The 54,264-nt window shown below is 39.4% G+C and overlaps 2 protein-coding genes across 2 annotated transcripts; both read left to right on the top strand.

Annotated features, from left to right (window-relative positions):
* Positions 1-33,813: 33,813 nt before the first annotated feature.
* On the top strand, positions 33,814-44,096 carry gjc4b (gap junction protein gamma 4b). The gene is made up of 3 exons (XM_082174581.1): positions 33,814-33,996; positions 41,395-42,553; positions 42,847-44,096. Exons 2-3 carry the CDS (start codon positions 41,425-41,427, stop codon positions 42,858-42,860), a joined length of 1,143 nt encoding a protein of 380 aa, XP_082030707.1. The 5' UTR covers positions 33,814-33,996; positions 41,395-41,424; the 3' UTR covers positions 42,861-44,096.
* A 126-nt stretch (positions 44,097-44,222) lies between these two features.
* LOC309502273 (lactase/phlorizin hydrolase-like) lies at positions 44,223-53,772 on the top strand. The gene is made up of 17 exons (XM_082174580.1): positions 44,223-45,145; positions 45,571-45,641; positions 45,725-45,808; positions 45,999-46,098; positions 46,183-46,267; positions 46,349-47,039; positions 47,123-47,768; positions 48,180-49,733; positions 50,349-50,617; positions 50,737-51,027; positions 51,128-51,326; positions 51,448-51,650; positions 51,736-51,842; positions 51,932-52,063; positions 52,654-52,877; positions 52,974-53,210; positions 53,287-53,772. Exons 1-17 carry the CDS (start codon positions 44,554-44,556, stop codon positions 53,505-53,507), a joined length of 5,706 nt encoding a protein of 1,901 aa, XP_082030706.1. The 5' UTR covers positions 44,223-44,553; the 3' UTR covers positions 53,508-53,772.
* The last annotated feature ends 492 nt before the right edge of the window (positions 53,773-54,264 follow it).

The following is a 54,264-nucleotide window of genomic DNA, read 5'->3' as shown; positions in this document are numbered from 1 at the left end:
CTATGCGCTTCACTGAAGCGAGAGCCAGCAAAAACACCGTCTTGAAAGACAGGTGTTTCAAATCGATTGACTGTAAAGGCTCAAATGGCGCACCTTTCATGGCTTCCAGAACCGTAGAAAGGTCCCATACGGGGACTGAGGGAGGTCTGGGAGGATTCAGTCTCTTAGCCCCTCTAAGGAAGCGGATGACTAAATCGTTCCTTCCTATTGACTGACCAAGCGTTGTTTCTGAGAACGCTGCTATAGCCGCCACATAAACTTTGAGCGTGGAGGGGGCCCTGCCCCCATCCAACAGCTCTTGTAGGAAGGAAAGCACCTCCGTCACACCACAGTTTGTGGGTGACACACCACGGGCTGTGCACCAGCCCGAAAACACCGACCATTTCGAAGAATAGAGTCGTCTTGTAGACGGAGCTCTAGCCTGCGTGATCGTGTTTAATACTCCTTTAGGGAGTCCAACATGTACCCGTTGATGGCCCAGACATGAAGGGACCATAGTTCCGGGTGAGGATGCCAGATCGAGCCGCGGGCCTGTGAGAGGAGATCTCTCCTCATTGGTACTGGCCACGGGGCAGTACTTGCTAACTGCATCACGACTGGGAACCAAGGTTGGTTTTTCCAGAACGGAGCTACCAGCAGTACTGAGCATCCTTCTTCCCTGATCCGTTCTATCACCTGAGGCAGGAGAGAGACGGGGGGAAAAGCATAGAGCGGGCGGCGGGGCCACACATGGGCCAGCGCGCTCCTGCTCTTGGAGAAAAATTCTCGACAGTGAGCGTTTTCTTGAGACGCAAACAGGTCCACTTCCGCTCTGCCAAATTTCTTCCACAGCAGATGGACTGTCTGTGGGTGTAGAGACCACTCGCCTGCCGGAACATTGTTCCTGGACAGTCTGTCCGGTCCTATATTCAAAATCCCTGGCACGTGCGCTGCTCTGAGCGAGCGCAGGTTGCACTGAGCCCATACCAGGAGGCGTTCTGCCAGCCTGTACAGTTTCTCGGATCTGATGCCGCCCTGGCGATTTATGTAGGACACCACAGACATGTTGTCCGAACGGACCAAGACGTGGTGACCTTTTATTTGGGGACAAAAACGCGTCAGCGCGTTGTCTACTGCCAGCATTTCGAGGCAGTTTATGTGCAGGAGCTTCTCCCGTTCTGACCATTGGCCGAAGAACGGTCTGCCCTCGAGCAGCGCTCCCCATCCCGAGGTGGACGCGTCCGTGGACACCACTTTCACCCTCGAGGAAGTCCCCAGGCTTACACCTGATTGGTACCAGTCGTTCGCTTTCCAGGGTTTCAGAGCTGTGACGCACTTCTGATTGACCCTGAGGCGAAGCAAACCGGGTGCCCACGCTTCGCGTGGGACTCGCGCTTTCAGCCAAAACTGCAGCGGGCGCATGCGGAGCAGACCCAGCTGGAGCACTGACGATGCTGAGGCCATGAGACCTAGCATCTTCTGAAATCTCTTGAGCGGGACAGACGCGCCGCAGCGAAAAGAGTTCGCTGTGCGTCGAATGTCTACCGCGCGCTGTTGTGATAGTCGCGCTATCATGGATAGTGAGTCCAGTTCTGTGCCCAGGAAAGATATTTTCTGACTGGGTGACAGGGAGCTCTTCGCCCAATTGACACTCAGACCCAAATCTTCGAGGTGATCGAGTAAAATGGTCGTGTGTTCTATGAGCACTGCGCGAGATTGCGCTAGAATCAGCCAATCGTCCAAATGGTTCAGCACTCGCATGCCTCTCATTCTGAGGGGTGCGAGCGCCGCATCCATGCACTTCGTAAATGTACGGGGTGCCAGGGACAAACCGAACGGCAGGACTGTGTACTGATATGCCTGGCCCTCGAAGGCGAATCTCAAATATCGCCTGTGACGTGACGCTATCTGTATTTGAAAATACGCGTCTTTCAGATCTATTGACACAAACCAATCTCCTTGGCGAATCTGCACAAGGATTTGCCTGGTCGTGAGCATCCTGAACTGTCGCTTCACAAGCACTTTGTTTTGAGAGAGAGGCTCTATGGCCCCTTTGCTCAATAGTTTCGTCACTTCGGCTCGAAGTAGATGTGCTACTTCTGTTTTTACCGTGGTCTCGACGCGCGCCACATAGCGGCGAGGGCGTCGGCGAAACTGCAGCGAATAGCCTCTTTCTATAATGTTCAGCACCCACTTCGAAACCCCGGGTAGCTTTGCCCATGCGTCTGCATGGATAGCTAGGGGTTGAATACGAAGCGCGCTCCGCTCGCTCAGCGATGGAGAAGCTTCGGCGTGCTGTAACACAAGCGTGGCGCTCGTGACATTTGAGGCATGGGGCGCGCTGATGACAGCGGGCAGATTGCCCGCGCTCGACTCCTCTGCGGTGGTTAACCGCGAGGGGGAGGGCTGGGCGGTTCCCGTGGGAACTGTCATGTCTATGTGTGGATGTGGGCGCGGGACAGCGGGCACATTTATCACACCGAAAGCATCGTTCGCTTGCGTGAAGCGAGTGCACGTTGGTTTCGTTTTTACAGAAACCGTGAGACATGCATAACGTGGTGTTAGTGGGCACTGGGTAGTGGGCACGTTCACCATGTTTGAAGCGCAACCGATCTGAGTCGGTTTTATGTGCGCGAGCCCTGTGTGACAGGCTGTGCTTGTGTGTAGGGATGGGCACTGGGCAGTGGGCATTCTTACTACACATGAAACACCATCGGCCGTGGCCGGGACACCAGAAAATACACTCTTTTGGGGATTTATCTGGGTAGCCGTGAAAACGGCATTTGTGTGCAGGCAAGCGGGTGACAGAACCGACTTGGTGGCTGCAGAAAACACTGGAACAGTCACATTTTCTGGAACTAGACGAGCGAATAGCTTTGGTGTGAGTCCGGCCGCAGCGGGACTGGAACACCGTCGTTTTCCTAGCTGTGCTAGGACGACTTCGGGGCCTCGGGCTTCACCGTGATCCTAGGTCGCGAGCCACGTCCTGCGGGGCGGCGACCGGATGAGCGGGAGAGCGGTCTCGCGCTTCTGGCCTGGCGGCGCTGTGAAGTGGAGGCAGTGGACGGTGGCTGTGGCTGTGAGCTCTGAGCAGACGGTTTCGCACGGCCTGCTGCAGAGCTGGAGCGCTTCGGGAGGAAGTGCTTCATAGCCTGAGACGCTTTCTGTACCTCTGCGAATCTCTCCGCGAAGTCCTTGACGGAGGATCCAAAGAGGCCTGTGGCAGAAAGCGGGGCGTCGAGGAACGCGGTGCGTTCAGACTCGGCCATTTCCGAGAGCGTCAGCCAAAGATGTCTCTCAGACACGGTGAGAGAAGCCATAGTCCGTCCAATGGCTTGTGCTGCGGACTTAGTAGCACGAAGAGCGAGGTCCGTGGCACTCCTTAAGTCCGGCACGCAGATCGCGTCAGGTCCTTCCTCATCCAGCTTACGGAGGAGATCGGCCTGGAATATCTGGAGCGTTGCCATGGTGTGCAACGCTGACGCAGCTTGCCCGGCGGCGGAGAAAGCGCGGCGGAGCAGGCTTGACGTCGTGCGGCAAGCTTTAGAGGGCAGGGCCGGCTTAGCGTGCCGTCCAGCGGAGGGCGGGCATAAGTGGGCCGCTATCGCCTCTTCAACCGGCGGCAGCGAAAGGTATCCTTTGTTCTTGGCATCGTCAACGGCGGAGAATGCCAAAGAAACAGCAGGACGCACTCTAGCAGAATAGGGGGCGTTCCAGGACTTGGCGACTTCTTCGTGTAACTCAGGAAGAAAAGGCGCCGGTCTGGACGCAGGCGAAGCGCGCTCCCCAGGCAGGAAAAATCCATCCAGCCGGTTGTGAGCGGGCTGCTCAGGCGAAGACCACTCGAGGCCGAGGCTCGCCGCGGCCTGTGCGAGTACTCGCATGAGTTCCGTCTCAATGGAAGCTCTCTTGCCTGACGACGTGCGGGCAGGGGGTGCGGGGTCCTCAGAGCCCGCCCAATCCTCACTGCCTGACGCCAGGATAGAGCAGGAATCATCCTCTCCCAGCAGGGCTTCCTCATCCGCGATGTCAACGGAAGCGGCGGCAGACGGCGGCCGCTGTCCGTCAGGAAGCGATACAGACGAAGCCGGGGAAGCAAGCGGGCGAACCGGCGAGCTTTGGCGGCTGAGGGAGGGTTCCGGGGCCCGCTGGGCACGGCGCTTTTTACGGCGCGACGCCGCGGCGGGCGGGGGAGCAGTCTCGGTGAAGACGGCTAGGCGAGTCCTCAGAGTCGCCATTGCCATCAGCTCGCAGTGAGGGCATCCGCCGTCAGCGAGCGCGAGAGCTGCATGTTCCTCACCCAGGCAGGAAACGCAGATCACGTGGCGGTCCCCGTCGCTGAGTGTGGCTCTGCACGAGCCGCAGGAAGGCATCTTTAAAAAGACGCTAGCTCTTTTAGAATGTGTGTCGCAGCGGCGACACACACACACAAATACAGAGTAATAAAGAGAAGGATATAAGCGCCGGAAAGCGCAGCAGGAAGGCGGCGCGGCCAGCGACTTCAGTGACTCGTCCCGCTGAAGGTGCTCTCTCTCGACGGCAAGGCTTCTAATCCAGCTCCAGCGATGCGTGTGCTTCGCTTGAAGGATGAAAAATCAGATAATAGCTGCCTGCGAGCGATATTTATAGGCCTAGACCACGCCCATTTCGGCGGGACGTGACGCAGCGGGCGCGAAGTGCCCTGATTGGGTCTGACGTCACGCCAGGCCTCGCTCGATAGGCTGCTGCAGTTGCCGCAGAGCAGCCAATAGGCGCGCGAGCTGTCTCGCCTATGTCTGCATTGCTGCTGCAACGCGTTTTGCATTATTACAAAATTAAGGATCATTTTTGGCTTCAATATCTCGCGGAAAAGGATTTTCCCCTAGCGTAAGATATCTTACGCAGTACGAGAGACCTCTCGTAAGAGAACCCTTTTCCACTATCAAGAACCTTTTGTGCAATGGAAAGCTCCCATGGATGTTAAAGTTTCTTCATGGAATCAGATGCCAATAAAGAACCTTTATTTCTAATAAATAAAGAGTGTGCCTTGTGAAAAATTGAGTTTTTGAGTAATTTGCATCATTGTTGACTCATCATCTGATCAATATATTAGAGTAAAAAGGATTAAACTAATTTCATTATTTATGAAATATTTTTCATTAAACTGGCATTACATCTCACAATTGCATGTGACTATTTCTTGAGTTTGCATCTTTGTATCTCACAACTGCAGATCTCATAAACAGGACTAATATTATTCCGAGATTGAAACAGGTTTTACGCTGCCATTCAAAACTTTGAGGTCTTTAACATGTTCTAGTGTTTATGACATCTCTTTTGCTTAGGCAACATTTATTTGATCAAACTGTCACAATCGGTTGCAATACTGGTAAGGACATATGAGAGGATGGGAGTGGCAGTAAACAGTCCTTTATTCAAACAAATCACTAGACATAAAACACGACCAGAACAACCGGTTAAAACGCAACTTGAACAAACAGTCAACTGAAAGAAACACAGAGCTTAAATACCAAAGCAAAATAATCAAGAGAACAAGACACACCTGAATCAAACTAATCAAATAATGAGAAAACGTAACTAAACAGCAAACAAAACAAAACAAAACAAAGACATACACAGAACCAAAACCAGATTAACTGTTACACAAACATACAGTAAAGCAGCAATATACAGACCCTTTCCAAAAAATTTGAATCTCATGGAAAAGTTTCTTTATTTCCATAATTCCATTCAAAACGTTAAACTTCCATAGATTATAGATTCAGGGCCCACAACTTAAACGATTTCAAATATTTAGTTGTTTATTTGTACATAATTTGGGCTTCCAGCTCATAAAACCCACGAAAACAGGATTTCAAAAAATTGTAATATTACATGAAATCACGCAGTAATTACACAGTGATACCATGGTCATTGAACCAGGTTTTGGTTATTTTGGCAGTGTGGGCAGGTGCAAATCCTGCTGGAAAATGAAGGAAGCATGAAGTGCTCTGAAAATGTCCTGGTAGACGGCTGCGTTGACTCTGGATTTAATAAAGCACAGTGGACCAAAGTCCTCTTTTCTGATGAGAGCAAATTTTGCATCTCATTTGGAAACCAAGGTCCCAGAGTCTGGAGGAAGAATGGAGAGGTACACAATCCAAGATGCTTGAAGTCCAGTGTGAAGTTTCCACAGTCTGTGTTGGTTTGGGGAGCCATGTCATCGGCTGGTGTTGGTCCACTGTGCTGTCCACTCAACGCAGCCGTCTACCAGGACATTTCCAGAGCACTTCATGCTTCCTTCATTTTCCAGCAGGATTTGCACCTGCCCACACTGCCAAAAGAACCAAAACCTGGTTCAATGACCATGGTATCACTGTGTTATTACTGTGTGATTTCATGTAATATTCTAACTTTTTGAAATCCTGTTTTCGTGGGTTTTATGAGCTGGAAGCCCAAATTATGTACAAATAAACAACTAAATACTTGAAATCATTTAAGTTGTGGGCCCTGAATCTATAATCTATGGAAGTTTAACGTTTTGAATGGAATTATGGAAATAAATAACTTTTCCATGATATTCTAATTTTTTGGAAAGGGTCTGTATATATTGCTGCTTTACTGTATGTACTGTATATATATTTTTTTTCAGCATCATTACTCCAGTCTTGTTCCCCATGATCCTTCAGAAAATCATTCTAATATTCTGATTTTCTGCTCAAGAAACATTTATTATTATTATCATCGTTGAACACAGTTGTTATTTTGTAAAGTTATATTACAGTGGAGGAGCTGCAGTTTCCAGACCCATTATTCTAAATTTAAAATCCTTTTCTTTTCTGCTCACAGGTTTTTTTGTAGTTGTTTTGTTTTTGTTTGTTTTTTGCTTCTTTTTGTCAAAGCCATCTGTCTTATATCTGGATCTTGTTAGTGACACAGCACTGTTCTCCGAGCTCATTGCCCAGACTGGTCTCTTGCCTGTCAGTGGTGGTGGTGGTGATCTCCTCCTCCCCCGACGTGAATCCCAGAAGGACACGATTCCAACATTCCATCAGAACGCAGCGTCAGCACCGACCTGGAGGAGTAGACGCTCACTATTAGCAGCACCTGCCATTACTCAGCCACAATAAGGCAGACAGTGCGTCAGTGAGTATAACACATACTGTGGGCAGGAGGATGGTTGGTATTACTGCATCCTTCTGCCAAGCCAAGATCCGAGCCCCGAAAAAGTATACGGCCTGTCAATCAAAGCAATGCTTGCATATGTCAGTCAAAGCAAGGGTATTCTGCGCACAGCTGGTGCTGTTTACATTGGACTGCAAATGTTGGAGACTGAGCCATTGCAACGCAGCTTTCAAACCGCTTCAGCGCGCATGATTGATGTGTTTGTGTTAATAAAGCCACTGTGTGTTTGAGTCACAGGCCAGACCTTCTATCGTGATGCACTGCAGGTCAAAGTCTGTAGGCACATTGTCGGAGAGGTTTGCATGAAAACTGAGGTGATGTTACTAAGAAAACTTGAACAGAGAAGAGTCAAGGCAGACATCCAGGTGATGAAATGTCTTGATGCCTGTGTCTTAGTTTGTCAAGCCACAGATGCTCCAGGTATTTATGGCCTGTAGCATCTGTGTTTGAGGTCTCATTATCAGGAGCTTCAGCAAGTGTTGTTTGGCAACAAAACAGTCAAAAATATGTTCCTATAAAATCACTAAATCACAGATTTAATTTCATGCAGATGCAGTAGATGGGAGAAGTAAACTGGACTGGTTTTATAATTACGCACACTTCAGTAGTGGAAACCATTATGTATCCGCTCCCTTTAAGAAATAGAAAACCTTCATATTGAGAATATGAAGTATTAACAATTATAAGAGTTTTACTCTTTAGAAAATTAGTCCAAATTGTGACTGTTTTGGCATCTCAATGACTAATGAAGTTGATAGCATTTGTTATACTTTATAAATTTGATAAGGTTACTAGTTTGTTTTAAAGAAAGCAGTCAGACCAACATAACTATGGTTCGTTTAAAACAAACTACTGTTCTGTACAGAGTTTTACTTCTAATTTTCCACTAGAGGGCAGAATTGGTCTCAGATTAGAATAAGCAATACTGTTTTGTTTTTTTAGCTAGGGCAAACATGACTAGCCTCAAGTCATGCAAAGATGAGTCGTCAGTGATATCATCTGTGAGTACATTTCTACTTAAATCACGTTTTCTTGAGAGCTAGAGTCTGGGTTTTGTTGTTCTGGTTTCTAAAAACAGTCTGTGTTTGCTCAGAAGCCAGAAATGTTTTTATGACAAGTCATTTGTTTTCTCTTGTCCGGGATGCTCAACTTGCCAAAAAATCAACTTAATTTGTATTTTTTGGGCAAGCTTGTTATTTGGAAGGAAAATACCATGTTAAAATTCACAGTATTACAATTAAATGAAGTTTATAATCTAAAAGTAAAATGATTAGTCTCAGAGAATAAAATTATTAGTGTCAGCTTTATTTTGTTTTTTACTGTTAAAAATCTTTAATGTAGCCTGTCTAGGTAGTCCTGCATCTTGAAAAAGTACAAGGACAAAATATTCTGTCACACCTCCAATCTGAACCCGAGCTGCTGGTTGTGGGATGAAAAATATGTTGTAACCTGTTCAGACTTGAACTCACAAAATACCTCCTTTCTTTTGTAATTTCCTGCCTACACCAAATCAGGTGAGGTCTCAAACCGGGAGTTTTTGTGCCCACCGTCTGAAACAATGATGAATAACATTAATCCTAAAAAATGCAGTTTAATAAGAGTAATTGTCTCACAATATAGTTTTTGTAGCATATAATATTAGTGTCATATCTTCTGTTTAAGCATTAAACTGGCTTAAACTGGTTTGGTGGTCTTAGCTGGTTTAAGATGATCTCTCAGCTTGGTTTAGCTGGGTGGCTAACTGTCCAAAAACCAACCAGGAACCAACTAACCAGACCAGGAGACCAGCAAACAAGTTTATGCTGGTTTAAGATGTTTATTCAGCAGGTTGTGTGTTTCCACCCCTTTAGCAGCTCCCTATTAAAATTTTCCATACATTTAAAACATTATCAAAGGCAAATACATTTAAGTTACAAATGTATTGTTTCTGCATGTGAATGTATATGGTAAATTTAAAAACATTCCATCACATTTCATTCATTTTTTACACAAAATATTCACAACGTTGAAACATAAAACTGCAAAGTAATTCCAAATGAAAACATGCTATGTAAAAAAACTAAAAAGGACAGTGTGTCTTGTGCGTAGCTGTCCGAATATGACCTGCAATTTCAAGAACATTAACATTTAGTGACAGCAAAACCTCAAATGGAGTTTCCGATGATGTGTGAAGAAAGATTCTTTCAGCTTATTGTTGAAAACACACTTTTGTTTGGGCATTTCTCCAGCTTAGCGAGCTAGCTAAGAGTGGACATCAGAGAGAAGCAGCAATTGTGTGAAGTTTTTTGTTATGGTATCCAGATACATTACAAACTGATATGATGAAAGACTAGAAGGAAAGTATCGGAAAATCAGCTTGGCTAGCTTAACTGCAAACTCCTGTTTAGAACCAGAAAACATAACAGAGGTGGTTGCTTGAACATCATTTAGGATACTTTACATTTTGTAATGGATTGTCGGGACATGCACACACCTCATGAAACTGGGACTGTGCCAGGATATTTACTCTAACTCTAGATATCCAAAGTCTTCCTGGCTTCATCTCTCACTAAGTCCACACTCTGGCAAATGTGCACGGTGTGGATCAAGAAGCAACAACAGGAAATTAAATGCTTTACAGTGATTCTTTTGTTTGCAGAGGCCCTTTATTGCTTCTGAACTCCTCTCCAGTAGAGATGGGTTCAGAGGGTTCAACCAAGTATGAGGAGTTTGTGGTGGCTCTTTTTATTTAGTGCAACCCTCTTATATTAAATATATACATAAAGCCGGACAATTCTCTCAGAAAAGCTCTACTTCAGGCAAGTTTTTTTTTGTTTTTGTTAACTAGAATGTATTTTACTGCTAAATGAATCTTTCCCTCTAGTTCACTGAACCATTTTTTACAATTATTTTATTTCTATTTCTGGCACACAAAAAATGATACAATTATTATATTGCATAAAAACATTAATTATGAAAATAAAATGATTTTAAATGATTATTATAGTCATATTTAATATATTTATATTACATAATATATTCATGTAAATAATAATATTACAGTTAATTAATAAATACAGTTCATATTTAATCTTTACCATTATATGCTACATCAAGCATTTAATGTGAATGGCTACTATGTACAAAGTATAATTTTATTTTATGTAAATAAATTAAACGCATTACCTGAAAACACTGTTGTAAGACACACTCTAATGTGAACTAGGAATACAATTTTGCCTTCTTTTCAGGAGCTCATTGCCTCATAAAAATTGTATTAATCTCTGAGCTGTTTGGTTCATGGCTCTTTATTAAAGATATTTTTTAAATGTCTATGGAGAACAATAATAGATACCAGGTTGTCACTTAGTACAACTTCACATTTCAAATTGACTAAACTTAACATTTTAAGGACACTCGAACACTTACTTTTTTTAAGTTGAAACAAAATTTGCCCTGTTAAGTTCTGGTTTTATCATATATGTGCATTTGGCGTGGAATGAATCTCTCTAATTCAGACTTAATTTAACACACACCCTGGCTTATTACTGAGACAATAATCCTGAATCACGCCTGCATTTTCATGCTTACAGGGCATATTCAAAGATCTGTTCACGTGAGAGAGCAAAAGTTCAAATTAGCATTACCAATTTTTTTTTTTTCGAGCAGCTTCCCGAGGCTTTCGAGAACCTAAAGTCTAAAGATTAAAATGTGCTCTTTTTATTTTTGGCACAAAAAATACGCATTTTATAATTGTTACGTTGTATTAATAAAAACATGCATTATTCAAATAAAATAATCATTTTAAATAGTTATTTTAGTTCACTTTTTATGGACTTTTATTATGTTTCTCTTTGTTGCAGTCTGCCTATGTTCCTGTTTGCATGTCATTCATCAGTTGTAATGGTTACTCATTATGTTCCTAATTAGAGCTCATCTGTTTGTAGTTTTAGTTCATCACCTTGTGTGTTTAAGTTCCTCTGTTTCTCATGGTCATTGTCCGGTTTTTATATGTGCTTGTACTGTTTCACTTGTGTTTCATCACTTAAATTAATAAACTATGTTTATATTGGAATTACTTTGTCTACCTTCTTCATCCCTTGGAGTGAATGTGACAGGAGTATTGTTATTATCAAATTAAAATTAAATAGTCATATTTATTGATATAATCAATCTTAATTATTTTTTATATTTAAAATGACATACTTAATACATCAATTAAATTCATATTTAATCATTAATGCTATATTAAAAGCAGGGTAGGTGATTTGTTCCAGAAACATATTTTGTTATGCTGGTTGAAAGTCAATCACTAAGTTAAGCGCATGGTCTAAATGTATATATATCATATGTAGAAGGCGTAGGACAATAGAATGTACGCCCAATTATTGCATTCGGTCCGAATGATACGATGTCCTACCTGCCTGTCAATGTATGTATTCTCATTCCTGCTCGCACATACATCACACGTCATCAGCGAGTTTCATTCTTTGCAGTGTTAGACAGACATCAATCACTGAGCACAGAAACAGCAGCCACCTTTTATAGTTCCTCCTGAACCAAAACAACGAGCTTATGCTGCGTTCACTCCATAAGTACTGTCATTTGGAAGCATAGGCATAATTTGCAGGTGGGACGGTTGGTACATGTCCCCACCACCCCACCACTTTTTGAAACATCTCGCAGCCAAATGTACCTATTCAAATAAATAAAACATCTCCAGTTAACTAGCAGAGCATTAATTTCGTTTGTTTGTCAAATAAGCGGCGATCTAGTGCTGAAATGTGTTGTTTTAAAAAAAAAGATGAGCTCAAGTGCACTTAGGGCGTGTCCGAATCCACTTTTGCTAGTTTAAAGACGGGAAAAATGGACGACGCACCCGGCGCATTGTCTAAAAGGGTTTTCCCATTCTCTTAATGAGTTATGGGTGTGTTTTGGGTGTAATATGCAATCAGATTCTTATCTCCCATTCCCTTTAAAAGCCAGTTGCGCTCGCGGCATGGCGGATTCACTATTTACAGGGTGGAATTGCAAGCAGAAAAACTGAACGCTTCTCTAGCAAGGAAATGGAACTCCTCGTGCACAAGGTTAAAGCGCGCAAGCAGACCATCTACGGGACAAAGTGTACATATACAATGTGCATATTACTAACGTGCTCTTTAAATAACAAAATAAAGTATACCGCTATGGAAATACTTGTTGGTCAATGGCGCAATCTGTTTCAGTTGACTCAAAATAGTAATGCGCCAAAAATGCGCCTGAACACACCTTGTTTTCAGACCAGCACGCCCATGGGCGCACAAATGGGTGCAAATGCATTTGCTATTTAAACAACGTGGCACAGGACGTGAAAATGATAATTGCGTCGGGCTGAAACTAGCAAAAAACACTTGCGTCGCACCTGGCGCAGCATTGTGCCAGATATATGATAGGGCCCTAAGTTGTTTATGTGTTTGTTTATTAGGGGTTGCACGACTACTAATTTCTGCTAGTCGATTTCTTATAAAAACAATACTCGAGTTACTCGACTACTCGTGGTTCATGCTACTGTAAATGAAGAGACATGAAATAGCTAGATCTTATCAATAAACATTTATTAATTCATAGCCTAATGCAACAATTACATAAGTAAACTCTCAAAACATTATAATTATGACATTTCATTTTAAAATTTTCATGTAACAGTCTAAAGCCAAATAAATAGCCGCTCTTGCCTTTCATTTCAGACGTCTCTTCTAGGGGCTGTTCACATATCGCGTCTTTTTCGCGCTCAAGGTCGTTATTTCAAATGTAGGCGCACGGCGAGCGCGCTCATAATGGAAGCAACGTGGTGCGCTAGTTTTTCCAGGCGCGCCCATGCCGCGGACAGATGAAAACATCTAAACTTTTCAGAATGCCTCAAGCGCACCGCAGGTCATGTGACAAAAACCAATCAGCTTCGGCCTTTCCGTAACATCATCGAAAGCTCGGCCGAACAGCTGATCATAGCTGTACAGCGCGGCAGTTCATGGTTGCATAGCACCGACAGACGCCACGGGAGCAAGCGCTTAGGAGACAGCGGCACGGCCGCGCTTTCCACGCGTTTTTAGACGCAACATGTGAACGGCCTCTTGCAGAGTTGGCCAATTACAATATTTTTGTCATCCTTGATGAAATACTTCCACACATCTGACGTGTGGTGTCTGTTGGTGACGTTCACCATTTTTAATTCATTTATGGTTAATGGACGCTCGAGTAGTCGATTGTTTCCGACAGCGTCGACTAGTGGTTGAAGTAGTCGATCTATCGACTACTCGACTAGTCTATGCAAGCCCTATTGTTTATTGTCGTCTCTCGTGGTGCTTTGCAAACTCTGCTGTGTGCTTTGGAGACGCTCTGAAGGGAGGCTGGGATCTTATGCTTGCTATTGCTAGCCTCTCCAAAAATTGCCTACCCTACCTTTAAGCATGAATGGCTACTGTGTACAGAGCATAATTATTATTTATGCAAACAATATAACAATCAAACCAATAATATCGATTATAGATCTCTACCCTTAAACTTGAGTATTAAACTTCCATAATTAAATATACTTAAATATTAAATAAAGCTAAAATACAAACTTGTATACTGTAAGATAACGATTTAAGATAGTCAGCAATATATTACAAGAAAACTAGTTCATGAAAAACCATGTAAAGGAATGTCATGATGGCTGGCTTATAACTACAAGTCACCATGACTATACAGATTCACGTTTTACATGAAAGCTAACTGTAGAGTGTATGAACCAGCTAAACCAGTCTGTATTTACCATGTGCGTTGTCTCTTATTACTTAACTTCCATGTGCATACATTCCTTGGTGCATTAGTAGCACAAAAAGTCTTTAAATAAACATTGAATGGGAGACTTGTTTATTCCAGGGCCAGGAATGTAACAGAAAAGTACAACAGATGCGAAGACATCTTTTCTGTGAAATTTTATAAGATAACTTCTTTAAAATCTGCAGTCACTACGAGCTCAAACACCGTTCAGACAGCTCTTGAATAAAATCTCATTCAATTTGGCAGCATCTCTGAGTTTGCCCCTCTCTGACACGGTCAGAGCTGTTTGCTTTGCTTTAGCTCAGTCAATTAGATCAGATAAGCTTGTGGACACACTTCCTAAAACAGCAATCCAATTGCTGTTCAGGCCGAGGCTGAAAGAATACCCTGGTCATTTTAGGGTTCTTCGGCTTGTAACAATAGCAGAACCCTTTTTGGTGCTAAATAGAACCCTACATTAATAATAACAATTGACATTGAACACGATATAGATGTAATGAAGACCAGTTCCAGTGAAATATCTTCACAATCCCCTATGATGTCTTTACGTCCTCTATTATGTGTTTATTCTAAATAGCAGTTTCTCTCTGCAGATGATGAGGTTAAGATACGTGACAGCATCTGAAATATACAATTGAGTCAGTTACTCTTCCATTTGATCATGTAAAAATAATTATGTTCATGAAGGCCAAAATTAGCAAAAATGGACAGTATGAGCTCTTAAAAGGAAAAAGTGATATAAAGTCATGGGATAGCGTTTTTTAGGCATAAAGTAATAACTAAAAAAAAATAAAAATAATTATGGACCATAAATTCCATATCTCTGTTACTTACTTTGTGGAGAAGAGAAGATGAGTGTATCTTTAACTGAACAGAGCTGCTCACACTTGGGCCTACATGTTCAGTTCAACTAAAAAGAGAAAAGACATTATTGGTAGGAAACCAGTTACAATTTTTAAAGTTCCAATTTATAGACATTTTAAGAAAGAAATCATTTACCTGTTGAGAGTATGTTGACAGTCTGTAGTTGTAGAGTAGCCCCGCCCCTTTTCAACAGTTCGTTGTCTTTTGTCTTCCGGTCAGAATTTTCACAGCGATCTTGCGTAGGCCTATTTGTGAACGAACGACTCGTTTTAAAATCTTCCCGGTCTACTGACATTGGTTAAGACATCTGCTTTAAACAGTACAATCCTCATGATAACTTTCGTTAACTTTACATTAAGTAAATCCACTTCAAAAGCTAATTACTCCAGGACAGCGATGCCATAGAAATATACAGAGCGATTTCTCGTTTCTCTGGCGAATAAGGTCTATAGATGAGCTCCAGAAAACCAGTAATGAGGTGGCTTTGACAGTCACAGATTTGAAAAACAAAACGGCGGGAATAAAGAACCCAAAACTCTAACACAGAGAATCATTTCAGCATATGAAGGGTTCTTCAGGGTGATAAGGTTCTAAATAGAACTGTTACAACATGCAAAGAACCATTTTTTTTAAGTGTACCAAAAACTGAGATTGTCACTCCTTAACTTAAACCATCTATTCAACACACACACACACGCACACGCACACACGATGAACCACTTAAAGAAGTTAATAGGAATCTGTCAGCTTTTCTGTTTGTGAAGGTGTGGATTATTGTAATTTTAATGTTTAATAATCATGTTTGTTTACCCAGGGTTGAGTCGCTCATCTCTGAGCATGTTTATTGTACTAGGCAGGTTTCCTAAGTGTGCAAAGATTGAGATTTGTTATTTTTAATCGGATCATGTGAATGAACTGGATCAAAAAGTAACAATTCACTTGCGCATACATGCCTGTGTGGCTTTATGCAACTTATTGCAATATATTTAGTTAAATGATAAAAAGATGGGTTTAGTGTAAATTAAATGTATCTTAAATGTTATACTGTCACCCTAATCCATATTAATTTAATCATTCAAAAAAACATCATTGTTTTAGAGCATGAGAAATAGTGCTCTGATTAAAGTGATTGATAAAGCAATCAACGATCTTCCAGTTCAACAAGTCTGTTAACGTATTGTTAACCTAAAATTTAACTGTTCAGCTCCAGTAATAGTGAGTTGCTCAGAAAGAGATATGACTCATAGTATCCATCTAAAAATGAAAGTGTTGCAACAGATAAGTCTGTAGGTGAATTCATGGAATAATTTCATAATATTCAAATATGTTTGCCCTTTGTTTCTAGCACTGTATACAACAAGATGCACTTAACATTCAAATCACTATTGATTGATAATAAATTGGGACGTACAGAATAGTTACATAAAATCCCAAACACATGAATTCTCCACCTTATCTAACTCTTGTTATCTATCAGCTTTCTCTTTCACAAGTCCATGCTGCATTGTTTAGGCTATGATTTAGCTCAGCCTAGAACATTACTGCTGAATCACACATGGTTCGGATGATTTTCTATAAAATGGCATCAGTTATCTTAGATTTTACATGTTACAACTAATCTGTGGTGGCTCAGAGAACACTAATGCAGAATGAGTCACTGCAGCTCTTCTTGTCTATACTGATGTTTTACAGTAGATTAGAAACATATGTCTGCCTAACAAATCAAGACAATTAAACACACACACAAAGACCTCAAACGTCAAGACAGACAGGCAGTTTCTGATTCTATTTCAAATAAATGATGTTCTTTTGAACTTGGTTCATCAAATAACCCTGAAAAATTATTTACTATAGTTTTCACAAAAATATTAAGCAGCAAAACTGTTTTCAACATTGAAAATAATTGTAGTAATGGCTGCTGAATATTAAACTTTGCCATCACTTAGAAAAAAAAACATCTTAAAATATATAAAAACAGAAACATTTTATTTAAAATTTTAATGGTTATTTACAATATTACTGTTTTGTTTTTTGTTTTTTTTATCAAATAAATGCAGCTTTGATGGGCATTAGAGACTTTAAAAAATCTGCCCCCAAACTTTTGAACTAATAGTGTACAGATCACTCATACTTTGATTCTTACATACTTTTACTCTGTCTAACAGCAACTCTAGAAGATTAAAGCTGCTTCAGGCAACGACAAAGCTTTCAATGGTGAGCTGGCGATTTCCGGCGATACAAGTAATAGTGACCATTGGCGACACGACAAAGTTGAGATATGTTTAACTTTATGCAAATGAGGAGTGACTTTTAGGAGTGACAACTTACAGGAGTAAAGTCAGTGGAGAGCATGATCGTCACTACATTCTGTAGTGAAGTGTCGAGGCAAGAAGGAGAAGTTAATTTTCGCTCCAAGCCTGAATGGTTTTGGGAATCCAGATAGACCACCGGAATGTGTGTTTTTACCGCAGGTAAATAGCCATGATGGCAAAGAGCACTCGCTGTTTCTCGTTCATCTTTAATATAAAGCATTGTGGGTTGGGCCCCGAAATGCCACAAGCATTGTATGGACTGATTACCCTGGGGGTATTCCAGTATACTTTTCCTTCCAAAACATTTGTTTGCAGTGGCAAGAAAACTGATTTGTTGTCTACAACAGGGGGAGGTAAGGAGGGCCAGACCCGTGTGGCAGAAGTGGCCCAAGGTGAAGCTGGCATTTCATGGAGCCAAGGAAGAGTTAGCAGTGACTAGGGTGAAGCTGGCAGAGCAGGAGACCCCCCAAAACTGAGCAGGTGGAGCCGAAGACCTCCAAGGAAGAACTGCCGAGCAGACAGAACTGAAGATCGTCATGGTGGAGCAGAAGACCACCACAGCAGAACAGACCAGACTGAAGACCCCCACGGCAGACCAGGCAGAGTAGAAGAGCACAGTTGCGGAGAAGACAGGACTGAAGACAACTACAGCGGAGCAGACGGAGTTGATGACCACCAGGACGGAGCTGAAGGTGCAGGAGACCACTATGAGGAGAGATTATTGACAGCCTCAATGGCCATTACAGGGATCTCAGAGAGTTCAAAATCGGTTTCCGTGACCATGGCAGGAAGCTCAGAGAGTTCATATTTGGCCTCCTTGGCCATGACAGGCCAGAGAGAAAGTTTGTGTCCGGCCTCCTTGGCCGTGACAGAGATAAAAGGGAGCACAGGTAAAACAGAGTTCACAAGCGGACGCCGCCACCTCAGGAGAACCTTAAGCTGCATCAGGAGAAGCTGTAGCGATCGCCTGCACCTCGAGAGGAGAAGTAGCTGTCGTCACCACCTTGAGAGGAGCTGTAGCAATCGCCTGCACCTCGAGAGGAGCAGTAACTGTCGTCACCACCTCGAGAGGAGCAGTAGCTGTCGTCACCACCTCAGGAGGAGCTGTAGAAGTGTGTGCGGCCCAAACACATGGCGGTAGCCACATGCAGTGCAGAAGACAGTGGCATGAACTCTGGGACCACCTGACTCAGATGCACTGAGACCACCGGACATGTGGGCGCTGAGACCACCGGACTTGGTGGAGCTGAGACCACTGGACTTAAGATCACTGGATTCAACCTGATCGCCATATCAGAAATCAAAAATCTTTCACAAAATCCTCTACGGCATGGTCGACTAGACGAAGACTAAAAAGAGAAACTGCTGCTAGATCCATGCTTTTGTGGGCGGTCGTTCTGTCACGGGGTTGGGGATGATGAGAGGTGAGGATCTTAGCAAGCAGTCTTTATTCCAAGAACATACAATCACAAGGGTAATTCAAACAAGAAGCCAAATACTATAATCCAAACATGAATGACGGGGGACATGTTTGTTACATCTTATTTTATCTTCATGTCTCATGTCTCTTCATTTTCAAACCATTGCTTATCTCCTGTCTGTTACACTTTTCATGTTTCTACATGTAATGCTGCTGTATGTACTTTTCTGTTTAGTCTCTCTCTGAATCAAAGTGGACACATCTGACAACATGAGGAATAGATTCTTACTCAACTGCATAACAAGAAGCCAATTGTGCTTACATAAGAGTCCATCAAAACCTGTATGTCCATGAACAACTTCCAGACGACGTTCCTCTGAAAAGGAAATTGAGGTTGCCAGTCACCGGTAAACACTCCTGAATGTGCTGTTTTTCTTTCTAAAAGAAATTGAGACCATATTTTAAGTAGCCATATAGTAGATGCATTTACATTGAAGAGCAACACCAGTGATTCCCAGTAAACCAATGAAACTGTTAACTGAATACTTTGAATTCACTACAACAGAGCATCACTTTATGGAAGCTTGTTTCCGCCACAGAATGAAAAATAAAAAAGGTAATTGCGACTTTTTATCTCGCAATTATGACTTTTTTATCTCAGAATTGCGTGATATAAAGTCGCAATTGTGAGTTAAAGTCAGAATTGTGTGATATAAAGTCAATTGTGAGTTATAAATTCCAATTCTAAGGGGAAAAAGTCAGTAAAGTAATTAAACTCGCAATTGCGATAAAAAAGTCAGAATTCTGACTTTATTACACGCAATTGCGAGTTTATATCTCGCAATTCTGACTTTATAACACACAGTTGCGACTTTATATCACGCAATTCTGAGAAATAAAGTCAGAATTGCGAGAGGTAAACTCGCAATTGTGAGGTAAAAAGTCGCAATTATCTTTTAAAATGGTTTATTCTGTGAGGGAAACAAGCTTCCATATCACCTGGCGTGGAGGTGAGCAGTCCTTTTCAAAACATGCTATTGACAGGCTCATGCAGGAGACTGAGAGATGTATCTATCTATGGCCTATAAACCATCAATCTTTTCACTTTGCTATAGTTGCTTTTCAATTGGATTCAGTTTGCTACCTCAATTCAAATTCAGGAAGAAAAATAAATAAATTATGAATGGTGCACAACCCTGCCAGTATACATTTACTGTAGTCTAAGTGTGACCATTCTGGCCAAAACAATTTAGCATGCATTCATGAATGGCATTTTCAGAATGCTAGTGGTGTTAAAGTGCAGCTGTTACGATATTTATCTATTAGGACAGTGACAAAACTGTTTGCCTGATTTGTGTGATACTTTGCAGATGTTGCCTGACTGGTGCAAAAGTTTCAGGGCCAAAGGGAAGTGTTATTTCTTTTTTTGGTCTGATTTCAGGAAAATGCCTCGGCTGATAAGGAACTAGGAAGGAATATTTTGCTGTGGTGCAGGGCATGGGGGATTAGCACACAAGCGGAGATTCATGTGTTTAACCTATTTAGCTTGTCCTCCCATGGCTTTTAGTGTCAGTCAAACAGCTGTAGTCGAATGGGATAAATCCAAAGATGGCAGTGCTGGATATCTTCACTGCCAACAACTAAAAAAGATCCAATTCTTTTCAGTGAATCATTTTGAAGGGTCTGTTTGCAGAGGGTTTCTACAAGCCAAAATAAAAATCTATTTGTCATTGAGTAATAAAATTCATAATAAATTAAAACAATGTAAAACTCTGGTATCAAATTGAGGCCGTAAATTAGTCTGGTTTTTCCCTGAATGAGGAATCTCTTTCTTTTAGTATATTCCCCACAGTTTATTATGATAAAAGTAAGCTATTTGGCTGAACATGGTGTTTCTGTTAAATCAAAATTTAAAGTCATCATGAACTCATAATAGAGCTATTTATTTCCTTAATGCACATCTCTGGTTTATTTTGAACAATCAATTGGTGCACATTATGGCTTCATTGTTTTTAATCAAAATGTAGTCTCTTCCTCTTCCTGATGTCACTTAGGTCACACAGATTATTGGATGATACGTAGGCATAGTTTTAGCAAACTCACTATGACTTAATTTTGGTTTGTAATGCCCACTTTTCACAATCCAAACATTTCTTGAATAATGGAAAATACATCACATTAAGGAAGTAAAAGTTGCAAAAGGAAATTCATGCTGACTTTAACAGTAAATCCAAAAAAAAAAAAAAAAAAAAAAAAAAAAAATTGGTATGTACTGATGAGAATGAATTTCTATTTTATTTTCTTTCACAGGTGTGTGCTTTTGTATTCCGTTCCTATTCAAAGCAAATAAAGAGTTGTTACACACCCTAAACGTGATAAACAAGTCGGCTGACAAATAAAGGTCTTGGAGGCTATAAAAAATCCTTGATAGTAAAGTCGACAGTGGTTGGATCTGCCTATTCGGTACATTTTGCAGTAAACACCAAATGCTAGAAAACTCTAAAGGAAATAAATCCTTCCTGTTTTAAATAAATTCACAACTTTATTTAGGACCTGGATTTGTTAAGAACCATTTGAGGTGGTTTGGAGGTATTTTGAGGATCCGGGCTTACTATTTGGCACCAGTGAGCTTGAAATGGTACATCTTAAAAATAAATTAAATTGGATCAGTTATGCCTGGCTAGATACTTTTCCCTCTCTCACGCTCGGCCGCTTTCCTCTGGTTCAGCTTCAGTTTCCTCCTGTGAAAGTAGACCTGGATGTAATCATACCTGGTAAGAATAATATCACCCACGATGCACTTCTCATGAGAAGCTCTTCAGGGAATCACTTTTTATTATTTTACTCCCATTCCTGGACTCCAGGGCGTATCGGTTTTCATCAAGAAAGAATAGACTTGGCTAGGGTTGACTGCAATCTCTTTATCTTCTACCTTGTGTCTTCAGCCAGCAGAGAAAATCCTTTAGAAAATAGTATTCTCATCTTCAAATGAAAGTTAATATAAATGTAATATGTACGAGCCTTGCGGGCAGAAGATCTTGTTCTTGTTGCTCATTTTTTTTACCTTTTACCTCAACCGTATCTAAAAGAAATAGTTTGATCATTTACTGTCCCTCATAGCTTTCCACACTCATATTCTGCTGTATTTTCTGTGGAACACTAAATGAAATATTTTGAAGGAACATTGCATGGGTCTTTTAGCAATGATCAGAGCTGTCAAACACTAAGGAGGACAAAGCAACAATAAAGCACAGGAGAAATTGAAAATCTGCATATCCACCTGCAACTATCAGGTAGCAGTTAATGAATCAAATTGATTTGGCTCTTAAATTGAACTCACAAACTTATTGATCTGGTCACATCAGTTATCAGAAAAAGGGAAAGGGGAATATTATCAGTGAATAATGTCTGTTTGTCACAAATTTATAGTATAACTTCTGAAGACTTGGAACTTTTATGTTTTTCCATCCTTTTTTAAGCTTGACAGCCCCATTTCACTTTTATTATAATAAAAAGTGTCATTAAAATACTACCTTTTATGTTCCACAGAAGAAGACATACAGGTTTAGCGCAACATTAAGATAAATAGATGACAAAATTTTCATTTTGGGGGTAGATTATTTCTTGAAACATTTGTACAAGTCTTCGTTTCAGTTTCAGTGACCTGGAACACAGCAAAGAAGAAGAAAGGAGAGGGTGGGTTTTCAGTCAAGAGCATTGTGTTATGTGTTGGTAATATTTCACTGGCAAGGTCAGTGGATGTGGATTTTACATCTTTATTTACCAGTACTCAGATGAAGTGCCTCAGGGAATTTTAGCTCACCTATGTCACAATGTCCCTACATAACAAAGCCTTTATTACAGCTGCATTGTCACTTGTGGTAACTTCAGATCCATGATAAAGTGAATATGAGCCCTTGCATTCAACACCATTTATTCATCACCAGCCCTTGAAACTAATGAAGCAAGCATTTATTGTCTAGCATTTGCTGTTTCCCATGAACAATTGCAGTTTTGCATCATCTTGTCAGCTTAGTAGCTGTGTTTGTGCTGATTACAATTTAAACACCATCCTATACAATGAATTAGACTTTAATCTGAATTAGCCATCAATCTAAATAGTTTAGACAGTGTCAGAGCGTTTGCACAAAAGTCAAACATTGCAGGATCTATAGCAGGAATGTGTGTACACTTTTTAATTTTAATTTCTGTCCATCCAAAAGTCATATGTACAGATTCTAATTCAGACAACTGATTTAATACAGATATACTACCTGTCATGATTCCTGTCTTGTGTGGACTTATTTCCTGTTCTGTGCCATGTTTTGTAGTCCTTTGTAGTTTTTCTTGTTGATTAGTTCATGATTGTTCCCAGGTGTGTCTTGTTCGCCTATCTCCCCTTGAGTGTATATATACCCAAGTTTCTCTTGTTCTTGGTCTGGCTTGGTCTTATGTGTGTGCTTGTTGTCAGTTTGGTTTGCCGCCCTTGCCCGCGCCCTTGCCCGCGCCCTTGCCCGCGCCCTTGCCCGCGCCCTTGCCCGCGCCCTTGCCCGCGCCCTTGCCCGCGCCCTTGCCCGCGCCCTTTTGCCTGGATTTACTTTTATTATGTTTGTTTGAATAAATGTTTGCTGCATCTGGATCCCGCTCTCATTCCTCCGAAACAGCCCACGTTACACTACCATTCAAATGTTTAGGTTTGGTAAGAATGTTTTTTGAAAGAAATTAATACCTTTATTCAGCCATTTTTTGTGCAATATGCAGGCAGTCAGCAAACAGCGAATTGACATGCAGTCAACCTTTAGTTATATAGCGCTTTATACAATTCAGATGGTTTCAAAGCAGCTTTGCAGTGATAACAGGAAAATGATGCATTTTGGCTGTTGTTGAGCTGAAGTCATCTTAATTTGAGCATCTTAATTTGCACTGAAGGGCTGAGGAGACATTCAGCATTTGGTAAACTACAGCCAAGGCAAATAAATCAGCTGTTTCTCCAGACTTGGGCTAAAGTTTCATCATTCCTGGGAGAAGACTGTTAGAGTAATCTGGAGCAGTTTAAAATAAATGGCAAAAAAACACATAATTTTAAATACAGTCATAATATAGAACATGGAATGTTTAAAATAGACTATATAGTGAAAAAAAAATCCATTTTGTAAATAATATTAATTATGCAGAAGTCAGTCACTAAGGGCTTGAACAATGCAATACAATGCACTAATAATATTTTCTAAGAAAAATGTAGAAATAATATATATTTTTTATTAATTCAATCAAAGTCAAATGTCTGGAATTGACCCGATTGAGCTGTGTGATCTGAAACTGAACAGTGAATGAGTTCATGGACCCTTCCTCTTCTCCATTTACACCACATCACTGGGACACATCATACAGGCACATGGTTTCTCTTACCATTGCTATGCTGATGACACGCAGCTCTTCCTCTCATTTCAATCAGATGATCCCACAGTAGTTGCACAGATCTCAAGCTGTCTGGCGGACATCTCGGCATGGATGAAGGAACATCACCTGCAGCTCAACCTGGCAAAGACTGAGCTTCTCTGCCTCCCTGCCAATCCATCTCTACAACACGACTTCACTATCCAGCTAGATTCATCATCAATCACCCCATCAAGGTCGGTCAGAAATCTTGGAGTAAAATTGTATGACCAGCTGACCTTCACAGACCAAATTACAAAGACAGCTCGATCATGCAGGTTTGCAATGCACAACATCAGGAAGATCAGGTCTTTCCTAACTGAGCATGCAACACAACTTCTCGTTCAGGCCCTGGTCATTTCTAGGCTTGATTACTGCAATGCTCTTCTGGCTGGACTTCCATCATGTGCAACTAAACATCTACAAATGATCCAGAATGCTGCAGCTCAAAAGGGCCCATGGCACTCCTCTGTTCATCTCTCTGCACTGGCTACCATTCGGTGCTCGCATCAAGTTCAAGGCACTTAACCTCCTAAAAAAAAATTTCAACAATTATTTATTTTTCCTTTAATCCTCCCTTGTCTGGCTTATGCTACTCTGAGCAATGCCTGAACTTTGTATTATGAGCACTCCTTCCGTTGTTTTTGCCTCTTCACGATGACTCGCTTAATTTAGTCCTCACTTGTAAGTTGCTTTGGACAAAGGCGTCTGCTAAATGACTAAATGTAAATGAAACTGAAGCGCTTTTCTACAAGGTTAATTTGCTCACCTAAACACACATAGGAATTTAATCAAATATATAGACAACACAAACATTACTTAATCTAATAAAATTTGAGAAATGTACATTTAAACTTGAACTAAGGTGTGTGCTAGTCAGAATGTGTAAGTCACTTTGTGAATGCATTCTTTAGGTGACAGCACAATAAAACATATCTAAAATAAGGACAATGAATAACTAAAGCATTAAAAATTGTTATGGCTGTTTTGTTTACACTAAAAAAAGGTCAATTATATTCGAATGTAGTGGTAGATACTGTTTGCACAAAGTGCAAATAGCAACAATGGTGAGCGGCGTTTGAGGAAATACATTTTACATTTACATTTACATATATGCATTTGGCAGATGCTTTTATCCAAAGCGACTTACATTGCATTTCAAGGTACACATTTACATTCTTATCAGTTCTTAATAGCCTTTGATAAAAAGCTTTGACTATTTACACTGCAAAAAGATGCCACCTAAAAAAATTATACATTTTCACATGATATTTGTTTGTTAAATTATGATACATCTGTTTAACATTTAAAAATGTAGAATAATTTGTCTAAATTTAAAGTATATTCATCAAAACACAATAGACAAAACAAAACAAAAAACTAATGTAAAAAGGAACACCTACTTTTGCACAGACCCAAAGTAGGTGTTCCTTTTCGCACAGAAATCGTTGTGTATAGACCAAAGGCTGGTTTACACTGCCTCAGCTTTTTGTTGGATTAAGACACTAATCCAACAAAACCTAACAACCACTGGAATTTGTTGGGAACTTAAGCCTTAGGAGCTGAACGTCCTTAAAGGAGTTAAAATGAAGAAGACCTGTGGAGAGCAATAATCATCTAGATGCTTGCAGACTGGTCATTAAACTTTATTGCATGAATTTTGAAAGGAAGTTTTAGAGGGGAACCAAATTTCAGACAATGTAAAGTAAGAATGCAATAAACATTGGTATGTGTTTGTGAGCACTGAACTTTAACTTTTATCACTTAAAATTACAAGGTTAATGGTGTTGATTGATACGAGTAATGCCCATAAGACAAACTTGAGACATTATTTGTATATCAATGAACAGTAGGTGTGATTTCGTTGATATAAACTTTTTCCACCTCGATACAAGCAACAAAGCAATTCGCTTCTAAAGGCTATTGTTACAAGTTCCAGTCTGGTGCTAAAATTCAAAGGTATTTCTTTTCACGGTGCAAAGTTATGGAGCCACATGGCTTTCAACCCTCTGGTTGAGGAGTGGGGGTAAAAGGTGCGAAGTCTCAACCCAAAGTGACCTCTTCAATTGAACAGGGGTCCTCAACATTTGTCAAGATTCTTTGTGTTGTTAGAACGTCAACCCTTCCTCCTCCATATTCAGTGTATTCAAAAGCAGGTCACGTCACTGAATGCTGTGCTAACATTGTCCTTTCATGAGTTCAAGTTTGCTAAGTGTGGCATCTGCACCATGTGGCTTTCTGTTATGTGTATGTGTTTGCACAGCCTTTCAACTGCGAAAGCATAAAATAGGGCCGTTGTCTGCCAAAGCAGGTGTGAACGATGATGAGCACTGAGGTGTAAATACTTTAACCCAATTACATGCTTCCTGCCATTATGGCTGCTTAGTTGGACAACATGATTGTTTCAGACATTTCTCTGACAAGGTTCATTCAGCTCTTGTAATACTAATGAACTTTATGCTTGGTTACGTAAAACACTGTAGAGAAGACAGTGTTCCTAGCACTTTGGCATGACAACACATCTTCTTTCACAGTTTAGACATGACCAAACATTTTTACAAAAAATACATTTGTGCATACCTTCTTGGCCAAAGCAAATATCTTGTAATAATATATATTTTTTTTATATATATAATAATAGTATATGTAATAATAAAAAAAAGAAATGCTGGGTTCCTTAAATATTTAACACAACTAACTCGAATAAATTGGTTGACATTAAATTTTAAGCAACATGACAAAACAACCAGTCAACCCCAAAACTCACACCCACCCTCTCAGCACATTGTGTACCAGATGGAAGTCATCAACTTTTCCATTCCTGCGTGCACAGTCACTTTCTCTGTCCAAGTATTTTTGAGATGCATCATTTTAAACTGCAAATAATGTGCCACTACACTGTTGTCTTGTTGTCCATAAGATGCAACCATTTCTCTAGAAATTCCAAATACCTTTGGAAATTGAGACTGTTTCCTAAAACAGAGGTGCTTTGTGTGTGTGAATGTTTTCCTTAGGATGTGCTTTCTCCAGTCAAAGCTGACCTATAAACCACGGTGTAACTAAAGGCTTCTGTGAGGCCCCTCGCTGCCCACTCACTGACAGAAGCCTGAACCTGACATCATCTCGAAAAAATGAGTTACACATAGTCTGGTTCTCAAAACTTTTTATCAAGTTCATGCTATTTTTATGTATACTTGGCACTTAAAGGAATAATTCTCACAAAAAAAAGAAAATTATTTGTTCTAATCCTGAATGATGTTTTTCCGCTGTGGAACACAAAAGATATTTTGAAGATCGATGGGGTTCAAATAATACTGGATCCCAAATGACTTTCACTACATGATAAAAAAGAAAGATATTCAAAATATCTTCTTTTGTGTTCCACAGAAGAATGAAAGTCTTACAGGTTTAGAAAAACACGAGGGTGAGTAAATAGTGGCAATTTTTTAATTATTTGGGGGAACTATCCCTTTAATTTATGAACATACACTATTATACCCTATACATCATATCTCTGACCATTATTCGACATGATGTGTGTTATTCTTACCTTAACGCACAGCCACAATCTAAGACACTTCCCACAAATACGTTATATTAATTAATTTCACACACAAAAAAAGGCTTCTCTATCCTTCTCTTGAAACTTGTGGAATTCACAATATTGTCGTCCATTGTATAATAACATGTTTGTGATGTTCCTTATTTGTAAGTTGCGTTTAATAAAAGTGTCTTAAATTCATTGCACACTTCCACTCTTGATCTGTAAATCTCACAACGATTGTGCAACTGTTTCACTGAGATGTGAATCACACTGGGCCGGGACACTCTGAAGAATCCCTTACAATTTCAGGACTTTGTGATGGTGCTCACATAATTTACTTACAGATTAGACAAAGCTGTTTGACATCCAAAAAACATTATTAGCGACTATTAGCGGATTATCCCACAATACATCCATGTTGTGTACAATTTGGGCAGGGTTAAGCATTACTAAATTTCAAAAGCAGTGTTAAAGTTCCCCTGCAGTCAATAATTGTATCCCTGAAAACTAATCTTTGATCACCAAAATTACATATTTAAAAGTGTTTCCCTTGAAAAACATTCTTCATGCCTTAAAATAGCTTAAATGTAACTCTCCACCCTTGCCTCATTAAGTATGCGCAGTTCTATGAATATGCAAGCCCCGCCTCCACTCACTCACACCAGCTCAGAGATCCACTCGTTGACTTGGCTACAATAAAATCCATAGATATAAAACACTTCAAGCATATCACACAAACAGTTAGTTTAATAAATGTTTATTTATTAAACCACAGTGAGTAAAACAACATTTTTTGAAATACTGAGGCAGGCTCAGGCTACTCGCAACAGCGCTCGCAAACGAAATGAGCAATAGCCTACAATCTAAACAAATTACATTAAATTAATTAAAAACAAACTTGCAGGTTATCTTACCTCAAAAATGCACCACAGAACATGGCCAATAGTAGTTTCCAACAGTTAATCGAAAATAAAGTCTAATCAAACGAAAAACATCAGTAGCCTAGTTTCCAACAGTTAAACGAAAATGTACAACAGTCTCTTACAGAGCATCGTGGAGAGATGATCCCGTCTTCTTACTATCGTATACAGCTTAGCACAGCCTTGCAAATTGTACATTGTGCATAACCAGTCGGCTCATCATTTAAGGTTGTCACGATTTGAAAAACAGCCCAGAAGTTTGCCTTTCCTCTGGTGTTTTTTTTTTTACCGTTTTAAGTTGGCCATCTGTGATTTTTCTCTTAATATTCTCCATTATTTGCACATGAGGTGAATCGTGGGTCGCGCTGACGGGAAACCTTCTGTGTGCGTGCGTGCGTGAGACTGTCATGTCAGTCATATGTCAGTGTAATTATACGATTATGAAAGTTATGAGGTTATGAAATGTCTTTCTATGTTTGTTTTTCTATCGTCAACGTCAACTTCTCATATTTTTTTAATTAATGTCTGAAAATATAAAAAGAAGGATACGCATGTGAACTACGACATGAAAATTGGCCCGAAGCCCGGCCCTAGGGGCGTAAATAAGTCGGGGCTCGTCGGGCTCGGGCTGAAATGCAGGGCTTTATCGTTGACAATCACACGTTGACGTGATTGGTTACAAGGTAGTTTGTGACATCAGAAACACCAGCGATTTGAAACATTAAAAGCTTGCACCACAAAAAGGAAGAAGGAAATAAAGATTATTGTCAACACTAATGTGTTCTAAGTGATAAGATTTGTTCCCAACAAGATTCAGGAAATTGAAGACAGAGATGTATTGTTAGGTGTTTCCAGGTTAATAGTATGGTTACCGAAATTGGGTAGCTCATGCAAATAAATGGTTGAATTACTGTTTACCAAGTTATGGTTTTGAAATGTCCCATTTGTTTCATACTAATTCTTTCTAGTTTGTTCCTCCCTTTTTTCTTTCTTTTTTTACAGGTAACTAGACTCAATGGCAGAAGAGCTATACAAGAAGGAAACTTTTAATGGGGATCTTTGAGAAATTGCTGGTTTAACCCCCCCCCCCCAAACGACTCTACCTCCAACCATCTGTTACAATGTCGGGGGAGTTTGACACCAGATCTGTCTGTTTCTAGGGCTTTTACTTAGGGGTTTGGGGGCTTTCAAGTCTTGGTTTTTTTTTTTCACCTTGTATCCGAGAAGTACTTGTATTACTACACTATCCTCCCTTTACCTTTATTGAAATAGGAGATTCACCCCCCACACCTCTTCCGTCATCTAACACAAGGGTGAAACAGCACAAGTGCCCAACCCCCATTCACTGGTTTGTACCCCAACCCCCAAATGGCTAAGCAGTCACATTGAAAATCCCTGCCAGAGGGGAACTATACCATTTGCTTGGCCAACCTTCTTATCTGTTTTAGAGCTTAATGAGTATGTTAACATTCTTTTGTTCGGTTAAAGGAATGTTTGCTCAAAAATTTTTTTTATTTACTCACCCCCATTCCAAAATCATGTTATTTTTTTCCATCTAACACACAAGGTAGGAACGTTCATTGACCTGTCAAGCTCTAAAAAGGACAGAAAAAAAAAAGATTAAAAAACATTCATCCCATGCACTTCAAAGTCTTCTAAAGAAAAACAATATAGAACTTTTAGGTTGGCATTCATATAAATCTTCACCTCTCAAACCAATGCAATCTTACATCAATGACCCCAACCCTGGTGAATCCATGTGCATTTTAAATTCAGGTTTATAAACACAAACGAGATTGTGGCAGAATGGAAAATCATTAGTGAATAAACACTTACATTTTAGTTTGATCCCCACACAAAGGGTTCTTCAAAATGTATCCTTGTGTTCAAAAAAAAAAAAAAAAAAAAAGCAACTTCAATTACAATCACAATGTCAAAGTGAACAGCACTAAAAACACAATATAAAACACTCATTAATTCAGGTGTGGATAACTTAATTTTTTTAATAAAAAAAAAATCATAATTATTATTTTAAGAAGAAAATACGAAATTTTCAAATCAGAAACATTACAGGTGTAAGACTGAGGGACCTGTAAAAGTATTTTATGTTACAGTAAAGCAAGCAGTAGTTGGTAAAGCACAAATTAGGCTTAACAACACAGGTGGTAAACATTACGGCAGTTGGCACCTATTTCACTTCCCTGCAGAACTGTAAATTAAGCTCTAACAACTGTGTGTATGTTTATGGCATAAGTTAATTACTAGCATTGAATGGCGACTGCAACTTAAGGTGTTTTAGGCCATTTGTGTTTATTAAATAATAACCAACCTCTGGGAAAAACTGCAGTGGAGGTTCACTTTAGGATGCAAGTGATTAGATCCGCACATGTTTCGAATATGGAAGTTTGTTTTATTGTCAAAAGCGTTGTGGTTAGCAGTAAAAAATACCATGAAACAAACCACATTAGAGTTGCATTTATCTGACTGGCAGGGTATCAGACTCCTCTATGACCCAGCACTATAAGAGACTTATTTGAAATAGATTTCTAAATTGCTCTGGCAAAAGAAAAAAGGTCTCAGAGCCAAAGAATCTTCTATGAAATTACTGCTGGTCTATAGTTAACAGAAACGGATGCATATAGCGTAGAGAGTATTATGACAAAGGCTCAATAAAAGGCTTGACATTTGGTTTAGGGATAATTATTTCTTGAATGTTGTTTGTGATGAGCAATTATCTCAGTCTCGGTCATTCTGTTGGTATGGCACTGGGATAAAAAGTATTAAGTCTGAGGGTTTTTTGTGTTTTAAATATATTTCTGTAGTTTTTCTGCAAAGATAAAGATGAAAATAATGCATTAAACGAACATCCCTCACATTGCCTTACAAATGTAAATTGTCTGCATTTGTTCATCTGATTTAATGCTGCCAGAAGCCACAGCTGGTTTATCCAAAGTCTTCGAAAGTTGGATGCACTGTTTCTACATAAAGTTTTAGTTGAAGATTACAGGCAACTATAAGTCTATCAAATCACACTTGGTAGTATTGAATATATGTGTTGATATGTTAAAAACAAACCCAGAACTCAGAAAGGGAAGCCCCCCTTAAAGCCTTATCCTGTGGAAAACGCAATGGAGGAAAGATCTTCAATAACAACAACTTCCGAGCACTATCCTCGGCAGGAAAAGGGAAAGCTGTTGGTTACATACAATGACACGTTGCATTCAGGCAATGCTTTTAAAGATATTTCTTTTCATCCATCCTTTTTATAAACAGGGTTTCACTGACAATGAAATGTAAAAAAAAAATCAACCAAAAATGGATTAAATAGCTCTTAGAATTGGACTTTAGTCCCTTCCCAATCCAAACTTGTTTGTAATGATTGACAGTAAATTTCTTCCTTATGCATAACATGCATTGAGAAAATGAATAGTGGCATGAGTAAGTTGTTCCATATTCAAAGTCATCACATGACAAACTGACGGAAAAAAAGTATCACATTGAAACAGGAGTGATTTATCATCTAGATTTATCTTTTCAGTTTTGTTTATTGTCTGGGCCAAAGTGAAGAAGGAAGCAAAAATGTAAAATTACATCAACAGTAAAACTTAAGAGGAAAAAGGAAGAATGACATAAAAAATACTGCATGCAATCTCGTTTAAAAAAAACCCCACGTTAACAATGGTTCATTGAATTAAACGTACCAAGCAACAGAAAATTTGTCAAACAATTTTGGTTTTTCAATGACTAATTTGTAAACACTGACACAGTTAGGACCTGTGAAATAGTCATACTGGCTATGTTGACATACACCCTTGTAATGTGATTAAGACAGTACTGCGATTAATGGGATAGTTCACCCCAAAATTAAAATTTTGTATTCATTAACCCACCCTTACATCATTCCAAACCTGTTTGACTTCCTTTCTTCTATGGAACACAAAAAATGATATTTGCCCAAGTCATGTAAAACATTTTAATCAAGGTAGTTCCTTAATTTGATTATCGAAAATAATCTGAATACTCAACACATTCTTATGGCAATTTGTAACTATTTTACATTTCGGCAAATTTGTGGCTAATTCGTACAATGCTATTTGTACGTTTTTGTGTGATCTGTTAAAAATCGTACTAATCACATCGCACAAATTCATGCAAAACTGCCACCTCATAAAAGTCAAGTCACTTTAAGTTTTATGATATACATCCATTTTCATGCTAAATAAATAGGCTAATAAAATCATTAGTTTAAAAAAAACTAAATACTTAGAACTTATATTGGCATAATTATCAATCTTACAACATTAATATTGAAAGTATCAATACTTCAGTATAGATTCATGGATATGACTTTATATGATTAGAAAAAAAATTCCGTCATGAACCAGAAAAAAAAAAAATATATATCAATGTAGGCAAATAGTTGCCGCTTAAACAAATTTCTGTCACTGTAATGTACGGAGACCCTAAAGGGACATGGTGGTGGTGGGGGATGGGATGGGATGGGATGGGGTGGTTTGAGATGGCAGGGGGGAAAATAAGTCAATGGTTTTGCGTTATCTCGCAAATGTTTTGCGTTCCCCTGAGAAACTTTGCATTTACTCGCAAAACATTTGCGTTCTCCCGAGAAACTTTGCGTTCGCTTTTGAGCTCTTTCCGAGTAAACGCAAAGTTTCTCTGCAGAGCGCAAACGTTTTTGCAAGAGAACGCAAAGTTTCGCGGTGGAATGCAAAACATTTGCGACAGAACACAAAAGCATCGACAGAAGCTGCGTCCGAAATCGCTTGAGTAGGTACTTATAAGTAATTACTTCATGACCGCTAAAAAAGTATGTTCTATTCTACACTCCTTTATAGTGTGTAGGCTATAGTATAAATGTTATCTAGACGTACTACATACACCATGTTGTCCTTATGTGACCAACCAGCGTTAGTTACATTGCTTCACTGCCATTCATAAATCCTCTCCCGTGGCCTCATGGGATAGTAAAATGTCCATTGTATGCACACTTCAGAATCTCGGCAGAAGTAGGTCATGGGTATTTTTTGCCAACTCTTTAATTATACTGTTTTTCACATATTATATAGTAGGGAAGTATGCGATTTCGGATGCAGCCAAATATTTTTTCCTCCATCTCAATCCAGTTAGGGGCTCCGCAGTAATTGTGGAATTTATTAATTTTATTTATTTATTTTTTACATTTATCCAAATATGTGATGGGATACAAATCAAGGATGTGATAGTGGGTATGAGATAATAAAAATATAAAAAAATACAAAAAATCGTGGAAAGCATAATCAGACAGATTTCATACTAAAATCCTGAAGGGGGTGGGGTGCCCAGACGAAGGCGGGACTACTAGCGCATTTTTTCGGGGGCCTTTGTCCTACTCCATATGAACCCCGACGACGGCGTGAGGGGAGGACTCACATCCAGCCATACTCCGAATGGGTTAATAAAGAGTGTGGCTTTTTCGTCAAAGATAGCTGAGATGTGGTGATATTTCATGCTCTCGTACAGACTCTTTCGAAGGACGTAACATTAGCTGAGGAAAAGTGTGGAAATCTACTCAACGAGGTATGTGTTTTCCCCCGCTTTTCAATTGACTGAAATTCGACAGTGGCTCGGCCAACGGATTTTTGGTGACATCTTGCTCACACACAGAAAAATAACTAGTTATCTGATTTATCGGTTGCTTTGTGATAAGTTGATACGCGCATTTTCCAAATAACAAGACAATTAGTGTTTAACTAGTGCCTTAAAGTTGTTTTATAAGGAACTGTCGCGTCTTTCTTGCGTCAGCCGGAGAACAATAGTAAACTTAAGCACAGCTGGATGGGATTTTTCTTGGAAATGTGGATGGATAACAAACAGACCTTTCGTAACTGTACGAAGAAACGTCTCTGTGGTCGATATTAAGTCGGCATCACGTTCTTCTGTAAGTGTCGTTGAACCGCCACGCTGTTTTTTTCTTTTTTTTTTTTTTTTAGGGATGTTGGATTTTTTTGTACTTGCTTCGAGAGGAGAAAAAGATTCACCTCAGGTAAAGCGCGCCACTGTTCGCGCGTTCACACCGACACGTTGCGTTGGACGAGAGACAAATATTTATCGAACAATTTTCTCAGTAAAATCCTCAAAACAATATGCTCAGTATTTAATGATGTCTTAACGGTCGATTTATATCAAATAAAAGAGAAGATACAGATTATTTTGCATATTGCTCTTGCCCCTTAACCGATAGCCTAACTTACACTGAAATAGTTGTAACTCAATAGTTTCTGTAGCCTACTACTTTTTGATGGCATAAATATATTATTTTTATGCAAATGTATTTGCTTTACATTTCTTTCCTTAAAGTGAATGGTTATTTAAAGTTTAAATGCAATTTATGATGTAGGCTAACTGTTTAATAAGTTAGCCTACTTTTATGTTGTTAGGTTTAAATCTACTCATGTGTTGATATTAAAGATTAAATTACTGATTAAAAAAACACTTAAAATATTGGTTTTATATATTGTTTTGTATACATGTCAAACCGTTTATGAACCGATCTTTTTAAGGGCATAGGTTTACACTGGCCTTTAATTATATACTTCTCTGCTAACCCTATCATATAAGGACAGTTAAAGTGTTTGTTTTAAAACTTTGTTTATTTTATCAAGAATATTACAGATATTACACTAAAAGCCACGTTTTAAAAGCCAAAGTTACCCTTCATCCTGCCACATTGCTTTATAAGCTCATGTTCAGTGAATTTATTTGGGTGTTGGGGAAGTGATGTGATTTATTTTGAAACTTAAAAAGACAAGCATGGGAGAAATTAATTTTACACCGAATGCATGTTTGTGGATATCATTTGATCAATTCATTTCCAAGGGCCAGGTATGTCTGGCTGCTTCAAAGTGCTTTTAAGTTTCTTTGAAACTGAGATGTTGTTTTGAAGTACCAGCCTCCTGTCCTTCCACCAGAGCTGAAGGAATCTGGATGGGAACGATAACTTCTTTCTCAGATGTCTCCACAAAGCCACTCTGTTCTCTCTCTTGAAGTTAATGTCTGACGTGGTAATGGTTGCTCTGTGTGGAGTTCAGGGTTAGGTTTGAGGTATTTTTGAGGGTCTCCCAATCTTTTAACAACTTAAAGGGATAGTTCTCCCATTCACGTCATTCCAAAGATATAGCTATGGGACTTGGGACACAGGAGTTTTTTTTTTTTTTTTTGTTGATGAGAATACAGTGAAAATCAATGTGGGCCAATGTTGTTAATTCTTCAAAATAACACCTTTTGTTCCAAAGAAGTACAGATTTGGAATGACTTGAGTTAATTACTAGGGCTGCCCAATAATAGTCGACTAGATGTTAGTCGATGAGAGTAGGCTTAAGGCAGGCTCACACTACTAGTGGTGGAACGGATCACAAAAATCACGGTACGGCTCATTTACGGTTTTTGAGCCATGGATCGGATCATTTATCGGACCAGCAAAAAAAAAAAAAAAAAAAAAAAAAATATATATATATATATATATATATATATATATATATATATATATATATATATATATATATATATATATATATATATATATACACACACACATACCTATCTGTCTATCTATCGGTCGGTTGGTCTGTCGGGTATTGATTCAGATGTTACGATACGATTCGATTCTCGATTTGGATTTCGATTCGACTCATATTTAATACAAATCCTATATTTATTTTTTAAAAAGAAAAGTGAACATAAGTTTACAAGTGGTTAATAAAAAAATAAATAAATTAAGAGCTACAAACCTGTATATTAAACTCTTTTTATTTTAGGTACACTTGGGTATATTAAAACAGAACCCAACTCTATATTTCAAATGCATACAATGAATAGACAGGATTTGGATGCAAGATGAAAAATTTATGCTAAAAATTGGACAAGTCAGAACAGTCGCATGCCTTGATCAAACAGGTTAACAATCCTCACATAAACCCATTAAAAAAAAACTTGCATATCACTTTTACCTGTGCCCTTCCTGTCTAACAGGTAGGACATATACAGAAATTGAATAAAGTTATCAAACAGTCTGTGCTGCATTCATTAATAATCTGTGCTGGGTAACTCTCAGCCTAACTAATAAAGTTCACACATTATTTAAAACAAGTGAACAGTCAGTAATAAAATAAGAACAAATACACAAATTACAAGCAGAGATGAATACTAAATAACAAAGTTACAAAGTCTATAGTATTCAGGTACAGAAATCTATAATTAAGCCTAAATGTAAAATGACACTATTTGTTCACTATAGAAATTAAATATAGTTTCATATTTGTTAAAGCTGTCTGAAACGTGCCTCTCTCTCCGCGCGCTGTGAGTGTGTGCGACTGTGCGCACAGATAACGTGCGAGTCCTGATTTTCGCCACTTCTACGTTTAAAATAGTTTGAATGTATAAATTGGCAAGACATAACATGTCCAAATTATAAACGTTCACTCTATGATGGTTAAATTTAGCAGTTATTCCATGAATCACATGCGGGCCGAACCGTGGGACCTGGTCCGTACGGATCAACTGCGATCCGTTCCACCCCTACACTACACAACTTTTGGCTGGATTTGGCTGTCACAGACAGATTTTTAAGGTCTGTGACAAACCCCTTGAATCGTGGCCAAATCAGTGCTCGTTGCAGTCGCTGATGCTCGTCAAATATGAGCATGTCTCGAGCAGTCACAGACGCTGTGATATTTTCAAACCGGTTTGATGTTATCGCCACGTGATCTTGTAGTGCGAGCGATGAGACAATATGGTAAACTGCTCTAATGATATCATGCACCTTCATGTACATGAATGCAAGGCAACAATTTGATCATAATAATTTTATACTAATAAAATATAAATAAGTGGTCTTTGCACTATACTTTATACATTGATATATTTTCTACCATCAGTTTTTGCTGAACCGACATGGACAGTGTATTTGGACAGTGTGTACAGTGTATGCCCATGTGTATTTCTGACCAATTTTCTTTTTTTGTCTCGTCTTTTTTTTCTGCACATATGACTTGGACAGCGAACAGGAGCAGCTCTCTAATGTCTTATGTGAATTTGTATGATAAAACGTTTTTCCGTAGTTGTTCGGGGTTGCCACTTGGCCAAAGATCTTATAGTTTGTGCATCATCGGCATTGTGTTGTGTAGTATGAGCGTTGTTAAGACAAGACGACGACAGATGACAAGAAATCCTGGTGTGTAGTTTTGAGCACCATGGTGTTTCATGTAGATCCTTTCTGCTGCTTCTTTGCCTGTTTTGATCTGGAGATGCTGTACTCATTCAGGAGATCAGTAATAGCGCCCCCTACTTTATAACAGTGATAACACAGAGAGCTGTAAAATCTCGTCGATGGCAGGGAAGTGTTTTCTCATAGAAGACACACTAATTTGTCAATGGCTGATCTGTACTGCGACTCTTGTTCGGCTCACGTTGAATCGAGCAGACGCCATCAGTTTTTAATTGGAGTGTCAGTTCTCTAACTGAAGTAAATTATTTGTATTACTATAAAAAATCTAAATGACGGAGAGCGGTGCCTTGCCGCAGTGGGCATGTGATGTGACCAGTGTTGCGGCTGAACACCAATGACAGACTATCACAGCAAGCCTTTCCCACACTTACTGCATGACATTAACTTAATGTGCATTTCTCTCTAAATGCACGTCCATCTGTGGAGATGACAAGCCAGCATCGTCAACTTCATCTTTGCAGACGGCACTTACTGTTATGAATTGTTAATGTTCAGACAGTCTCTGTTGTTTTTTTTAAACATTCATAATTAGTTTTGCTGCAAACTTTTTGCGTGCACTTGAGCTTAATTTACATTTTAAATGCTCATTATCATGGTTTAGTATTTCTTACAATGTTACATATAATATTCTTTCTCAGCCATTTTTCTGAAACCATTTTCCGATGTCACTCCCTAAGTATATATTTAAGTAATTAAATGAATAATATGAACGCCCAACTAATGGCTTAAATGAGCAGTAGTCAACTAGAAAAGTTGAGTCAGGGACTGCCTGAATAAATACAGATTATTATAATAATTTTTTTTACTACATGGACAGCCTTTTAAGTTCTGCTAGTCTTTAGAAAAACCTTACCATACTGATTGTGTACTTTTGTTTCAAAATTAGTTTTATATATATATAATATAACATTTAAAGTCATTGTCTAATATTTATAAGTGGCATGTAAAATTGCATGCACTCTGTTGTAAGATCACACCTTTATAAGATCTAGGTGTGTTATGAGTGTAGTGTGTAGAGCCTTTTTGGGGCCCTGCTAAAGTGTAATTTGAGGGCCAACTGAGCACCAGCTGTGGAATGTTCAAAACGACAACCACACTGTTGTTCTTCTGCTGGCAATCGGATATGACCCCTTTGTACTGAGTACAAATTACAGTGATTTGATGCCTTTAAATGGCACTCTTAATCTCTGTTCTCTACCACAACAGCGTGGCCCTCACTTATGCAACTGTCTCTAATAAACCCTTGGACAGAAGTTGTGGCTATTGGCAACATGTCATCCGCCAGTTCCTTTAAATTGTTAGGCTTTTTTTAATCAAATTTTTGTATTTTTATGTATGTTTTTGTTTTGGGGATGGGGGGTCTTCTTGGAGACATTTCTATAGTGCAGCATTGTAAAGTATAACAAGTAAAATCTATAAATGTATAAACTTATAAATGAATGTAGTGCTTAACTTTTAAAATCCACATCCAGTAATCAAGAGCAAAGTTATAGAAAATCAATGATCAATAATGGTGAGAAACCCAGAGTGCCTTAACAGATGTTTTGGTAAATTCACACACAGAACTTTGTGGAAAAATCAAGTCACAGCCATGCCTGAAGCGTCTTTTGTTTACTTGATGTAGCCGGTGAGGATTGCACAGTTTGATTAGACCTGTGGATGACCCCATCCTCTCTTAAAGTAGCTCTACTCCAGTTTGTGACCAAACCGTTTTCAACTGGTTGCCTGTTTTGAATTTACATTGTTAGAGCTGCCAATTCCACAGGCCTTTGGTTGTCCAAAATGGGAAAAGGAATTTCTTTCTGAGTCTGAGGTCTACATAAGACCCATGCTCCATTTCAGTGGTTCCCAAACAGGGGTACACACACCCCTGGGGGAACGTGAGGTGACGAGGTATGTGAACAAAATGCTGAGTTTTGACATTCATTTGATTCTACCCCACCCTAAAATAACATTAACACCAAGCATGTATTTCTAACAGCAAAAATGCAGCATCTAGTGTGAAAATGGGAAAATTGTAGTGCAAATACATGACTCCAAACAAAGTGCCTCATCTTTTGCGGTCGAAACTGACTGCATCCACCCAAGCTGCGTGCATTTGGTAGGTTGCGTGCAAAGTTTAGTTTAATTTAAAAGTATCACTTTGTTTTTACCATTATTTTTTATTTCAAATATCTCATAACAGTTTGCCATTGTAATTGCATTCTGGGCACCTCTGAGGCAGCACTATACTGTGTAAATGCGTCTAAATGCAACTTGTGCCAGTGCAAAGATGGCTTTTGTTGATACTGATTGAAATTTGATTTAATTTATTGCTTTATTATATTAATGGAATTTTCTGAATTTGACAAAACATGACATGCATTTACTAGGGTCTTTATAAAGGTTAAAAATGCACCTCAAAATCAATTTAAGGGGGCAAATGTTGTCTCTTAATGGAAAAGGTGTGACTGCAGTCTAAAGCCCCTTTCACACAGCGCGTTGATCCCGGGAAATTGCTGTAAAATAGTGCCTTATGTGTGAACGCAAACACGTCCCGGGATTGATGCTGGGATGTGGACCTAGTAACATTAGTGACGCACGTGCCATCACGTTCCCGCTCCTTACTATCCGCGCTGAAGCTGAGATTGTTCGCCAGCTTTGCGTTAGTGTACATGTTTTCGACGCGTACGTCACATCCCGACGTCACATGTCTTTACGGGATGTGTGTGAATGCACTCACAGATTCCGGAAAATCACTGGCATTATGAATGAACCAAAATCAAATGATCCCGGGACCAATCCTGGGGCACATTATCCGTGTATTTTCCGGAATCTCTGTGTGAAAGGGGCTTAAGTGGAAATGCCTCAGAGGATTTGCCAATCTAAAAAGTTTGGGAACCACTGCTGTATTTGCTGACAAGTAGGTGTTACACACTAGAGGTCACTTAACACTAAGGTGGTAAATACTGCCTTCAAATGATATATTTAAAGTATATTTTACTGTATTTTTTTGTGTGCCTTTTTTAAATCCATGTTATCCAAATTTAATTTAGGTTAATTTGTTTTATTTTGGAGTTAATTTATTGAAGGCCTGTATACAAAGTGGCGTGAATTTTAGCATCAAACTTTAAATGTTTTATCACATTTATTCTTAAATGTTTCTTCATGTAAGAGCAAAAGTTAATTGTTATAATTATAGGTATTAAAGTTTATTAAATGGTTTAAATGTAGTTATTCAATTATTTAATGTTAAGTGAGTGATTTTTATTTTTTTTATTTTTTTATTTTTTATACTTGGTCTTAGCCGACTTGGTGTTTCTGTGAAAGAGCTTGTTAGAAAAGTAACATTTTAGCTCCATCTAGAGGATCTAGCTGGTTAATCCAGGCTCATGTGCTCACGTGAACTTTCAACTTTTCCTGATGGAGGAAGGCATCTTTAACAGACTTCATTGTCAAAAAAATTTCTAGAATCCTTGGGAAATTATACATTTGCTTTGTTCCTGATGTTTACCATTTAATTTGTTCTTCCTATTGAATTAGCACTTAAGTTCCTCTCATTAGTGATACAGCTTTTGTCAGTCATGTTATAGGAAGGTATGCTATTTTCATGACATGTTTATCATTGGATGTAATGTATAATTTTTTTTTTTTTTTTTTTTAGTTTTGATGCTATTTTCAATTACTAACAGTTAGGTCTTGTTCTCGTGCAGGACTGAGACAGCCGTTCTTCTCGGAGCACCATGAGCTGGAGCTTTCTTACACGACTGTTGGATGAAATCTCCAACCACTCAACCTTTGTGGGCAAGATCTGGCTAACGTTATTCATCATCTTCCGCATTGTGTTGACTGTTGTGGGTGGCGAATCAATATACTACGATGAACAGAGCAAATTCACGTGTAACACCCAGCAACCTGGTTGCGAGAACGTCTGCTATGATGCATTTGCACCGCTCTCTCATGTCCGGTTCTGGATTTTTCAGATCATTCTAATCACAACCCCTACTATTATGTACCTGGGCTTTGCTATGCACAAGATCGCTCGCATGCATGATGACGAGTACAGGCCGAGGAACAGAAAACGCATGCCCATGATCAACCGCGGAGCCAACCGGGATTATGAGGAGGCTGAGGATAATGGCGAGGAAGACCCCATGATGACGGAGGAGATCCTGCCAGAGAAAGATAAAGTGCCTGAGAAACCAGCCCCTAAACACGATGGACGACGGAGAATAAAGCGCGATGGGCTCATGAAAGTGTACATCCTGCAGCTTTTGGCACGGATTGTTTTTGAGGTGGGCTTTCTCTTCGGCCAGTATATCCTGTATGGTTTTGAGGTCGCCCCCTCGTACGTGTGCACTCGCAGCCCCTGTCCGCACACGGTGGACTGCTTTGTGTCACGTCCCACGGAAAAAACGATCTTCCTGCTGATCATGTATGCCGTGAGCTGTCTCTGCTTGTCTCTCACTGTGCTGGAGATTCTTCATTTGGGCCTCAGTGGAATCCGTGATGCTTTCCGGCGACGCGCGCGCCAACAAAGCGCTTCACGCCAACGTGGTGCCATATGCAGACAGGTGCCCACTGCCCCGCCAGGGTACCACACTGCCCTGAAAAAAGACAAGCTGTCCATGGGAATCAAGCCGGAGTATAACTTGGACTCTTGTCGAGAGTCTTTTGGTGATGAGGCGTCATCGCGAGAGATGGACCGCCTGCGTAAACACCTGAAACTGGCCCAGCAGCATCTAGACATGGCCTATCAGAACGGTGAGAACAGTCCTTTACGCAGCAGCAGCCCAGAGTCCAACGGCACCGCTGTCGAGCAAAACCGACTCAACTTCGCTCAGGAGAAGCAAGGGAGCACATGTGAAAAAGGTAAAACAGAAAAGTGAATTATTATTATTATTATTATTATTTTATTATTATTTTTTTCACAATAGCTTACTGTTATAGTTTAGAATTTTTTATTTGTTGAAAACAGAGTAAATGTGAACCATCCATACACACACACACACACACACTTTTCTTGAATTTTTATATATATATTATTTATTTATTTATTTTACATTTCAAGAAAAGTCTGAAATGGAGATTAATGTTGTTATATTCTTAGAATTAAGATGTGTACGTGTTTTAATTCTATGTTGTCTTATCTCTCGCTCTCATAGGGATCCGTGCTTGATTGAGACTCAGAGACTATCAACTGCTTTCCTGTTCAACGAAGCGGCCCAACGGTGGTTGGAATTGCTCATCTTGGAAAGTGGAAAGAGTCTGTATGCGTGTTTATTGTGTATTTTTTTTATTTGTTTGGCTGCTGAACATTGTGTGAAGCATCGTGAGACTGAGTGGAACCTGTGTCTGTATGCACACTGGTGAATCTGTGATAATGTGTTGTGCAGTATTATGGCAAGTGAACGTCGAGTCAAAAATCTCAGAAGCTGCATCTCACCAGCCAGTTATACTTGACATCATCCAGTCTGCCTGATACTCTTTATCTCTCCCTTTTGTTTTTTTGTTTTTTGTTTGTTTTTTTTCATAGGAAAAAGAAATCGGTGGTTCTTCCATTTGTTTACCACACTTCTAATGAAGTGCCAAGGGTTACATCTCAAAAATGCCTTAAACTGGAGTTTACATATTACCTTTGCCATTCCAAAAAGAGATGGATGAGCCAGTATAAAGCCACGTCAGAAATGTAGTATAGTTATTTAGAATAGTGCTGTGTTTTGAGTAGTGGACCACAATTAGTGTGTTTGTAATGAACAAAATGGAAACCTGGAAAATGCTTGAATACTTGTGAATCAATTATTGATCTACAAAGATGCTTTTGATATTTTATTTGCATATTGTGTGGTTTAGATGTAAATGAATAGTATTTTGATACGCCTCTTATCTTGAGGAAGCTTCTCCGTAGACTATCATTTCAGTTTTTCACGTTTTGTGAGGCTTTAAGTTAATTTGGTTTTCTTTGGCTTTTGTTTAATTTGACCAACTGTTAGAGAGGCAAACTCAGTTTTCAGAGATACTTTACACATTTGAAAGCACTAATAAAGAGCGTTTCATTTCATTGGTTTTCACTTTCATCCTTTCTCTAAATAGTTTCTGTTCAGATTAGTGTATATCTTTGCCTCCTTTATGCAAATGCAAACCGTAAGTTGGTCCAAATGCAGTTTACATTGAATAGCAATAAGGAAAGCCATAAAGCCTAAAGTTTTATACATGGTACCAATGCAATGTCATCTTGAAACAGTTTAAAGTGTAGGAGTATAATCCACCCATGTCTGTTAACAGCCAGGTTTTCCATCTTTTGATACTTTTTCCCAGCATCTCAATTTTTTACATTTTTTCCAATGTTTTTGTAAGGTTTTGTAAAAATGTATTTTGTAATATGCCAAAATAAACCTTTGGTCTAAAAACTGCATTCATGTGTCATTGTTCATTTTTTCTGTGCTTCTTATATGGTTATGGTTCTCATATATACGTATATATATATATATATATATATATATATATCCCATTAATCCGTCCACTAGCCATCTGTAAACCTCTTCATGTCACTCTAGTACAAAGTACTTCGATATCGATTTTGCCAGATAAGGATTGGTATGTATTTGCCCACACTGAATATATTGCTCTTTTTTGTGATTTCCCAAATGTTTTCAAGACTTATTTTAAATGTTCTTAGTAACCCCAGTGTTTCTTTAGAAATAACCTTACAGTATTATCACACCTATCTTAGTCCAGAGTCTATGTGATAACTTAATGACTGTCATAAATTGGATTAGGGTTGAATTGCATGATTGTAACACTGAATGCCTCACTATTAGATTAGCAGAGGTGGTTATAAAGAACTCTTCTCCACTTGTAACACTGTCACGATGAAGGTCCTGGTAGGATTTCTTTCGCTAGGTTGGTTGGCTGTTTTTTGGAGCTGCAGCAATGCAGAGCAACAGGAGTTCATGTTACTCGCAGGCCCTCTGACCACCGGGCAAACTTTACCTTTAGGGTCTTCAGATGAAGACGATACGTTTAACTGCGGAGGTCCACTTCCACAACAATCCAGAGACTACTTTCTGTATCTTCAGAGCAGAGGGGTGACCCACTTTAAAGTTCCCCTTTCCTGGTCACACATCCTTCCCACAGGTGACTCCAACCAGCCACATGAGGACACTGTGACATGCTACAAGACACTTGTGCAGCAGCTGACTGAACTGGGCATCAAACCTCTGCTGGTTCTCCACCACTCTGCTGTACCAGAAGTCTTCAGAGCCAGATATGGAGGCTGGGAGAGTCCATTACTGGTGCAGATGTTCGAGCAGTATGCAGGATTTGTGTTCAATACATTTAGGGATCTTGTGGACACATTTGTCACGTTCAGTCACCTGCATGAGCTACATAATGAAGTGCAACTTCAAAATGCTCTCCAGTCCCATGCAAACGTTTACAATGTCTATCATCAAATGTCTAAAGGTAAGACTTGAGTTTATTAATTTGTTTAACATGTAGGCCTATTAAAAGTCCAATTTACACAACTCAATAAAACCACACTATTATGAAAGCTTGAAAAGTTTCTTAGGGCGATTTTTTTTTTTTTTTTTTTTTTCTCAAGTCCCCAATCAGGTTGTCACATGCATCTTGAATGTAGTTTTATTCAAATTATTACTTATGATTTCTGTAAAACGATATAATGGTTTGTTTTGAACGATTGTGTTGGAAATGTTCAAAAGCTTTTTGTAGGCAAGACTTTCAAAATAAACTTTATATTATTTTAATCACATTCACTGGAACAAAAGTGTAACAACGAACCTCTGTCTCCATATTACATAGTTCTTTATAATAGTGCAATGATGGTCACTCATAGTGATGTGTTTTTTTTTTTTCTTGTTTTTTTTTAGCACTTAATTTGTCTCTTGGGATCAGAGCAAATGATGTTAACTTGATTTCTCAAGCGGGGTCAAAAATTATGGTAAAAGTTCAAGGCAGATTATCTTATATATAGTTACATGTAATAGTTAATATCATGTAATACTTCTCTTATCTCACCGTCAGGCATATGTGGATTTCCTCACTGTACACGTGCAGTACAACTGCAAATATCAGACAGCTCTTACCGAGGAATTGAGGAAGTTACAGGTATGTGATTTATATGGCTCTTGAAGGATTATATAATCATCTTCGCAATAGATCAGCCCAGTAAATAGCCATCAGATTTCATTAGACTTCATAACTCAACTGGTTTTTAATATTTAAATACCACTTAAATTGCCTGACGTGACAGAAAACATTTCAGGTCACCTAAATTACACTGACACTCTTGTTTCAGATTGGCAGTGGTCAAAAGTCCATTCTTATGTACCAGTTGACAGTCAAGGACTGTGATGGAAATGAAAATAATTTCCAGCCACTTACTACAATTCTTGGAGGTAAATGTTAGCTTATTTCTTTAAATTATAAGTCCAAAGTCTAAAAATACCATATGGTAACCTAGCATTATTTATTGATGTCAGTTTTACAGAACAAAGATCTTCACATCATAGGCTGTGACATTACACAGCTTTTTGAGAAGCTAGATCAGGAAGAAACACTCAAAAGGTAAAGCTGAGACCAACAAGGTACATATATGCAGTATATAATGACAATTTTTTAAGTGAAAATAAGAATGTTCTCATTCAGTCTGCAGGAGGAAAATACTAAAACTGTTGTCCATCAGAAATCAGCTTCTGCATTCTCATACCAGAAGGTCTGGGAGAAATTCAGAAGTCAGACCGAAGCTGAGCGCGATCAGTTCCTGAATGGTTCATTCCAGGTTGATTTTGAATGGTCTATCTCCAGTGAGAGTTTCAAAGTGGAGGGTGGATGGGCTGAACACGGAAAGGGTGAGACTATATGGGACCGTTTTAGCCAAGAGGGTCACGTCTTTGACAACCAGACCACTGATTTGGCCTGTGATAGTTATCACAAGGTGGACTATGATGTGTATCTGCTTAGGGGCATGATGGCACCTAATTATCAGTTCTCAATTTCCTGGGCTCGCATTTTTCCCACTGGACGCAGAGAAAGTTTGGTTGAAAAGGGGGCTGCTTATTATGACAAGATGATTAACACCCTTCTACAATCAGGCATCGAGCCCACTGTTACCCTGCATCATTGGGACCTTCCTCAAACTCTGCAGGACTCAGGAGGCTGGATTAATGACTCTATTGTGGAAGCTTTCAAAGAATTTTCGGACTTTTGCTTCTCTCGTTATGGAGACAGAGTCAAAACATGGATCACATTCGGCAGCCCCTGGGTAGTGAGCAACCTGGGGTATGGAACAGGGGAACATCCCCCAAGTGTGAATGACCCAATAATAGCCTCTTACAAGGTGTGTCTGTCAATCTTAGAAAAAACCATCTATTTCATGGTTTTAGAAAGTGTATATTGACAATGCTTTGCTTGTTTTCACAGGTGACGCATAACCTTCTGAAATCTCATGCTGAAGCCTGGCATATTTATAATGATAAATACAGGAAACTGCATGGTGGAAAAGTGGGCATTGCTCTTCACTCTGATTGGGCAGAGCCGTTGAATCCCTCAAGTGATCAGGATATAGCAGCAGCTGAGCGTTATCTGAACTTCATGCTGGGCTGGTTTGCTCATCCCATATTTGTAGATGGAGACTATCCAGCCGTGCTAAAGGAACAAATTGAGAAAAAGAAAAATGTCTGTGGTAAAGAGCTGGCAAGACTCCCTGTCTTCACTGAGGCTGAGAAACAAAGAATCCGAGGCACAGCTGATTTCTTCGGACTTAACCACCACACTTCCCGACTGATTAGTGAGAGCTTGAATAGCTGTGATGCTGGACCAAATCATGTTGGGGACTTTCAGGCTCATATTGACCCCACATGGCCCTCCACAGCTTCTGACCAGATCCAGTCAGTTCCGTGGGGGCTTCGGCGGTTATTGAACTACATCTTTTTAGAGTACACATCCATAACAAAGGTGCCCATCTATATCACAGGAAATGGAATGCCAACTGATTACAATGGTGATGTGTTCAATGACACTCAGCGTGTCGACTATCTCAAAGCTTACATTAATGAAGCTATGAAAGGTCAGTATTTTAAGAGAACTGGTCAGTGTTTAAAACGAAGACCATGTTAGTATTTTTAGAGATAACAGGTCAGTCTGTGTGAAATCAGAGGTTAGTGCATGGCCTAAAACCAAGGTCTGTAAGATATTTATTGAAGAAGAAGATTTTGATCTGGAAATAATGAATTCTTCAGGGAGCTGAAAATATCTGGAAATGTTAGAATCTGCAATAATTTTACCAACAACAAAGCAGCAAGCTATGAACAAACATGGGGGGATTTGTTCATAGCCTTTTCGGATTTGACACAGACTGACCTTAAAGCAATCCTCTACCAATTTAACAAAACCTTTGCCAAACCTTAACATTAGACTACATACAGTATTACAAGATCACTATCTAAAGTCCATTAACTACTTTTTTCTGTCTAAACAGCTGTGCATTTGGATGATGTTGTCGTCCAGAGGTTTACAGTCCAGTCTCTTATGGATGGTTTTGAGGGTCCTCAAGGCTACAGTCAACGATTTGGATTGCACTATGTGAACTTTGATGATCCTGACAGGCCAAGAACCCCCAAAGAATCAGCATATTACTATTCAAAGGTGATTGAGAGTAACGGATTTGCTGAGACTGCAGCAAGCCCTAAGATGCAAATCTATGGAAATAAAATTGAGAGCACAAGACTCCCTAGTCAGCCGCCATCTGAAGTTCCTTCAAAATCCAAGGTTGTTTGGGGAAAGTTCTCCCCTCAGACCAAGTTTGAGAGACAGCTTTATCACTATGGAACATTTCCAGAGGGATTCCATTGGGGTGTCTCATCTTCAGCATACCAGGTTGAAGGTGGCTGGAATGCAGATGGAAAAGGACCAAGTGTTTGGGATAATTTTACTCAAACTGGTAATATCCCAAACAATGACAATGGTAATGTTGCATGTGACAGCTACAATAAAATAGACGAGGATCTACACATGTTGAGAGCCCTAAAAGTGAAGACTTATAGATTCTCCTTGTCATGGTCTCGAATTTTTCCCAGTGGTTATAAATCTTCTCTTAACCAGAAGGGGGTGGACTACTATAACAGGCTCATAGACCGTCTAATAGCAAACAATATCACACCCATGGTGACTCTCTACCATTGGGACCTGCCACAGGCTTTACAGAACATCAACGGTTGGGAAAACACCGAATTGATTAACATATTCAATGAATATTGTGACTTCTGTTATGCGACATTTGGAAACAGGGTGAAGTTTTGGATCACATTTAATGAACCCCAGACAATTGCATGGTTGGGATATGGACTAGGTCAGATTCCACCTAACGTGAAGCAACCCGGAGATGCTCCATACAGGGTTGCCCACAACCTCCTAAAAGCTCATGCACAAGCGTATCATACCTATGATGAGAAATACAGGGCATCTCAAGGAGGTCTGGTATCAATTAGTCTAAATGCTGAATGGGCAGAACCCCAAGATGTCAACATTCCTCGAGAGGTGGTGGCAGCTGATCGAGCCCTTCAGTTCCAACTAGGCTGGTTTGCACATCCTATATATAAAAATGGTGACTACCCTGACGCCATGAAGTGGCAGGTTGGCAACAAGAGTGAACTTCAAGGCTTGACAGAATCCCGCTTGCCTTCTTTCACTGACAAAGACAAAGCCTTTATCCAAGGAACAGCTGATGTATTCTGCATTAACACATACACAACCAAAGTCGTGCGCCATGTGACCAGCAGACTTAATATTGTGTCTTATGAGACTGATCAGGATGTTGAGAAGGACAATCCAGATGGCTCTGAAAATACAGCTGTTGATGAGCAGAAGGCTGTTGCTTGGGGACTCAGGAGACTTCTTAACTGGTTAAAGGAAGAGTATGGAGACCCTGAGATTTATGTAACGGAAAATGGTGTGGCTACAGGCACTGCCATAACGGTTGATGATACTGATCGAATATTCTTCCTGAAGACTTATGTTGATGAGGCTCTTAAAGGTATGTTAAAAATGGTTATCTTTCTCTAACAGTGCATACATATGTATTTTTTGCATGTAAAGTAATCTACTTATAAATCTTTTGAAATGTATTCTAAATTTTGAACCTAATACATATGGGAAAATAAAATAAATGTAAAAAAAAAATATATTATAAGAATATTTTATATTCTAACTATATTTTATTGTATTGTTTTTGTTCTTCTAAAAAATATTTGTTATTAGAAGTATAAATGGAATAACTGTACAAAAGTATGAATTATTTCTGACAACAAATAAAAATGATGCTGTATAGAGTGACAAACTTGCTTTGTGCAAACATCATGCTTGTTCTAAGGCGAGGTCGAATGAAAAGCCCTTACCTGGGTATATTTTATGCAAATTACTAGATGTGTGAACACACTCCCACATTTAGAATAATCCAGATTCAGCAACATATTAACGAACGAGTGTAAAAACAAAGTTATTCCTGTTAATCCTGGGGGAATTTTGCATAAACATTTTCTGCGCTCATAAATACACAAATTGTACAAAATTAATAATAAATGAGGCTTAATGTTTGTAATAGTGTTAAATTGTTCATTTGACGGACATTTACCATGTATTCACTTTTTAGCACACAACTTGGATGGAGTACGCATTAAGGGTTACATTGCTAGCTCTCTAATGGACTCCTTTGAGTGGCTGAATGGCTATACTGTTGGGTATGGACTTCACCATGTGAACTTTAAACTTTCAAATCGGCCGAGAACTCCAAAACGCTCAGCTCACCTCTACTTTGATATAATAAGAAATAATGGCTTTCCACTGCCAGTGGAGGAAGAAATGTTATATGGACATTTCCCAGAGGGATTTATATGGAGCACAGCAACAGCTGCATATCAGGTACAATTCAACAAAAAAATTTTTTTTTAATTTTTTTTACATTCATTACATTTGTAATTTTTTATCATATTTTATCAAATGAGGAAATTTTTGTTTCATGTTATGCTCTAACACCACAGATAGAGGGTGCCTGGAGAGCAGATGGAAAGGGTCTCAGCATTTGGGACACGTTTTCACACACTGCTTTAAAGATATCGCTGGATGAAAATGGTGACATTGCCTGTGACAGCTACAACAAGATCACTGAGGATATCAATAATCTCAAAACACTGAGGGTCAACCACTACCGGTTTTCTATTTCGTGGCCCAGAATTATGCCGGATGGAACAAACAGGAAAATTAATGAAGCTGGACTTAACTACTATAATAGACTAGTAGATGCTCTATTGGCAGCCAATATCAAGCCACAGGTAGACTGTTTTGAAATAATTTGCATGCAAAAAATTACCTTGGTAACCTAAAAGAATTGAACTCGTTTCTGACAGTCTTTTAATCATTTTGATCTGACAGGTGACTTTGTACCACTGGGATCTCCCACAAGCACTCCAGGATGTTGGTGGCTGGGAGAATGACACTATTGTCGACAGGTTCAGAGACTATGCTGATGTTGTATTTAACAGTCTGGGGGACAAAGTAAAGTTCTGGATCACTATAAATGAACCCTATAATGTTGCAATGGTCGGCCATGGCTATGGAAGTGCAGCACCAGGTATCTTTTGCTTTAAGAACTATACTTTTACTCTTTGTACTATATGATTTATCTTATCAGTTTCAGTGTTAACAGTTAATATGCAACATAAGGTTCTTCTTGATGATCTATTTGTGTCCAGGTATAAGTTTTAGACCGGGCACTGCACCATATATTGTGGCACACAACCTCATCAAGGCTCATGCTGAGGCCTGGCATCTCTATAATGACAAGTATCGTGCAAAACATGGTGGCATTGTTGGCATCACCATAAACTCTGACTGGGCTGAACCAAGAAACCCATACAAACAGGAAGATGTGGATGCTGCCGTGCGTGTAGTTCAGGTACAGATTTGTAGTTCGACCACATAAATATGTCTGTAGCCGTGTGCATTAAATAAACAACAAGCCACTTCTCTTCTCGAAACAGTTCCAGATTGGTTGGTTTGCTCATCCAGTGTTCAATGGCGATTACAGTGATTTAATGAAAGACATAATTCGAGAGAGAAGTTTAGCAGCTGGCCGGCCTCAGTCGAGGTAAGATGTTATCTTGTTTGTGAGTAATTTGAAGCTTTGCATTCAAAAGATTGTGTGTTTATAAATGCTTTTACATTTGCATTCAACAGGCTTCCAGAATTTACCCCTGCGGAAGTAGCGAGGATTAAGGGAACTCATGATTATTTTGGATTCAACCACTACACCACTGTCTTAGCCTATAACATGGACTACAATAACCTCCAGCACTATGATGCAGACAGGTAGCCTTTTTAGTTTTAATCCACATTGTCAAACTCTTTCAGGCCCAATTTGTTTAAAACAATCCATCAAAGCAGCATTACAGAAAATCATGATGTTAATGTTTATAATATCTTCATGCCTTATAGTCACATTTCGCGAAGTAGAGCTGGGCGATAATATAGTTTAAATTTTGTAACGATACAAGCATTTCACACTGTTGAGATTTCCTATATATAGCAGTGGTTCTCAACAAACTTCTAAGGGAGCCTCAAGATGACTAAAAATTATTTAAAATAATCTAAAACAAGCATGAAAATAATCTTAAACAAGGTGACACTTGTACTTCTTATTATTGGGTTATTTTTATAATCTTTCTTGTTATCCCAAGCTTTAAAATATTTCGTCGGGTAGAAATTGTGAGCGGGGGTGGGGGGCTTTGAAGTAAAAAAGGTTGAGATCCACTGCTATATAATATATATCGTCTAACATGAGTACACTGTATGTGTGCAAATAAAGTTGGACATACTTATACATCCAACAAGTTGAGAGAGATAATATAGTTACATTGTGCAATGAAATAAAAAATACATATATTTGCCATCTATTCCAGGGGTGCAGGAACTGTAACGGATCGTACATGGCTGGATTCTGGATCCTTCTGGTTGAAAGTAACTCCTGTGGGATTTCGAAAAATTCTGAATTTCATTAAGGAGGAATATGGAAACCCTACAATTTACATTACAGAGAATGGCGTATCAGAACGAGGGCCAGTGAATCTGAACGACGTCCACCGTATCCACTATTATGATAACTATATCAATCAGGCCATGAAAGGTAGAGATTTACACAGGACAGTATTAAACAATAGATTTCTGGGGTGCTTTTCCATGCATTTTTAATATTATTGTTTGTTTTCATTTCATTCTTAAGCGTATTTGCTGGATGGTGTGGACATCCGTGGCTACTCTGCTTGGACACTAATGGACAATCTGGAATGGGCGACGGGTTTTGATGATAAATTTGGCTTTTTCTACGTAAATCGATCAGATCCCACTTTACCACGTATTCCTAAGAAATCTGTCTGGAACTATGCTACAATAATCAACTGCAATGGCTTCATAAGTCCAGGAGAAAGTCCCCATGAATGTCAGGTCCATGAACCTGAAGGTGAGGTCCCAGGTGCTATCCATCTGTCTGTCTCTCTGTCTGTTTATCTATTAACTGAGTCTTTTCTTGTTTACAGAGACTATTCCTCCTGGTGGGGCTGGGGAACTGTCAGTCAGATTCTTGGGTTTGGAAGTGTCAGGTCCTGATGCTGAACTGGCTCTCAATGTCCTCTTCAGTCTCACCATTATTGCTGCAGTCGCTGTTGTCCTCTTGGTTTTCGGACTTGTCAAGGCATCCAAGAAACAAAAACGTCCAGTAGAGGAACACATTGACCTTGTAAAAAAAGATAAGTTCTGAACATAATATCTGCTATACCATCCATCCATCCATCTTCTTCCGCTTATCCGGGACCGGGTCGCGGGGGCAGCAGTCTAAGCAGAGATGCCCAGACTTCCCTCTCCCTAGACACTTCCTCTAGCTCTTCCGGGGGGACACCGAGGCGTTCCCAGGCCAGCCGGCAGACATAGTCTCTCCAGCGTGTCCTAGGTCTTCCCCGGGGCCTCCTCCCAATATATATATATTAAGATAATTGGTATAGCAGATATTATGTTATAATAATATCTAAAAAATAACCACATACACACACAAAAAAAAATAAAAAAAAAATATATATATTTTTTTTTTTGTGTGTGTAAAAATAATTATGTAAAAATTATGTAATTCATAAACCTGAATAAAACGAGAAATTATTCTTTGCATAAAAAAATGTTACCTTCACAGTAGGGCTGAAGCTTCCTATAAAAAACTGTCAATGTTAAATGTTGTCATTAATTTGACGTTTAATATGAAAAATAAATATCAGTAACTGCATCAGTTTCTGGCTTTGACCGTGCTAAAATATCGATTAACTTTATTTAATGCAAACTGCAAATCTGAGTCAATTATATCCTTTTCTTTACAGTGCATATATCACAATTGTGACACAAGTGATCACAAGTGACACTGTACTTTGAAGTATATTTATTATTACATGTCTTTATTGGATTGCATTAAAAAGTTGTCACTGCACATGCATGCTGATTTTACAAAAGAAGTCAAAGGAATAAACTAATTC

Source organism: Leuciscus leuciscus (assembly GCF_965113295.1).
Source record: "Leuciscus leuciscus genome assembly, chromosome: 7".
Classification (NCBI taxonomy): Eukaryota; Metazoa; Chordata; class Actinopteri; order Cypriniformes; family Leuciscidae; genus Leuciscus; species Leuciscus leuciscus.
The sequence above is the reverse complement of the archived record's forward strand: the minus strand, read 5'-3'. Positions and strand labels throughout refer to the sequence as shown.

Excerpts from the sequence above, each read along its gene's own strand:
- LOC309502273 (XM_082174580.1), top strand. The coding sequence starts at position 44,554 with ATGAAGGTCCTGGTAGGATTTCTTTCGCTAGGTTGGTTGGCTGTTTTT. Across the intron at positions 51,843-51,931 it reads GCTGGCCGGCCTCAGTCGAG|GCTTCCAGAATTTACCCCTG; the intron begins GTAAGATGTTAT and ends TGCATTCAACAG. Across the intron at positions 53,211-53,286 it reads TCAGGTCCATGAACCTGAAG|AGACTATTCCTCCTGGTGGG; the intron begins GTGAGGTCCCAG and ends TCTTGTTTACAG.
- gjc4b (XM_082174581.1), top strand. The coding sequence starts at position 41,425 with ATGAGCTGGAGCTTTCTTACACGACTGTTGGATGAAATCTCCAACCAC.